This window comes from Parasteatoda tepidariorum, chromosome 2, assembly GCF_043381705.1.
Source record: "Parasteatoda tepidariorum isolate YZ-2023 chromosome 2, CAS_Ptep_4.0, whole genome shotgun sequence".
Lineage (NCBI taxonomy): Eukaryota > Metazoa > Arthropoda > Arachnida > Araneae > Theridiidae > Parasteatoda > Parasteatoda tepidariorum.
The window spans coordinates 23869770-23941858 of NC_092205.1; the positions used below are offsets into that span (position 1 = coordinate 23869770).

The window sequence follows — 72089 nt, forward strand, 5'->3', positions numbered from 1 at the left end:
ATTTTCCAGGTTGAAATTCGTAATCCTGAAACTCCTTAATGTGTTTTTGGAGGTTGCTTCAAGGGAAAATGAATATTAATAGGGATAAGTAGAATATTTATATTTGAAAATTCTCACATTCAGTGTGAATGGCTTTTTTAGTTGTATTTAAATTGCCCGTAATTCATTTAGTTATGGAAAAAACATACTGTAATGCGATTATTGTGACAATTTATTTAATTTTTTAATTAACAATCAGAAAATTTATTAAATGCTTTTATTCGACTATTAGGTAGATAAAATCCAAGAACAAAATTCATAATTACAGATTTTTATTCTAATTACGAGTTTATCATTATTATTATTTTCATTTTTAATATCATTATAAAACATGGATGATTATTTTTAAGTAATAATAATGCTGTAAAAATTATCTGAAACAATATTTAAAGGCTAACACAAGCAATAAAATAAAGCAGCACTACGAGAGGGAGTTTTATTTGACCTTTTACAGAAAAAGGCAGAATTTTTGTAAAGAAATATGGTGAATCCGTTGAGGGATAAGAAAAGTGTTGAGGATAACAAGTTACCGGACGCTAATTAACAAACCAGTGGCCTTTAATGACTTGCTTTTTTTATTGGAGATTTCAACTTTAGCTATAGTTGAACCCGATTATAATACAAGCTTTTAATTCTTCTAAAATTTGTAACCTGCACTAAAACAGTGCCAGGAATCAAGGTTTTGCTTATTTAAAAAATGCTAAACAGGAAAGCAGGTCATTAAATGCCGCTGCATTGGAAAATCGTTTACGGGACCAGAAAGTAAAGGAGTTGGAATACCGTGTTTTAAGAATATCTTGCTGTAATAAATAGTTCTGTTGACATCGTCTGAAAAATCATCGGAACTGATAGAATGTTTTTAGTTTAGTTTTTAGTCAGAAATGATAACAACCTCCTTATTTTCAGTTTATAGAAACGTATTTGAGAAGGCCAAGGCCCATCCTGGGCTGTCATACCAATGAGAAGAAGAAGAAGAAACGTATTTTGTTAAATTATCTAGATCTTCAATAAAACTCTCGGTACCGCGCAGTCATCAGCTATAATTAATAAATTTAAGTTATAACAACAATTAAAAGCAAAAATATTTCAGTTAAAAGACTTTTAAATAAATTTAAAAAAAATGTGAATGGGACTATGGAATGATTATGATGAACTATAGTTTATGAAATTATATTGATTATTTTCGAAATGAGAGGAGCTCTAGAAATTAGATATTACAATATGAAGCGAAATTTTCATTCGTGAGATTTATACGGCAGAATACATCTCTTCGGCGAGTTTTAATATCTGGACAAAGCTCAAAATGCGTGTTTACGAAAATGAATATAACTCAAAATGTGTGTTTACGAAAATGAACATAGCTCGAAATTCTTGTTTACGAGAATGAATATAACTCAAAATTCGCGTTTACGAAAATGGACATAGCTCGAAATATGCTTTTACAATATTAAACAATGAGTCCAGAATATTGAATCCGTATGAAATCACGTAATGGCAGCTGCAGAAATTTTGTAGATGATTTTTAAAATTCTAAGTTTTAATATTTATAAATTGTCATACACGTATTTTGAGCTATGTCCATTTTCGTGAACGCGCATTTTCAGCTATGTCCATATTTAAATTGATAAGTAGTGAAGTTGAATCACAGAAAGAATTTTTTAGAAAAAAGATCAAGTTGCTGTTTAAAGCTTCCTTTCTAGTTCTTTTAAAAGGAATAGCTTATTTTCGTTACCATTTCAGAAATTTAATTATTGAAATAACCATTATATAAATAATAATCATTGAAACAAATATGATTTTTCATTCTGAATAAAGCACACCAACTCTCAATGTCTTACGAATTTTATGCATATTCAATGTTTAATAAAACACATTCATTATGAAATCGCAAATGCTATGCTTAATAGGCAGAATTAATTTAACTAGTAAGTAAAGTAAAAGTAATGCATTGTGAGTGTGTAATGAAGTATATGTGTTCTAAGGGTTTAATGGATCTCGAGTATTCTGAACATGCAATAAAACACATGCTTTTTCAATGAATAAAACGCTTCATTTTTATCATGTAAATATTTTACTTAACGGCATAATTAGTTTTACTTGAATGTAAAATAAAAATTATATATATTCTGAAAATTTAATGAAATCTCTATGTTTGGAATGCGTAAGAAAATATATTGGCCCTGAATGTGTAATGAAACATTTACATCCTGAATGATTATTAAAACAGATAAACTTTGACTTTGAGATATATTCTAAATGGCAAATATATATGCATATGTTTCATTAATCATGCAATCTGAAAGATTAAATGAAATCTGTGTGTTTGGAATGCCTGAGAAAGTATGAAAAAATAAGAAAATATGTGTTAGAAAATAATGTCATGATTTAAAAATAATGTTAGTACATTATGTAATTTCATATAACTTTTTAAGATTTTTTCATACCTCATCTACATTATAAAATATTATAAAAAAAACTTACTTGATGAATTTTTCGTGCAGGGGTCAATTCTATCTTTGTTTATGTCAAGATAATGTTCAGAGCTTAAAAATCAAATGCATGAAGACCTTATTTGAATTGAAAAGCAAGTCATATAAGGCCTTCTTTAAACAGTGTAATGCAATAAAGCACGTTCACGTAGAAATGTGCTATAAAAAAATAAGCATCTTTTGATAAAACACAGATGGGCTCCTAAAGCTCCAGATATTTAAAAATATGCTTGAATACAATATGAAAAGATAGTACAATAACATGTTATGCATTAGTTTGAAAGTATATATATATATATTTCCAAATTTCAGACTGATCATCGAAGGCATTCTCGTCACTAAAATTTATATTTTTATTCAGTAAATAATATGCTATTTTTTTAAACTAGTTTAAGTTTTTAACAATTATTCAGGAATTTTAGGTTAAATTTTGTTTCTCTTTAACTAGCATTCTCCATGTTAATTAGGAAAATGGCGTAAACTGTCGTTATAGATAAAAGTCACTCTCTTTTAAAAAGCTGATAGCATTTGTGATCAAATTTTTAGTTTTTTTAAAAAGTTATTTCAGCGTTGGCAACGTATATTTTTAATATCTAGGCACGAAATAATCTGCGAAAATTGAAAACCTTTCATTGATTTTAATGATTTATATCTAGGTGTTAAAATGTTAACAAATTGAATGAGTATTTTTTTTAAAAAAATAATAATTTTTTAAATGTTTAGGCTTTGTTGTTCGTTTTGAAGTCCAGATAATTGTGTATGGCAAGACAGTATACATAATAAAAAATTATAATTTTCCGTGGCAAAAATATGAACGAGATTGAATAAATCTGTCTTGAATTCAGTTGGAGTGTTTGCGCATTCTTACTAAACTGCAATTTTACATTCTTAGCAGCAAGTAAACTCACTTTAAAAAATAATTCTTAAAAAAATCCATTTTTTTACTAAATTGTTATTTTGCAATCCTAGTAGCAAGTAAATTTCTGTAAAAACAGATTCTTAAAAAATGCAAATTTTTTATTAATTGCAATCTTAAAAACCTAGGAGCAAGTAAATTCACTGTAAATTCAGATTCTTAAAAAAAGAAAAAATACTACTTTTGTAACACATTTTCGTAACTTTGATTTACATTTTTTCCACTTAATAAATGTAATTGGTGGAACTATTTCAACATATGAGGCCCATTTAGACGTTTTGGAAGTGAAATGCTTGATTATTTAAGAAATTGAAGTATCAACACTTTTCTTTAGCGTTGGGCAAATGTACATTCTTTGGATAGATTCTTATTTCAGAATGATATTTACTTCTAAAATTTATGAAGCACAATAGAAATATAGATGTTTTCATTTAATACCTTTAAACGGCTTAAAATGTAATTTATATGAGTACAATGAATAATTGATATGAAAGCAGTTTTAAATATTTATTATGTATGTAGCAAATTAAAAACGAGAAAATGTTTCTTTTATAAATGATTATTAAAAAAGGAATTCATGGAAAAAAAATGTTATGGTAGTTTGTTAGCCAGAAAAAAAAGAATCTAATTTATTTATCTAGTATCATTACTTACAAATTTTGTATTCACTTAAATTTCATATCAATATCAAGTTTCAAGTCAGAGTGTTTCGTAAATATTGATCTTTTTACATATTTATGAGTTAACACTCAAGCAATTAAGGCAGGTTTTAAAAGACCTTCAAGTTCCGGCAGCAATAGGTTTTGCTTTTTAATTTCAATTTTTTCTTTTGTGCTTCGTTAAATTGAGATTGTTCTCTTTCTTTATTTAAATATTGATTTGAAACCCCCTTTCTTTCCTTATATGTTTTCTTCAGATTAAAATACCAATTTGATTCATTGCTTGGATTTGAGTTCAAACTGAAGAAAATTTCTCTAACTACTTAAAAAATTTTTTTGCGCCGTAACTCTTTATGAGTGAAATTTGAATTAAGATATATTTTTTTCTAAAATTTATATTCATAAATTTAAAAAAAATCGTAATACCAAAAATAATCGTAATTCAAAATATCTGATTCCTAAATTCCCTCGTGTGTTAAAATATATAAAAAGTTTTGAAGAAAATACTTGTCAAATACTTGTGCATACTTCATTAAAATTTTTTTTATGTATAATTTTAAACAAATATTACTTCAAATATCAAACATCCCTTCCTAATGAAGTATTTATGAGTATTTAGATCTATTTTTCTGTCTATTAGTTATTTATGATATGGCAATCATTTATGAAGTTAAATTACTCGTTTAAGTAATTTATATCAATAAAATAAAAGCAATGTTGAGAAGAACAAATAAAATGACGTAATATTAATAAGTATATTATGTTTTCGGTATGAGTTTTATGTGATATTACTTGCATTTTCCACGGTGTTTTATTTTATTTATGTGCAACATATTGATGCATTAAAAAGCATATTGAGACAAAAATGTTAAGATGGTTAATATGACCAAATTTTCAAAACAAAAACTAATAAAAATGAAACACCTATTACCAAATTCAAAACATTCCAGTCCATTCAAAATAAAATATTTCTCTTTTAAGTAAATGTGAAACAGCCTGGAGCAAATTCTTATTCATCGTTACTGAAACTACGTAAAATTAATGGTTTCCAAAATTAAAATCCTCGTCTGCTATTTATTGAAATTCCTTTTATTCGAATTACATTTACTGAAAATAAAGCACGTCTTCTTTCTCATCGGGAACAGAAAAGGATAAAACTCCCCACAGCTGAGCACCATCCCGCCAGAGGGCGCAGCAGGAAAGGGATCGAATCGAATTGCGGTCACGTGGTTCATTCTCTGTAGGATATTCTCTCCCTCATATACCACGGGAATCCATTCAACTCCAGTAATGACAGTCAACGCGAGATGCAGAACCCAGCAAGGAAACGGTGTTCGATTCTTTGATTCTAAGCCCGGCAGATCTTCCGAAGGAATAGTGTCAACAATCTTTCCCCTCCGCACCACCCTGTGCCGGAACATTCCAAATTACTTGATTGCTTTTTAATTACTTTATCGATAATTGCCTCTTCCCCACCTCTCTAAAGTTCTCAACTGGCACGTGCTATAATGCGCTTTATTAGCGTCGTTTTAAAATCGAACGTTTTTCAGTAAACAATATAGGGTGATTAATGAATAGAGGTATTTGATGATAAAATTGCATCCATCATTGTTAAAAATTCAGTTAAAGAAATGTTTTTCTTGCAATTAATAGCGCATGAAATTTTGATCGTGTAGTGGTAATGCTAAAAGAATAAGTTAATTTATCGGTTGAAGCTTCAAATTTCATACATGGTAATCAACAATGTGGTCTATAGAACTATTATTCATTCTGCTATATTTTGCGTCGATTAAGCAAAATGTAAGTTTCAGGGATTTTTTTTGTCAGCAGTTTAAACATTGAACAGAAATAAAGATTTTTGACGCTTAGATAAAAACATTTTCTAAAGGAAACTTTATTCATTATTTTGAAGTATTTACGCGAATCGCTTTTATAAATATCAAAAAACACATTAAAAGAACGACCATTTCAGATGAAAAATTTCTTCACGAGAAAAAGTCTGTTCCCTTTATAAGTTAATATTTAAAGCAACGTGCTATTTTAAGCTTCTATTAATAGTGAAAACGACTCTGAAACGAGAAAATGACTGCAACTTCAATTCAAAAATGTGCGAACTTCATAACAAGTCATCAAAGATCGCGTGATAATGAATTGACAATTCCATGAAAACAAAAATGAAGTAAAAATTTCAAACGATTTTTAAATATGGACTTCAATGTAAGATGCAGGGCCTTCAGACGATTATTTATGATGACGCTGATCTGTTGTTCAGTCACGTGTTACACGTGGCATGTACTATCCACCCACCCTTTAATAACAGCAGACGATATTTCCATCTCGAGTGTTCTTCCCCCGTCTCCGAGAAATCCTAGCGAAGACGAAAGCAATGAATATGCTGTGAAGATATGGTTTCCCCGGAGAATCAAGTCCGGCCCACCGAGCAGCGCTGAGGAATCCAGAACTTCTTCCAGTGCCGGATTATTGCCATCCGGCAACGGTTCCGTGATTTCCGGTGGAGGTGGAGAAGCGATGATGAGATTATGGGGGGCAGGAGGGGCAGCAAGACGGTTGCCTCAGGCCCTCATAATCGGAGTAAAGAAGTGCGGGACTCGGGCACTACTGGAGTTTTTGAGGCTGCATCCGGATATCCGGGCCACAGGTCCGGAAACACATTTCTTCGACAGGTTTTACGACAAGGGTCTAGAATGGTACAGGTGAGTGTTCAGACGACATTTATTGCTATTTTTATGATCCTTTTTTCTTTTCGCCATTATTTAGGATTACGTGGGATTACTTTGGGAAGGAGAGAAACGTGAATGGACATGTTTATGTGCGTTTTTGCTGTGTAGGAAAGAGAAATGGGATTCTTGAGGAGATTAACGGGAAAACTTTTGTTTGTTTTTGATGTCTTAGGAGATTTAATATCTTTGAAATCTTTTGTTTATTTAATCATCAGTTCCATTTGCTTTCTAGAAAAAATTTCTTACGTATGAGTACTTATCTTATGGAGTTTAAATTCTTTAAATATTTTCAAATGATAAATGTTAACGCCTTTAATAAAAGATAAATGTTAATTTAAATAAGCTATTAATATTCTCAGCTCTTTATATTCGTTATAAAAATAACTTGCATTCTACACGGAGAAAAAAATTCTGTTATTACTACCGTACCGTATGATAATGACATGTTTGGCTATAAAAACCATTACTCTGGTTACAAAACCAAAACATACGGTATATGGTATTTAAAATATTCATTTGGTAATTTTTTCGTTTACAGAGTAACAATTTACTGGAAATTCTATTTTTCAGAAATATAGTTCTTATTATCACTCATTTAGTGAAGAACTCAAAACTGAAAAGCAAATTTAGCCAAAAAAGTATATAGCTTTATGCCCTGTTGTAAGATATCATGATTAAATTACCAAATTTAACCACATTTATCAAACTTTATCAAACTTTATCGCATATTAAGAAACTGTATTTTACTGTTGATTTTACCAAAATCATTACCAAAGTGCTTTTTCAAATATTACTTTTCTTTTTGGTATTCCTATAGATTCAGAAACATGATAATTTTCACTACATTCTAGTAGTTTTGTCCATATTTTTATCTCAGTGTATAAAATTTTTATATTGCAAGCATGAAAAATTTATATATGTACCAACATTGTGTAATGTTTCTTTATTTTTTAATACCTTAAGAACTTTAGAGTGTATGAAAACAACTTTTTGCTTATTTTATCAACTACTACATTTGCTTTTTCTGAAAAGCAAATGATTTCTTATAGATTTTTATGGAATTTAAGGCAGCTTTAATTTAGATAGTAGCGAAGTTAAACAGTAAAATTGTTATTCTTTTTATAGAAATATGTATATACGATTCCTTATCACTATAACTTAAATTCTTAAGAACGTTTAAGTTGCAAATATGAAAAAGTTATATACGTACATAAAAATAACATATTATTACATCATATTACGTAGCTAAAGATTTCATTTCGTATTATGAAATCACCACTTAAGTTTTAACTTATGACCATAAAAAGTACTCTTCATTTCTACAATCAAACTTTACTATTTTAATATAAGTTTATATTATAAAATTTTTATACACTGTAAAAAATTTCCGTATCAATTTACGGTAAAAAGTAGTGGTCCTCAAGCACCAGTACCTCTTACCATAAATTCAATTTTATCGAAACGTTTTACGGAACAAAAAAAATCTGACATACCGTAATTTTTATATGCAGTAATATTTACTGTAAACTCAGAATCAATGTATAATTGTAAAAATTATGGTATAAAACTTTGCGATTAAAATATATTTTCAGCATGCTGCATTTAGTGTGCCAATATTTCTTATTGCTATATTAAAACGGGATTTATATCTTACGAAATTTTAAGTTAGATTACGGAATTTTTTATAGTGAGATGTTTCTTTCTGTCAAAAAAATTAATGTTTGAAAGAAAATCGGCTGATGTCAATATTAAATCAAATCTTAGTTTCTAAATTCACAGTTTTGAATTTCAATATTTTGTTGAATTTTACTTGGTAATTTCAGTTAGAATTTTTAGTTGAGATAACAGTTATAAAATGATACGCATTCAATAAACTGAAATGTGTGTATTTCCAATGTTATTTGTATAGCGATTTTTATGCACATTTTTTTAATCATTGTATTATTGCGTGAAATTCGACTGGCGTAAAAGGCAAAAAGAGAACTTACCCTTCTTAATCAAACTAAATCATATTTATTTCAACTACATTATTAGTGAAAAGGTTCTGCTTTGTTATATATTCATAAGGAATTAGACTTTTAGAAAGAGAAAAAGTGAACACCTTAAAGCCTTTAATTAAACTTTAATATGTAATATCTATTTAAAGCTTTTAAATTTGTTTGCTATAGAGTAATCTCTATAAAAGACTATTGGAAAACTAGAAGAAAATATAACTATTCAATCCTGTGTTTATCCTCTTCACTACTGAAGTATAAGGGGATATAGCAAACAAATATTTTACAGTTCCGATTTCTTTCTTTACTGCCATAAGTAATAATAAGACATAGAAAATATGGATTATATTACTTGAGGCTAAAACTTTTTGCTCCATATACGTGGAACTCGGGACTCAAGTAAGTAAAAGAATCTAACTATTTCAAATGCATCTAAAAGTACATCTAAAAAACCTTCAAAAGTAAAAGTGCTTGCACTTAAAGTAGGAACTATAACATGCACATTGTTATATTATGGTGTACTTAAATACAATGATGAATATATTTAATAATTATTTAGAAATAAAAATTTAAAAAAAAAATGCAGCATTTTTTTTCTTCCTGAGCGCATTGCAATACTGCTTTACACATCAGTTTCAAAACTTTTTACCATTATTTGCATACCACGCATATTAAATAATTACAGAAAAGAATATAGTATTAAGTGTAAAAAAAATTTATACTTGGGAGTAAAATTTACAAATTGCGGAAAAAAAGCACAAAATGTTTAGGTTAATAGGGAGGTTTTCGCAAATTTACGCTAGCTTCCGTACGCTCCCTTACGTAAGATTTCAAGTAATTACGCATGCTCTCTTCTAGTGCGCATGCGTCAGTTCAAGTGAAATGCGCATGCTCCCGTGAAAAAATATCAAACTTACGTAAGTGAAAATAAGAGACTTTTGAAAAAATCCTTAAGTTAAAAACGCTAACGTAGTGGAGTATGTTTTTAACTTAGAACTCACAGAACAAAAATTTACAATGGCTGTAACATACGATTCCCGATGCTTTGTTCTACGTAAAACTGTTGTTCTATGAGCAGAAACATTTGTTAGATAATAGATTTTGATGAATGCAGCGATAAAGAATGCAGATTATTATTATTCTTTTCATAAATATTTCAAAAAATTATTATTGAACTTCTATTGATTATTAACTTCTTTTAATTAAATTGTATAATTAAAGTAAATAGAATTTATAATTTTAAAATGCCGAAAATTTATCTAGTTTCCTATAAAACTAGTGCAATTAGACAAATATAATGTTAAATCCACAAAATTATTTATTTACTGAATGAACCAATTGTTGTAAGACCACAAGATTCATTTCTAAATTTTATCAATAGGGGAAGAGCGGGCAAAATGGACCACTTCAGGAAATTTGGTTTAAAAAAGAGTAAACGAGAGCAATTTTATATCTTCTATATTGTAAACATATAGTGGGAACATTGCTCTTACATATCTCATATAGAAAATAAATAAATAATACAGTTCAATAATAATAACTTAACATAAACAAAAAGAGAACATTGTCCCATCTTGCGCGGGCTACCCGGGCAAGATGGGACACCTAATTATATTTCAAAAATCACAGAAATTAACGTTAGAATAAAAGAGTAATCGACAAAAAAACGTTCCTAAGCATCACAGTTACTGCATAAGAAGCGGCCAAAACCGGAATAAGCACTGCACGCTTCATGAGCCCATTCTAAGCAATCTGAATATAGTCTGTCAATTAATTAATTATAAATTATTTTTATAACTTCTCTTAAATAATTTGTTAAGTTATATGTGATAGTTCATATTTTTGTTGTTGTTAATATTACCTTATTTTTATGCTTTTTGCCAAATCCGGAGAGTTTAATTTTTATAATACACTTTTATTCTACTTTGGCTGTCCCATCTTGCCCGGATAGTACATTTTTTAAAAAGATTATCTTCAAATTTGTTTAAACAAATAAATTTTAATTTTCACCACTCATTATGCTTGTACAATAATAACACTACAGTGCCACAAATTTGAAAAATTTATTGCAATGTATTGAACAAATAATAACAGCATACAAACCTGGAAAAATATTTTAACACGTTATAAGCAAAGCAAAACAATGCTTGTATTTCGGTAATACCTTGTGAACTGACGAAAAAACTTGTGTGTATTGAGAACAACAATATTTTCTAATCGAAAACGCACTTTAGATTTCGCTACCGTGATACGCATAAAAGAAAAAGCGATGTCCCGTCATGCCCGCTCTTCCCTTACATTTCTTCAAATTCGCATTCCATATCCATGCTTTTAGTTCCAAAGTAGGCCTACAAAGAAAGCAACATTTAACAGCTATAAACGTCATGCTTTTAGCTTAGTCTTTGAAGCGTAACTCACACAAACACAACGTAAAGATACGCAGCACCTATAATAAACGCGAGCATGCGCAGTTGCTTCAATCTTATGCACGACAGCCTATGGAAACTAAGGTAAAAGTGCGAAATCTCTCTATAAATATGTATATACTTTAACATATGTATATACTTTTATATGTATATACTTTAACATGAAACAATTGATAAAAATACACAAAAAATGGACATAAATGTATATAATCTCTAATCTAAATAGATATAATAATCTAAATAAATATAATGTCTGTAAATGGATAGATCTGATATAGATTTCGTAATACTATGAGATTTCTCTTTAAGCTATTATAAAATTCGCCATACTATACCAAGGTTCACATACCTGAACCTGCATCTTCTTGACTATTATTTTTAAATATTAAGTAAATATAAATTAAAAAAATTCATGCAAATCACTGAACTATTAAGTCAAAAGAAAAAAATTATTTTAAGAATAACTAAATTGTATTTGAAATTGCTATCGTTTTCAAGATTTTGTGTCATTTTTCGAAAATAATTTCTATTTATGTGGAATTCTAACCAAATAACTTGGAATCCCCGGAAAGATTAAACGTCCGCGAATGTTTGAGTGACCGTAAAACTGTAAATATTCTTATAGGGTGTTTTTAGAAACAAAGAAGCGAAGGTCCACATATGTGCACAGAGCTAATGCATAATATTCCAGTAAAAATTTTGTCGTTGTTCCATGGTGATAATGAATACATCCTGAAAATAGCGTTATTCAGGGTACTTAGAAAACCCTGAATAAAGCGCTATTTTAGCAAAATATACATAGTATAAGTAAACAATAATTAAGAGCATTTTTTGTGGTTGTGGTAGCTTTAAAAAATATGATTTAAAGTATAGAATAACGCTGACACCCTTGATAATTCATGAATATAAATAAAAAGAAGTGGTTTAAATCATACGATTTTTTGTTTTATTTTTTTAAAGAAAAAATTTTTTTTTATATATTTTTTCATTTATCACACATTGCTTTACATTAATACAATATCATTTATAAACTTTACTGAAACAAAGTGCCATTATAGTTTGTCGATTATGACGTGCGCGGACGGGACCATTAAATTAATGCAGCACATGCAAATTAATACAACACATTTTAACAAAATACCTTGGATCAGATTTTAAAACTATTTAAAAAATTCCCATTATTCCCTATCCTATTATTTTGAGATAGTTTTTTTAAGTTTTAAATTTTTTCAATAATGTGCATTATAAGCTTTAACTTTTGTTGTTAATGTTAAATTAAAGAGAAAAGAAAGCCTGAGACAGTTTAATATCTCGCAATTTAACAAGTAAATTTAGAAACAGCAAATTTAGCCGGGATTCTGCTGGATTTATGTCTGAGGCGTATTTTTCATCCTAAGATAGATCATTAATATTTCTTACATCAACTACATGAATAATAATTTGGATGATTGCCCAATTATGACAAATATCAATTATCTTTCGATGAACTTTTGACATTTGCCTAAAAGCATCATAAATCTCGAGCAAGGTCATTAAAGTTGATAATTCTTTTTTCCTCTACTAGAATTTTTTTTTTATACTTAATGTTTGTAGGTACAGAAAAAACAGCACAAATGTAAGAATTAATTTTTTTATTGAATTACTAATTTATTATATTGAATTGAATGCTGAGGATGCAATAAAAAAGAGTAATCGCTTTATTTATTATTCCTTTTAATTATTAATAAGCTTTATTTAGAATTACTTTTGATCTAAAGATCGAATTTTCACTTACTAAGACTGAAACTTACTGGCTAGAAGTCCTAACCTTAAATATACTAATTAATAAGTGCATACAATAAATTAAGTAACACTTTACAAAATTTTATGCATAGAATGAAAAAATTGAGCTCAATCAGATAAATAATTATTAAATTATTGCAGTAATCAAATTTTTTTTAAAAAAAAGGTGTTTGTAAATTTTGATTTCTCAAGAACTATTCCACCGATTGTACTCGAAGTTTGCATTCGTAATTTTAAAATATGCTAAATTTTTCTTTGAAAGGATGTAAAAATGTATGTACCTTATAATTTAAAAGTTTCCGACTATCAAGTAATAATTAATCAAAGATAATAATTAATTACTGAAAATCACTTTTTGAGTGTAATAATCTTTGAATAAAGGAATTTTATAACTACGGACGAAAAATTTTTCTTTTCCCTTAAAAAGTTCTTGAGATAGGGTGAAATACGCAAGAAGTAAAATTGACATTAAGTGGTTCAAAATTAGGACCGCTCTTCTGACAAAACTGCGTGCTCCATATTTCACAGATTGTAGCAACCCCATATATTTTGGGCATCAGAAATTCAAATCCGTCCAAAAAAACATATGTTTCTTTAGAGAAAGTACGTTTTATGTCTAATTTCTTAGCTTAAAATATCGTCTGCAGTAATTAATTAGCATATTTGAGGTTAGTCCCTCGAGCCATTAATCTTGCGTTCCAGAGCGTGAAAATCCAATCATTTGATCACAAGTTATTCAGGGGAGTCTATTTTTTTGATCACTGTGCAATATTTAAGTGTTGTTTATAAATTCAAGAGAAACTTTCAAATTTCTCCGATTTTATAAATTTTAAGTGCATTGACGGACATCCAATTTTCAAAATTTTTCATATCAATCTTCCTCTTTTTGCATGAGGTATCTTTTTCGCATTATAGTATTTTGAAAATAAAAATTTAGCTTTTTTTCGGTAAATTCTAACCTATAGTATTGCATACATTTTTCTTTAATTATATTTTGCGTCAATCTAATTAATTAAATTAAGTAGAATTTCATTTCTCTTGAATCTTGAATAAACTAGCCTATTTGGCGAGTTTATTGTATTTTTTTATAGTCAAAATTTTTTTAAAAAAAAATTATGAAAATGAAATCTTCATAAAGCGCATAGTAAGTATTCATCAAAGATTTTTGCATGAAATAAACTATTCACCTACTTAAAAATTCCTTTAAAAGATCAAGTGGATCATACTCTAGAGTGACATTACCCTTTAATTGTCATGGAAACCAACTTATAACGATGATACTTAAAAAGCATTTCCATTTCCTCTCATATCGAGCGAACTTCAAATGGCTTTAAATCTTGTGGAGAAGAGTAAGCAATAAAATCGAATGTTTTTCGTTCCAGTCACCCCATGCAGGTAGCGATAACCATGGTTCGTGAGACTTGGACATCCATCAGAATCTCATTTGCTTGGATCATCGATCTATTTAATTGTTAATGCCTCCCCCTGGGAGAAGTCCCCCATTAGAAAAGAGGGGGCTATGTATTAATTATGCGATATGTTGTACCGCGTGTCATTCAAATGGCAGCATGTGTCTTGGGCGCTTTAAGGAGAAATAAATCATTGAATCCCTTTTCGTCGTTATCGGAAAATGTAAATGTGAAGGCCCCTAATGCGTTTTCTTGAGCATTCCTTGACTGCTTTTGGATTTAGATTTAAGAGATTTTTCAACGCCAAAGATAGATCTGCAGGTGGAAATAACAGATTTCTCCTGTTTTGAACTGGCTTTTATTTTATTATTCCGTTGATGCGAGCATTTGATTTGTTATGAACAAAAGGAAAGATTTCGTTTGTTGTCATGCGAATTGTTGCTTGAATGCATTTGCGTGAAATTCAGATAACACGTAAATGCCTTGATGGTAAAACGACTATTCTTGAACCTGATACGCCAATGTGAAAGGGTTTATTAAATTTGGTAAATAAGTCAAGATTTCAAGAATTTGTGAATTGGAGGAGTAAGGCAGTTCTGTAGTAGATAATATATAATGGCTATTGTTGATAATATGTAATGACTATAGTTATTTAAATGTAGGCTAAAGTTGATAATATAATGTATAGTGTAATATAATATATAATAAATAAATAATATAATAATTTAAAATAATATATAATATAATAGTTGATAATATATCGGACTTTTATTTTCCATAAAGTTTTCATTTTTATGACAAATGGAATCATTAATGAAATGTCATTAACCCTCAATCAAACACATCACGTACAGATCACAAAAAAGATGTACATGAATAACTTCAAATTAAATGATCGGATGATGTATTCTTATGGTACATAATTTTTCTAACCAGTTTTGAAGAAGTCACCAAACTTCAGAATTTTATATAAAATGAAAGAATTAATTTTCATCTCACTCAAACCACTTTTTAAATAAATTGAAGTTGAAATTCTGTTATTTAAAAAAATAATTACCCAAAGGCAATTAAAAGAAGTAAAAATACTTCTCCAAACCTGTTTTCTCACAATCTTCTCTATTTTTGTCAGTTCCATTTGCTTGAAATTGATCACAAATGCTCTTTACATATATTTCCGGGAACAAGATAAAGTAGCTTATCAAACTATTATTTTATATTTTACAGTAAAATTTTATTGCTATACAGTGGTATTTTTGTGACAGCACGAACACCTAAATTTGGGTAATAAGTTTCAACTACTGGTATGTTTGGCCGTAAATATTTTTTTACTGATTCTAATGTCCTTAGCTCTAACTAGATGTCCACCTCTTCCAAAACTTCGGAGTTAAGTAAAAGTAATTAATATATTAAGCTTACAGCTAAAAAACTCAAATCATTAATAGCCTCCAATAAAAATATTCGAATGTGAAGAATTCGGTAATAACAAACTTCATTTCAAGATTTAAAGTATTGTTATGATTTTTTTGTTGTTGTCACAGACAATTAAGAAAAGGGGTGCTACTGTTCTTGTTTTCCAGTCGCACTATCTATGGCCAAGAATTCGACTTCTGACGCACCCATACGCCAAGCCCGTTTGTAGGACAGATCCATTCGTACAAACGTTCATCCAGAGATCGTAATTTTGATATGCACCAGAGAACGATCAATTTCTAATTCAGTACCCACAGAGGTATAATTTGTTGGATGAAGGACTTCGTGACCCGACAGATTCAACGTGCACCACGCACCATTTACTACACGGGGAGTCTTTGTCCCACTGGAACTCCCGTTTTCACGAACATGAGTCCAGCGCCCTGCAAATCAAGCTACCCCGGCCCCATTGTTATGACAATATAAATAATTAGATTAGATTTTAAAAAGTTTTATTGATAAAAAAGCTCATGAATTCTAATATTTCCTTTTGTTAACTGCATACTCATTAAATTTAACTTACTCTCTTTTTTCTTTTATTTTTTACTTAATAAACGTTAAATCCTTACTTTTTTTTTCACCATTTAACAATAGCAATCCAGAGCATATATTAATAATTAAATTTTTATTTGTATCGTATATTATTTTAGATTAATTTTTGAAAACATTTTAAATATTAATTTTTAATTCAAGTTTAATAAGCTTTATTTAAAACAAAAATAAAAATTCTAAGCTTCTCTAACAAGCTATTCAAAATCAACGTAACTTTACCAAAAGATATGGAATAAGGTCGTAACAGAGTGTTGTGTCATTGCATTGTTTAGAAATATTAACTTAGTTAAGGGGTCACAGTAGTTTTGTTCAAAATAAATCGCAATCTTAATTAGCTGTCTTTTGTCTGATGCAAACATACATAGATGGCGCTGATAAGGAGTACAATTAGATTCCTGTGATTCTCTCCGCGTAACAATCGCCAAAAAGTTTCTCTGCATATAAAAGAAACTAAAGGAAAAACTACTTTTACAGATTTACTTTTTTCCTCTCATCTGGTAGGAATATCAAATTTAATTAACATTTTAAGTTATATCTGTTACTTTTTTAATTTATTTTTTGTGAATTTCACTCTTATCGCGCACTAAGATTGTTGGAATTGTTGTTATTAGGCATTGTAGTTGGAGGGTGGGTTAAAAAATTTCAAGAAAGGTTGAATTTTGATTTAATTGAATGAGATTATTTTGCTGAGTAAAACTCAGTTATGTAGAATAAGAATTAGTTACGTTGTATATATTTCAAAAATATTGCAGTTCATATTAAGTTTCCCTTTTAAGTATTATAAAATTTTGTTTCATTTTTTCGCAGTTTTATGAATTTTAGATCAGATTATTATTTCTTACAAATTTGTTTATAGAGAATGATTAATGAATAATTTGAAGAATTAATGAGAATGATTAATTTAAAATTTTAATGACCATTAAAAAACGAGAATGTGTATAAACTGTTTAGTTGAGGTAACCTCAGCTTGAGACTCATTTTGGTCAATTTATTTCATTTCATTGAACTTTATACATTCCGCCAACGCACCACCTTAAATGGGTTATTTCAACTAAGAGATTTAAATAAAATAAGCGGATTTAGAAACTGGATAAAGTTTCTCGATAAATGAATGTGTTTCATTCAAAAACTTCCATCTCTAAAATATTAATTCTTAATTTAAGCGTCATAATGCTATGAACCAGTGCAAAAAATATATTTCAGCAATAAAAACAAAATTGTATTTAATTTAATAGCTGATTTGTAGACAAAATCTACATTTACTTGAGATGCTATTTTTTATTCAGCTTTGCTGCATGTTGCTGTGTGCAAAATGGTCTAGAAAACATAAAATTTACGCTTTGTTCTGTAAACAAAAATACTTTTTGAACAGAACAAACAGATGTAAAATTCTGTAAGAGTAACTTTATACTTACTAACTCATATTGTTTTTACACTTTATTTACAGTTCACTATCCTCACACAGATTGTATAGTTAAAAATTTACAAATTTAAAACTACAGTAATATTATATAATGTTTACAGCATATCATCTGCAGCCACTACAACAAAATAAAATTTTTAAAAGTAGAAAATTTCCTTATTTCTTCTAATACAAGTATAAAATTTCTTTATTTCTAATAAGTACTTTGATTGACTACCCAAAAAATGACCTCTTTTTCTGAGAGTTGGGCTGAAGTAACTCGTACCTTTGGTAGCACAGAGCATCTCATTGCGTCTATTATTAGCAGTTATTTTTAAATAAATTATTTCTTACCATTTGATTTGCTCTGCTTAAAATATTCATGAATAGCACTTTTATCTGTGATTAGGGAAAATTTCATTTACGCCGGATGACGACAAAATAAGCTTAGTCAATCGAAAGTTACAGACATGTAAAAAATCTGTTTAGCTTTTAAAGGAGTTCTAAATCTTTTGTTTTGTTATTTCTGTGAATAGGACACAAAAGAGTAACAATAAACAATAAAAAAGAATTAATATGTAAACTGCTAACGCATATCGATTACTCTTAAAATTTTAACATCGCATATGTCAAGTTTTTCGTGTTAAAAAATCTTATTCTATAGTATTTTTTCATAACTACTTTATGATTGTATAGTATCCGAACTTAGTTTTAAATAATAAGATATTTAAAATTAGGATGAGAAGTTTCTGATGAATTAATATTAAAATGTTTTAGTGTTCTTTTCCTTTACATAAGTTCTTTTTCTTTACATTATATGTTTTTAAAATATCGTATAGGTTTTCTCCGAACAATACCAGTCAAGCAGACTATATACTGTGGAAAGAACTAGAAGAAGATTTCAATATTTAATGTGAAAGGAAAGAAAACATTTATTTGTATCAGAGACATATAGGAAAGTGGAATTTAGTAGTGTACGACACGTAATGTTGCGAGCATCTTTATGATTGATTAGGCTTTGAACCATTAATTACCTTTTGGCGAGTTGTGGCTCTATTAAAAGAGAATATATAGCGAGAAATATGATGTATGAAATGCTGCAAAGTTTCTTGCAGTATCTGTTCTGGGCTATTTTGATGAGGAATCCTGCCCTGCGATATATTTTAACTCAAGATTCCGATATATCGATATTTTGCTTGTTCTGTTTCTTGTGATATTTTTTTTAATTGGATATTTTGACCAATTGATTTTTAACTTGCCAAAAATGTTTATTCTCGCTATGTTTATTTTATTAGAAATTATAACCTTCTCAGCATTTTTTCGTGTCCTAGGCTCATTTTAGCGATATTTTAAGTAGATATTCTGATGTATTGATATTTTGCTTGCCTCAGATTTTTGAGGATTGAACTTAGGAACTTTCGATTATCTTTTAGCGAGCTGGTGTTTATTTGCTATTTGGTTTTAAGGAAAGAGAATAATAATCAATTTTTTTGTACTACTATTTCAATAATTCCTATCCCATTATACAATTATCCACGCAAACATTTCCCCTGCTAGCAATCTGCAATGATATTGCTCTGCTTTAATGAATAGCTATAAATAGAACGTAGGATCAGTGTCTCTTAGGTTTATAGTCTATAATAGTAATAATTTTAATTAATAATAGTAATAATCTATTTAATGATAATAGTAGTAATAAGCAGTCTATAGTAGTAATGATAGATAACAATCCATTTTTGTACTACTAATTCAATAATTCCTATCCCATTATACACTTACCCTCGCAAACATTTTCCCTGCATAGCAATCTGCAATGATATTGCTCTGCTTTAATGAATAGCTATAAATACAATGTAAGAGCAGTGTCTCCTAGGTATTTCCATTAATCTCAAACACTTAGTTCAGCTCATACAGTAGCTCCTGTTTGAGCGCCTCTGAGCAGTCCTTTCTACAACGACAATCGCAATAAGCGAGCACTCCCCTCCAATAAATAAATTTAGAATCGGAATGGAGGGGTGGCAAAATCCACGGTGACAAAGTACTTTTGCGGTTAGAGAACTTCTCTAAAAAAAAAAGATCTCCCCTGGACCATCATTTACCACAGTAACCCGACGAGCTCCTTCATTACTTGTGGCAGCGGGTGTCCATCCAACGCCATAATACGCCAAAGAAGAACAAGGGACCACTCGAAGACGTCGAGCACCCCCACGACACCTTTTGGGTTCGAGTCAAGCACCCCGCTTTTCTTTTCTTTTATGGATGCTTCCTCAAGCATCTAATACTCCCTCTGAGAGCAACAATTCCACCCTCCCCTTGAACAATGGGGATGAGGGACCGGGGATGGGGAGAGGGACGGTTTTATGGTCCAGTGGACCGAGAGACTTTTCGATTTGCAATGAAGAATTGCGATCGGAATCTTTAGTCCTTCGTCTTTGTAAGGTACTGGTAATTTTCTTCTTTGCTCCTCTTTTAAAGAATTGTAAATGGAACAATAGAACGTTTTAGGCAACCACTTTCTACCACAAGGGTTATGTGGCGACTAAAGAAGCCACTTTTGGACCGAGATCAAATGTTAAATGTGTTTTGAGATGATAAGGACCTGAGCTGAGCTTTCCAAAAGTATTTGCATGCATGGATTCTATGTCACAACATTTTAAATAATATTTTAATGCACTGGATGTTATACAGAAATATTTATTAACTATATGTTACTGTTAAAATTAAGAAAAAGTACTAACTATTCAAATTATAGAAAAATCTGTATGTTCACAAGATAACATGTATTTTATTAGTAAACCTGCATTCTATAAACTGTAGTATAGACATTAAAAGTACTGGTGTAAATTGAACAATAGTATCTGCTCACTTTTTGTATTACACAGTAAATAATCAAATTTCATGAAATTTTCTTCAGTTTCTACAAAATCGCCTTCTAGTATGTATAGTTCAATGCTTCGAGCAAATATTTCATCAAAGTGTCTAATAACTCTCAAATAGTGTCAGATAAAACAAAATTAGGCAAATAACTATCGTCACTTCTTCAAAGAAATGATTTTTGCTAAAATTAAAAAAAAATATATATTTTCGTCATTCTATTTTTTTTTTTCAAATAAAAAAACTTGTAGTGCACCAAATGTATCTAACTTTTCAAATAATTGCTTCATCGTAGGCACCATACAGGGGGATTAATGTCACCTTAACAACACAAAAAAGACAGATAGAACAGGGAGATGCCCGAAACGGGATTCGAACTCGGGATCTCTCTGATACGAGGCCAACTCCTTGACCACCACGGAGATCGGTCAGCTTAATATGTCATTTTATTTTCGAACGTCTAGTCTTCTTCATCCTAGTTTCAATATTCCAATCAATAATCTTCCACAATGCCCTACAATGAGGTTTTGAGTTGAGGAAACATTTTCGTCATTTATTTGAGAGTTCACATTTCCTCACAAAAATTACGGGATTTCGAAATTAACGAAATATTGTTCAAAGCTGAATCATTAAAAGTGAGAGTTTTATTTCTGAAAACTGTAGTTAAAAACATTGTCAAATTCTGCGCAAAAGTTTAAACTGCTTAGCTCCATAGAACTATAAAGTAAAATACTTACATTAACTACATAGTAAATCTTCACATTATTAATGGAAGGGTGAAAAAAATTGTAATTATAATTTAATAAAATTGATGCATTGATGAAAATTGATATTGATATTTTGATAAAAGATTGGTATATTTGATAAGATTGATATATATAAAATTGATTATATATTGAAAAAAATTATGTAATTGATATATATAAAATTGATTATATAGTGAAAAAAATGGATAAAATTGACATATGAGCCATAATTAGAACTCTCAACTTATCTGATAAATCTACATATTAAAAAAAAACAGTAACTATGCAGTAAAAAAATTAAAAAAAAATTTATATGCCTTAAGATTTAATATCGAACAAATAATTCTTAGCAAGGCATCAAAATTTGTTATATTAATGTATGAATTATTCCATTTTATACTTTATTATTCTTACAATTTACACAATGCTATAGTTCAACATTGAAGAAACATAGTTTAACTTAATAAGTCGATGTTATTGTTCAAGCTAAAATACGTTCGTTTAAAATGAGAAAGTTTGTTAAGGAGAGAAAATCTTTTTTTGCAAAGGAGAGAAATTCTTTAAAACAGAACCCTTTCATCTAGGTTGTATAGCAAAAAAAAAACTAAATAAATAAATAAAACATAACTATGAGAATCAATAAATGAATACATAAAAATAAATACTTGAATAAATAAATAAATACAATATTGCAAAAAATGACAAACATTTTTAGGGAAATCCCCTTAGAAACGAAAAAGGAAAATGAGTAAAATAACTACATGTGATAGAAATGCAAAGACTTACTTCAGAGTTCTTTTGAAAATATTATTTTTTTCAAATGATAGTTTTTAACTACAATTTTATTTCACTTTATTCAATAGAAAATAATGTTTAAATGTCAGCTTAAATCTACATTGATTTTCAGCTTTATGATTATATTTATTGTTATATATGCATTTATTAAAATGAGTAAATCAATAAATGAGGTTTTATAAATTTCTTTCTCATTTTATTCAAAGATCACATTTCACTTTTTCTTTTCACACATATTTTTTATTATTTCATTCTGTTAAATGTCTGATTTATTCGCAGCTCGTACAATTTTCTTATTACTAATCAAAAATCGTCCATTTCATATTTTATTTATTATAAATTTTTTTAAGATTAATCGTTATTCCCCAAAAACTTCATGAAAAGGCAAAAAAGAAACTTTCTAACATTAGTAAAATAAATAATGCAATAAAATTATTTATTCATGAATAATATGAATTAGTGACAGCTAATAATGTATTCTGATTGGTTGTCATCTATTCACAAGCATGACCGCATTTGCATATGACCCTTAATAAATTGGGTTGCGAGGGTGGTTTGAAACGAAACTAAAGTACAAACCCTATGGGGATTCAAAAAAAAAAAAATTTAAAAGAGAAAAAAAAATCCTTTAGGGCCACTATAGTGTTAAATACAATACACGAAATACAGCACCTGCCCCACTTTTTCCCTCTTCTAACAAAGCGCAGTTGCGCAGCGCACTACAAAAGTTAGACACCCAAAAAGAAGACCTCTTTTTATCTCATAACTCTGAAATTTTATTCTTGGCCCCCTAATGATAGCTTGTAAAATGTTTTACCAATTCAAAATGCCGACAATGGGCCGTTTTATACGTAAAAAAAGAACAGAAAAAAAACTTCCCCCCAAACTTCCTATTATTTGTGTTCTGCATTCTAAGGCTTGTTATTGATGCACTAGCACAATAGATAACAACGGAAATGTGATCTCATCTTGCTCATTGCATCAGCGGTGCTTTTGTCATCATTAATTTTATTTTTTTTCCAAGTTTTTTTTCATTCTCATATTATGTATTATTTTTTCAGCTTAAGAAACCTAATATATAATTGCAGTTGAAGTTGTGATGAAAGAAAAATTTAATTTCATTACTTCAAAGAATTAATTTTAATCTAACAAATTGTCTCCTCACTTTTATTATTAATAAATAAAAAGTAGAGGATAACGGATTAAAATGAAATATAATCTACTGAATATACAGTGTATGATATACAGCAATTAACAGTGAATGAATGTATATTGCATGGGAAAAAAACGGAACACAATGATCAATTTTGGATTCAGTGATCAGATTTTCACGCATGGTCATAGGGGTGACATAAAATATAGTAATTAGTGCAGACAATATTTTAAATTAAGAAATTGGACTAAATTTTTTTTCTCTGCATAAAGATAACCCTTTTTCAACTGATTTTATTCTTAATTCTTAAATTATGGGGAGGGGGTTAGCCGAAATCTGGTAAATATGGTCTTAACAGTTTGATGAAGAGAGCAGGCGAAAGCTTTAACTTCTTGATGTTAACTTCACCTTTTTTTACTTCATATAACTCGAAAAGTTTTTCAGCGAATAGAAATTTTTTTACACATAATTACAGAAAATAGAGATAAAATTTAATCTTCCCTGACTGGGGTTTGTATTTTGTATTTTGACTGCGGCCAAAACAATGGTTTTATAAGGTTACTTGGGGATTAATAGATTTACAGGGTTACTTGTACCAATGGTTTTTTAGGGTTACTTGTACCAATAGTTTTACAAGATTACTTGTAACAATGGTTTTACAGGATTACTTGTAGCATTGGTTAAACAGGGTTACTTGCAGTTTAATGGTTTAACATGAATGCTTGTATCAATGGTTTTGCAGAAATAATTGTGGATTAATGTTTACAGGGTTAGATAAGGATTCGTTCCTGCAAAAAGTGCTTGAAACCTTCTTTTTGAAAAATTGCTCCAACGCTACCCTATTTGAACTAATAAAAAAATGCAAACATTGTAAAATATTTATTGGTTTTGAATATTTATATTTAGGTCGAAAACATATCGACTAAATGGTGATTTCTTAGAAATTTGAATAACTTCAAATTATTTCATTTTTGTAAGCATTAATTCCTAGATATTTTTTTACGACAAAATAGTGTGGTGTGATACTGATCTGAATTTTGTTTTGAAAAAGTCCAAAAACTGTATGAATGAATATTTTAAATCAAGTGTAAAAGTAGTTAAACTAAACACTAATAATTGAGAAAGCTTACATAAAGCTGAGATACATTTAATCTATTCATGGATTATTCTCACCAATTTTGGTGAACGTTTAAGAACCTGTTAGAATACTTGCAATTGATCACGAAAAACTGAAAGTTTATTGTAGCTGCTGAACAGTTTACGAAAATAGAATTTAACTGTTATAAAAGGCATGTAAGTTTTTAGTAGTGCAAAAAAAAATAATTATGTTCTCATTAGGAGATTTGGATAAATCTATCAATCATATTAAATAATTTTATAATATTTAATTTCTTTTTGCTTTCGTTTTGCTTAACCTAGCTCAAATTGTTCAATCGACTGTAGAAATAGCACAAAGAGAACATCAAAATGAATTCGAATTAGGCTTAGTGAAACTGAAGCTGACAGAATTTAAATCTTATAGAATTTTTTACTATGATTGATGCATGCATGTAAATTATGTTATGAGAACATAATTGTATTTATTACGAAACCTGAAAACATATTCCTTTTGCAACAGTACTGCTCTGCTTCTGTGCACGCAGCCTTCTTGACGTCAACAAACTTACAACTTCTTGAAGTCGACATTTAACAACCTACTTTTGCCACCAGAAGGGGATTAGATAAAAATTGGTTTAAGCATTACCATTTCCTGGTGTTTAAATTTAAGTACTTCCATTAAAGTGTATATGAATTTTTATTTGGTTCTGAGTTCTAATCAAGTATTCGTTTATACAATTTCGAATATGGAATTACATCGCAGTTACTGTGTACTGATAATGTTAAGTGAGAATTGAATTCAAAAGATATGGATAAACAATCACTCCAAACAAATCAAATCAAAGCAAAAACCTGATGCAAAGATTTCGCAAGTTTTTTTTTTATTGGATTACGAATCCATTCAGTTTCATGAAAAACATTCGGTAAAATAGTATTTCAAATAAAATCAAAATTGTGTTTTTATTCGTACATTTTTTTCCCTTTTTACAAAGTATTGAAAAAATTTCTACATTTTTTTTCCATTTGCCGTTACAACAACACCGCAATGTCAAAAGCAGAAAATGTTTTGCAAGTCTACGAATAACTTAAGGAAAATAAAAGCTTTTTCTGTTTTCTTCAATGAATCAAAAAAAAATGTTAAGTGTGTCATGAATCCAGTTCAGATTTATTTTTTTTATCCCACTGTAAATATTAAGTGGGTCTTGTACGAGAAAAAAATACAAAAATAATAATAATAAATAAATAAATAAATCAAATGAAGGCTATAACGTCTTACAAAATTTTACGTGTTTTTGATTTATGAGTCGATTAAGCTTCATACAAAATATTCAACAAGATAATGTTTCAAATAAAATTGATACTGCAGTTTATATTCAAATATCGTTTTTCCTTTTTTCTCTCTTTTTTCACAAAGTATTAAAAAAATCCTCACTTTTTTCCATTTTCCAGTTACAACAACACCGCAATGTTTTTGTTTATTCCGAAATATATGACTTATTCTCTTTTTTTTCTTGCCCAAATCCCTAAAGCAACTTAACCGAAAGAGAGCTGTACATCGGCAAAAGGATAAATCCTCTTTCCATTCTTTCCTCGCTAGGAATGTTTTCTTTTTTTCTTTTTCTTCTTTCGGGGGCATTCTTCGAAGAAATAGTGTGGCCTCTGGGAGAAGGGATGATGGAACGAAAGAATAAAAGAAAAAAAGGGAAATGAAATGAAATAAAAACAGTTCTTCCAGTCCTTTTCTATTTGCTACAGGATTGAGAGAACGTGTGGAAGAGGCCAGGGTTCGATGGAATAAAAAAGTTCTTTTGATCAATGGTTCGAATAGTAGAGGCTCTTAACTTCGTTTTTCTGGAGCATTTTTTCCTCTTATTTTTATTCTCGACTATTGTGAGGTATTAAAACGTATATTGAATTGTTTTGGAGAGTTTTGAGTTGAAAGTAGCACTCGAATAGATTTTGGCGCGAGAATTGGCGACAGTAGAAGTAAGAATGTCATCAAATGTTGATGGATTTTATGTGCCTAGTTAAATTCCACATTTGTCTGTTGATCCGTGTAAACAATTGAGTTTTCTCTAGAAAATTTAGTTTCTTTTTAAATCTTCACACTTTAGGAAATAAAATTACGCCAATGGAAATAAAATATTTATGCATGGCAATGAATTGTTGGTGAACTATTTATATTGGACATAGCTTAAAACTAAAACACTTAGAATAACTTTTGATCAGGCCGGGATAGCCTGATTGGTAGGTCACTGGGCCTATGTCCAAGAGGTCTTGGGTTCGATCCCAGCAGGCCGAAGACTCCCCGTGTAGTAAATGGTGACTGATGGACGTTAAATCTATCGAGTCACAAAGTCCTCCATGTCCCCATAACAAATCAAGACCTCTGGAGGTACTGATACAGGAGTTTCCTTGTTTTCCGGCCCCAACATTGTAAACCCAACATTGGGTCGGCTGTTCAACGACGGTTATAAAATAAAATATAAAATAAAATAGCTTTTGATCAAATGGTTTTAAAGGGTGACCTCAATTATGTAAATGATAACTTTAAGGTACAAAATCGGTCACAAAAGCTAACTTTCTCTGAATAAACATGCTTTTTCTTATGACGAATATGAATTTATTATATGAATAAACATGTTTTTTTTGACGAGCATGAATTTCTTATATGAATAAACATGTTTTTTCATGACGAATATGAATTTTTTAGCTTCTAAATATGGAGACAAAACGCAATCTGAGAAATATCATCCCTATAGTTTAGTCAAGAAAGTGGTCCGAAATTTAGTCGAATTTTATTTATACAGTCGTCCCACATTTTTAAAAGAATCAAAAAATTTTACTCTCAATTATAAAGTTCGTTTTTCTTAGAATTCTTAAGATATTTTAATACAAAGTATAAAATTTTCATTGATCATTTTTTATTATTTTTATTATTTTACTTGATAAAAGTCGGAAAAATTTTGAATTGCTCGATATGTTAATTTTTACAGCATCTTAAAAAATAAAGTTTTGAATGGAAAAATAGAAAATTTGAATGTAATTGGACTAATAGTTTCCGAGAAATCGAATTTTAAACAATTCGTATGTATAAAATTGTACTTATCAGAAACTGTCCGTCTGATTTCATTCCAATTTATTTTTCAAAAATTGCATTCTTTAAAATACATAGATTACAGCTTTTGTATAACTTTTTGCCAATCATTATACTCGGTGAAGAGGAATTCATAATTGTGTGCAAAAACCTTTTAAATTCGATAAAAAAAAGTTTACGAGATGTGGTTAAATACGTAAAAACAAAAAGTGACATTAGAGGTTCAAACTTTGGACTGCTTTCTTGATAAAACTATCGAGATCGTATTATCCAGATTGCGGCTGCTCCTACTTATATTTTGAGGGTAAAGAAACCAAATTCATCAAAAAAGATATTTTTATTCAAGGAATGTGCTGTGGGCAAAAGAAAAAATTCAATCCTTGAATAACTTTTGATCTAATGATCGGATCTTCACGTTCTAGGACTCAATCTTATTGGTTCGAAAGAGTGACCTCAAATATGCTAATTGATTAGTACGGGCGATATTTTAAATCACGAAATCAGACAAAAAACATACTCTCTCTCTAAATGAAAATACATTTTTTTCGATGGATTCCCTTAGGAAAATTTGCCATAGGTTTGCCATAAAAAATGCCATAGGATATTCCTATGGGGTTTTGCCATAGGCAAAACCCCATAGGAAAATTCTATGGCATTTTTTTGAATGGCAAAATTTTGCCATAGGCAAAACCCCATAGGAATATCCTATGGCATTTTTTTGTATGGCAAANAGGGATGATGGAACGAAAGAATAAAAGAAAAAAAGGGAAATGAAATGAAATAAAAACAGTTCTTCCAGTCCTTTTCTATTTGCTACAGGATTGAGAGAACGTGTGGAAGAGGCCAGGGTTCGATGGAATAAAAAAGTTCTTTTGATCAATGGTTCGAATAGTAGAGGCTCTTAACTTCGTTTTTCTGGAGCATTTTTTCCTCTTATTTTTATTCTCGACTATTGTGAGGTATTAAAACGTATATTGAATTGTTTTGGAGAGTTTTGAGTTGAAAGTAGACACTCGAATAGATTTTGGCGCGAGAATTGGCGATAGTAGAAGCAAGAATGTCATCAAATGTTGATGGATTTTATGTGCCTAGTTAAATTCTACATTTATCTGTTGATCCGTGCAAACAATTAAGTTTTCTCCAGAAAATTTAGTTTCTTTTTAAATCTTCACAATTTAGAAAATAAAATTACGCCACTGGAAATAAAATACTTATACATGGCAATAAATTGTTGGTGAACTATTTATATTGGACATATCTTAAAACGTGCGCCTATGAAAATGTATAGTGATAATAAAATAGAACACTTAGAATAACTTTTGATCAAATGGGTTTTATAGGGTGAAGTCAAATATGCAGACGATACTTTAAGTTATAAAATCAGTCACAAAAGCTAACTTTCTCTGAATAAACATGTTTTTTTTATGACGAATATGAATTTATTATATGAATAAACAATTTTTTTACGTTTTACAATAGAATGTAATTTTATGAGATAAAATGAAAAATTCCAGCTAAATTGATCAAATAGTTCATGAGAAATTTAAATTTAAATCTGCGACCCTTTCACGGATTTTATAATTGTATGCGAAAATTGCTCACTTAAGTTTAAAAGTATTCAAGATATGGCGAAATACGAAAAAAGTAAAATTCAAGGGTCTGAAGTTTGGACCTCTCTCCTAGCCAAGGGACCATATTTCCCAGATCGCAGGCAGCCACTATATTTTGGGATCAGATATTTCATTCTGTCAAAAAAAGGTATGTTTACTGTGGGAAAGTGAGTTTTTGTGTCGGGTTTCATAACGTAAAATATCGTCTGCCCAAATTAATTAGCATATTTGAGATCATCACTTTAAACCATTAAGATTAAGACCTAGAACGAAAAAATCCGATTATTAGATCTTGTTCTAAGTGGTCCGTTTTTAATTTTCTGTATTGTTCGTTTTGAAATGGCAATTCCACCTATTGAAGATCTATTTCCTTTATTGAATAGGTAATGATCATTATCATTGAATAATGATAGGCATTTTATATTTTTTCTTAATTCATAATAAGTTTTAAATTAGATTACGTTGCACTCCCTGTTTTATAAATCCATAACTCTCATCCAACAATTTTTCTAAAAAGTGCACCCGTAACTTATTTTTTTTTCGTTCGTTAAGGGGCACGACGAATTCGTTATTTATATGCTTTTTAAACTTCAGATCTAAAGCCATAGTAATCTGTTGTTAAACGTCTGCAAAAATATTACATTATTCGGAAATATGTACAGTTCGCCAAGAAATAACGGACCACCCATAACGGACCGTAATAGTTGATCTAATAATTGAGTGAATAACCTCAAATATGTTAATAAATTTTTGATTTAAGGTAGTCATATATATAGAAAATTATAGTATAGTCGTAAATGAATTTAAAGAAGTCTTACTGTTAAAATTTGATTTCTCAGAAACTATTCAACCTATGTCATTCAAATTTTGTATTTTGCAATGTAAAAATACATATTTTAAAATGATTCAAAAAATTGCATACCTTACAATTCAAAAGCTTTGCTGACTATTACTTAATAAAATAATAAAGATAAATAAAAAAAAAATTTACTAAAATGTATTTTTCCGTGGAATCATCTTTGAATTAAAGAATATTGTATCTGTGTTCAGAAAATATTTTAAATTAGCTTAAAAAGTTCTCGATATATGACAAAAAACGTAAAAGTAAAATTAACATTTAAGGGTCCAGACTTTGGATCGCTCTGCTGACCAAACTATGTAGACTATATTTCCTAGATTACGGCTACTCCCTATATCATCGGGGTTCGAAATCCGAATCGGTTAAAAAAAGGGCATGTTTATTTAGAAAAAGTACGTTTTTGCGTCTGATTTTGTAACTTAAAATATTGTTTGCACTATTAATCAGCACATTTGAGGTCACCTCCACAAACCATTAAGATTGAGTCCTAGAACGTGAAGGTCCGATCATTAAATCAAAAGTTATACAGGAAGGTCCGTTTTTTTGGAGTTCAGTAAAAAGAGTAACTTTTGATTTACAGATCAGATTTTCACGCACTAGGACTCAATCTTAAAGGTTCACGATAGTGGTTTAAGATATTCTTATTGATAACAGTAGACATTAGTATAATTTACGAAATAAGACAATACAGTTCAGTTTCTCCGAATAAAATGTGTTTTTTTTCAATGGATTTGAATCCTTACACTCAAAATATGTGGAGAAGACGCAATGTGGAAAATATGGTTACATTGGTTAGAAAAAACGGTTCAAAGTTTGGACTTCTCAGCGCTAATTTTTATTTATGAGTATTTCGCCATATCTCGATATATCTTTAGGTGAATTGAAAAGTTTTTGGATACAATTATAAAATTCATATATCCGAAGATTAGTCCGTGCAAAAAATAATTTAAATAACTATTTATTATTTTTTTGTTGTTGATAATAATCGAATATATAAATAGACTTTCAAAATCAAACTTTGCAATTTGAACGGAATCAGTCGAATACTTAATACTTATTGTCGAATGCATAGTTAACGAGTTAGTTATCATCGAATACTTAGTTGCGTCAATTAGTTAGTTAGTAGAATACTTATTTAGTACTCTTTAGAAATCAAATTTTAACTACACGACTTTTTTAAGTATTTGATTTTTCAAAACTATTGCGTTCATCTCGCATATTTTGAGGTAAGGAATCTAAATCTCTTGGAAAAAGTGTATGTTAATTCAGTGAATGTGTCTAATTTAGTAACTTAAAACATCGTTGGCATGAATTAATTATCATATATGGATCAGGTCCTTGAACCAGTAAGATTGAGTCCTATAGTACGGGAAAATCTGATCATTAAATCAAAATTATTCATGGTGTTCATTTCTCGTTTTTGCGTACTGTACAGGATTAAGAAAGATAGGTTGATCGTTATCGAAGCTTTAATATAATGTATTTTTCTAATACTGTATACTACCGTACAAATTAAAAAACAACGTAAGTGATAAGTTCCGAAAAGTGATAAGTTTCCGCTTTGATAATAAGCGTAAGGGATAAGTTTCCACTTTGTAACTACTTTCCTTCCACTGCTAATGCTATGAACGCTAAAGCAGAATTTTTAAAACTAATAAAACAAAATTTATTAATATTAAAGAAATATTTTTTGTTTTATAATAATATGAAAATGCCAGATATATAAAGTCTCAATTTTGAAATTTGGTCACGTTGATTTTTTTATTGCGCAAACTATCTTCAAAGTGTATTGCATCCATGATTCAAATACTTTCATTAACATTGGAAAATAAAGATATTTATTTAAAATATTTATTTTTTTAAACGCAATATTTAATAGCAGAAAATGGTTGTGCCGAAACTCCAAGCTACAAGACGAAAAAAAACCAAGACATATTAAATTACGCATACTTCTTCTTTTATATAAAACAAATTTAACATACAAAACGGTACTAAAATAGGCACCATAAAAAAAGATAATAAAAAATATGGAAAGCAACATTACACCAGGGTTGTTCTTTAAGAGAAAAAATAAGATTTGGGGTCCCCTCAGCTTTATATTTCTTCCATAAAGCTACCAGAAAATCCATTCAAGAGGAAACGCAACAGAAATCTCTGACAATAAAAGATTCGGGATTGTCGGAAAAAAAAGGAAAGAAAAAAATACGTACGGTCCAGCGGCTTCTAATATGCTAAGGTGGAAAAAATATATGACAACTCCTGACGAATTTCTGGAGCTATGTTTCTATGGAGCTATGTTTTTTGTTATTCAAGGCATTCTATTTTTGTCAGTATCGCGGTCCCTTCTGCGTTGTTGGATATGTTATCAAGGTTTGAGTTCCTCGTGCAGACGATCCTCCCCTCTCCCAGTCCTTCTTGCTTAATATGTCAGTGTCACCTGGTCTATTCGGGGGTTCTTTTATTATGTGAAGTCATAGAGAATAAAAATGCTTATAAAGAGGGATGAATATGGGGAAGATGCTATAAAAATTACCCTTTTCAATTTTAGAATAAAAATATTCTTCGTGGGGAGAATATGGAAGATAATAAATAATAAATGTATTTAGGAAATATTTGCAGCAATAAATAGCGATAGTTTTATTTGCTTTATATATTTCTGATCTCTTAAGCATATGGGAAAAGAAAATTTTATGGAAGGTTTTTGGTTCAATTTGTGAGGATTGACATTGGAGGATCAGAACAAAGAAAGAAATCGATAAAAAATATGAGAAACCATACATTTTAGTATATATAATAAAAAAATAATCTAATGGTTTGTACACATCCTAAAAATGGTCTTGGAAAAAATGTCAAAAGATTAATAGACGGAAAGCCTGGAGGATCAAGATCTAGAGGAAACTCTATTTTGCAACATTTTTTTTATTGGTCTCATTTTCTTGTAGTTGAAAGTTTGTGAATAATTTCAGGTAATTGTTCAATTTTCTCTTTCCATACAGCGGAAAACCTTGAACTAGATGTAAAGAAAAAAATTCCAAAGCATCTTAAATCACTCAAAATTACCAATGATAAAAAAACTACAACTGAAAAGAAGGATCCAAAATCTTAAACTCTACAAGACAGCAATTCCAGGACGATGAGGATGCCTTATGGATAAACTTATTGCATATTAAAAGTTTCAAAAATTAAATATAAAATTCAACACCACAATTTTTTAAATTTTATTAACTACATTACATTAATTAATAATACATGGTCCCAAAACCGAGTAAATTTCTGTTCACACGTTGGCAATGAAAACCCAAAACGAATTGAGCTTTAACTTGGGCAGAAATGAAAAATTAGGTACCAAAACAAACTGTGCTATATTTTCATTTCAATTCCGTTTATTAATTTATGCAGGTTACCTAATAGTTGAGAGAGATATTTCAGTTTTAATGAGGCTTAATAGTTTACGAAGAGAGGCATTTTGATGAATAAGTAGAACATAATCAACCAAATTGACAAACCTTTGTGCTACTTATGTTGAATACCGTATTCAGCCTAAATTTGTGTTTCAAACCTGGAACATTACTATTTTACTTCTTTTGTTACTACATTGTAAGACATTTTAGTGTATCTTTAGACAAAAAATGGTGGGAATTCTTTTGCACCAAATTGATGATCATACTTAATTCTTGGTTCATGGTAGTTCTTGGTTTAATGAAACACCAAAAATGTTCTTTTACACTATTTGGTGTAAAACAGCTGGCACTATTTTTGATATTCAGTAACACTGAAATTTCTAGCTACAGTGAGATATGATACACCTAAGAGTGAATAAAAAGTTATTTTCAGGATACAATATAAAGAAGAATCATTAATTTCGGATGCATACAAATACTAATTCTTAAAATAAAATTATTTTGTCCATCAAACATGCACAAATTACATAAAGTATATTATTTTGAATTCAAACTAGGCTTAGTAGAACAGATGCTGATAGAAGTGAAATCTAAGAAAAATATTTAATGCAATTGACCGATACTTAAAAGCTAAAATATAATTATTCTTATTACATAACTAAAAACATCTTGCATCTGTAGATGTTTGGTAGCATTGAAGATAACAATAAATTCAAGACATCTCGTACTCGGCTGTAAGCAATCTACTGGTGATATCCAAAATATGCCAAAATTAGTGTTTTCGGTAAAGAAGATAATTCACAAATAATTTTATGCCTGGAATATGGTTCAGGATTGCTATTCAGATTTGAATACTATCCCTTAAAGTGCATATCAATATTAAAATTGGTGTAAACTCAAAATGTTTCATAACACAATTGTTTGGAGACTCTACCCAAGCAGTTTTTACGGTGCATGTCTTTTCACACACTTTTTCGCATTTATGATTAAATAAAAAAAATTAAATCTGTCTAATCTGATTTCCAAATACAGGAATTTATAATTATGAATTATATGCTGTATATTTTTGTAAATTGTTTATAAAACAGTACTATCACTCATACAGCGACAAACTTGAATGAATATGAATCAGTATCCTATGAGCAAGTGAAGCAGTTGGAAATAAACAGAGAAAGCAGGCGCGAGGGATAACGAGCACGTAGCGAACTGGAGAAGGGATTCCTCATTAAATGAAAATTGGGTTTCTAACAAACATAAGATGTTTAAGCTGTAAAAGATGTTTCTGAAAGGGCAAAATTTCAGGACTGATCATATGACCCTATGAACGACTATTTATGTGTCACAAAATAGAAAAAAAGATAAATAAAACCTATCAAAATTCGATCTACATTACTTCATTACAAGTAATATTTCTCTTTGTAGGATGAGCAATTACCAATCACTAATGTTCACCCTGTATGAAAATAAACAAATGTGTTTTTTCACATTAACAGTATCTAAATATTATTTCGTAAAAATCAAAGATATTATGTTAGATTTATTTAATAGCTTTTTTTTTTACTATTACAGACAACAAATGCCGACGAGCTTGGATGGCCAAATAACAATGGAAAAAACTCCAAGTTACTTCATCACTAGAGAAGTTCCTCATCGTCTTCATCGCATGTCGCCATTGGTGAAGCTCATTGTTGTGGTCAGAGACCCAGTCACGAGAGCAATCTCGGACTACACCCAAACAGCCAGCAAGAGAGGCTTGGGCACCAGTCCATCCTTCGACAAAATGACGTTTCGAAACTCCACCACCGGATTGGTGGACACGTCCTGGAGTGCCATCAGGATCGGTGTGTACTCCAGGTTTCTGGAATGGTGGATAAAATTCTTCCACTTGAGACAAATCCACTTTGTAAGTGGAGAGAATCTCATCAAGGACCCTGCAGGTGAAATGGCCCTTGTCCAGGACTTCCTTGGTCTGAAGAGGATTATAACCGACAAGCACTTCTATTTTAACGAGACCAAAGGATTCCCTTGTCTTAAAAAGTCCGAAGGCAACGGGAATCCACACTGCCTGGGCAAGACCAAGGGCAGAACTCACCCCGATATTACTCCATCCACTATAACGAGGTTAAGGGACTTTTATAGGCCCTTCAACCTCAAATTTTATCAGATGGTGGGCAGGGACTTCGGATGGCTATGACAGGAAGGGTAATTGAAGGAAAAGGCCCTTCCACAAATCATATCAGGCAATGAAAATTGTGTTAGTGCTCTCTTCTACAAGCTTTTCGAAATCCTGAAGGAATGTTCGAAATTCGTTCTATATCGTCCGGTAACTCAATATATGTTTCTGAGCTTGTTCCATTTGAGTGTGTTTCATGATATTGTCTTCAAGGGGAAGACGTTCGCCAAACGTTCCGTTCCGTAATGGAATGGGAATTGAATTAAGAAAAGAACTTTGTATTTGATTTCCTCTTTATAAATAATTGTGATATATTTTTTTAGATTATCTATTTTATAAAAATTCATTCCAATTGAAGTTTAAAGAGAGACAAATTCCAAAACATATTGAAAGCAATTGTTATAAAAGGTGAAATTTTGTAATGCTTCTGAAATCAATATTATATTATTCATTGAAAGTGCTTTTAGGAAATTTAAAGATATTACTTTAAAACTTCTATCTTATTTTTGAAATATTTTTACAATTAATTAATACTTAATTTCGGTGTCTCATCTGAGGTCGAGGTTTTTCCTAATTGAATAAAATTATTATAATTATAAACATATTGTTGCAAAAATAAATAATGCATTTGCAACTAAAAGTAGATTGAAATTGGCTTTCTTTTATCTGAAAATAGCAAAAAATAATTAATTTGTTCGAGAAAACTATTTTTCGAGAAATATTTTTTTTTTCTATAATAAATTAAATGAAAAATCTAAACAGCTTTAATGATAGAAATTACAACCTTTGTCCACAAATTGTGCTACAGCATTACATTTATATTTAACTCTTTCTTTTTAATAAAACAACTACAACTTTTTCTTGTAGATCTGTGTTTTTATGTAGTTTATTCAAAACTTTGCTTTTTTTTCATTTTTATTGTATTTTTCTAACAATGTGTTTACGAAACCTATAAAATTGAATATTTCTTAATTTACGACGAATTTTTTTAAAATCATATACGTTTTTTAACCGTTATTTACGTAAACTGTCTAATTTAACAATAAAAACTATTATACTTTTTTATTTCAATTTTTATAATCTGTGCAAATATTTTTCAATATTTGTGCAAATTTGTTTTCAATCTATGTTTATTAATTTACTATTGCATTGTTAACAAACTGTAAGATATTTTGTTTAAAAGTAAAGAACATTCTATATCAAACAATTTGTAATATACTTTTATGATTTCTGCTGACGCACAAAAATATATTTTAAATATTTTAAGCAATTTTTTAGTAAAAATATACGTCGTCGTTGTATTAGATTTATTTTCATGCTCAGCAAGCATTTGTGCTGATTCAAAATTTGTATGACACATGATTATTCTGATGCCATGTTTTTACAAAAAATCAATTTGTATAAATATTTGTAAATAAAGTGTATATTCATTATTATACTATCAACTTGTTTGTTTATTTATTCGAAACCTATTGCCTCACTATTTATTGCATGCTTAAACGATCTGCTTAGTAAAAATACTAGCATATTTTTCGATAGTTTTTACGTGTTTTAGCAGCGATTTTCCATTTTCATTTGAATCTACAGAATTTTCAGAAATCACCAGAAAATTGTTAAAATGAATGACATTTTTAAAAAAAATATGTGCTTATTGATCCCGCACTGTCCTTTTCCCTTTTATTCATTAAATTTTTCGTTGCACTTACATTTACAGACTAATTGAGTACTTTTAAATTTTATGTGAGTTTCCACATTGCCAAAACAAAGTGCGTTAATCAAAATATCTTATAGTAAAATTCGTTTCGAAAACGACATTTCTTCTTCCTTCAGTATGGACCAAAACTGTCCCAACAAGTCACTTCTGTTTGGCTGGATCAGATGCTAGATTTCTCCATCTATTGACGCCAATGGTAAAGGCTCCGTCATAATAAATGATGCTTTTTTCCGAAAGCAAGCACTGTCTACGCTTATTTTGAAAATGTCTCAAAACAGGGCTCGAAAAACCGCCCCTCCGCCCGTCCTCGGCGGTCAAAAATTCCCCGCGGACAACAAATTTCTCGAATCCAACGTCCGCGCGGACAGCCATTTTCCCGTTAATGTTCGTGATATATTTTCAATTTCTGTTATCTTACAGGAGTCTAACTCCTCACTTCTAAAATTACCCTCTAATCTCGAAATACAGCAGCATACTGCGCATGGTGGAATTGATGTTTTCTCTGTCTGGGAGTACTGCAGCGGTTGAAAGGGGCTTTTCAGCAATGAACTTACAAAAAAACACATTACGTACTGGTCTTAAACAAGAAGCGTCAACCGCAATTATAAACATCTACCTAAATGAAAAACTTCTTCCAGATTTCTGTGCAGAAACCTCTGTAAATCATTGGCTTGATTGTGGAACTGGCAAACGTCGTATTTGATTATTTTAAAAAACGCAGTAGCATCGGATAAATTCACATGATAATTGACAAATAACTTGACCTTTGTTATTTAAGTTATTTTATTAAAGAAATAAATTATTTCATTAAAGAAATACTGCTAGGTTTTACTATTAGTAACCTAGTATTTCTTTTATTACCGTATAATGTTATCCTAGTATTTGCAATCCTAGTAACCACTAATTCATTGTGCAATTTATATAATTGTTAGCAATAAATAAAAGAAAATTATATTCTTATTTATTTAGAAGCGACGGGTTAGTTTCAAAGGAGGACGGGTACATAGTTGGACAAGCCGTCCTCGGGGACGGGCAAAGTTTCTGAGTTTTTTCGAGCCCTGTCTCAAAACGTCAATATGGAGAAAAGCTACAGTTTTGTGAAAATGAAAAGTTTCGGTGGTCTAATTTTTTAATATTTAAAAACTTACTCCATTGCTGCATTATCTGGGCTCAAAAAAAATTTGCAAAAACTGAGAATAAAGCAGTGATTTTTATAATTTTCATCTATGTTGAAAATGTTGCCAAAAAGACGACTTTTAAAAAAGTTTAATAACTCTTAAAATATTTAAGTTATTTATTAGTTCTATATCCCAAATAATTCTTCCCTCCAAGATTATATAGAGAGTTTAAAATCATCGCAATGCTTCAAGTTTAGGGCACTTAACTTGAACTAAAAAAACAAGCATGCATGATGCGTGGTGGCTCAGGGAGAACGGCCTGGTTTCGAATCCCAGCGATGGCTGGTTGAAACGAATTCTACTCCCGCCTCCCGCCAACGACATCGCTTACGTAAAATATAGTCAGGGGTAGACGAATCACGGGTCAGAGTCTCCTTGCCGTCAGATTAACCGTGGGAGGTTTAGTGGTTTTTCTCTCCGTGTGAGGAAAATGAGGGTTAGCTCTATCAAAAAGTTCTCTCTGAAGACAAATTTCTCCCAATACTTGATGCAGGAGTTCCCCTGCCTTCTGAATTTAGTTTAAAATTACAAGGCTACGGAGTTGAACATTAGTAGTCGTAAACCCGTAAAATTGGGTGGGCTGTTCAACGGCGGTTATAAAATAAAATAAAATTAGTTTGTGTTTAGAGATTGAACATTTTTGCTTAGGATCTCACACGCTTATGTACGTAAGTTCTGTGCAGCGCAGTTATTACAGAACAACCTCCTTTTTTTAATGAGCTTGCGCAGAAAGCACGCTCATGAAGGAGTAAGATGCTACGTGAAAATGTCAAATACTTCGATTAAATTTAGAAACGTGAACTTCGTGCAACTAAAATAACAATTCTAAACGTCCCTATTTTTAACGAAAGGAAAACGAAATAGGATTTGCTCTCATGTTTACTTCAAACTTCGGCAAAATTCTTTATGTTTAAAGTGAGGAATTGAATTTTTTTTTACTCGAGCTGACTACAAATTTTACGCAATTCAAATTTCAAAAATCTCAAGTGTAAGAAATTTCAGGCAAGTGTATAATGGGAAATGGTTCTTTACCTTAAAAAAACATCCATGATTGCATTTTCCAGCTTTCTAAACCTTCAAAAAAAAATAAATCCTATCCTAATGGGGTGAGAGCTTGAAATTGGAGGACCACCTCTGCAGGTGTATACGATGAGTTTGCACAAAATTTGTTTTTTATTATATTTTATAAATCTTGTTGTACAGTCGATACAATATCGAATTTAGGATAACCAATGTTCAGCTCCGTAGCTTTGCAATTTTGAACTAAATTCAGAAGACAGGAGAACTCCTGGGTCAAGTATAGGGAGAAATTTGTCTTCATGGAGAACTTCTTGATCGAGCAAACCCGCATTTTCCTTACGCCACTAAACCTCCCACGGTTAGCCTAACGTCAAGGAGACTCTAACCCATGATTCGTCTACCACTGACTATATTTTGCGTCAGCACTGTCGTTGGCGGGAGCCGGGTGTAGAATTCGCATCAACCGGCCATGGCTGGCATTCGAAACCGGGTCGATTCACAACTCATCATGCGCGCTTGTTTTTTTATATTTTATAACCATCGTTGAACAGACGACGCAATTTTACGGATTTACGACTACTAATGCTCAACTCCGTAGCCTTGTAATTTTGAACCCAATCCAGAAGACAAGGGAACTCCTGGATCAAGCATTGGGAGAAAGTTTCCTTCACGAAGGACTCTTTGATGGAACTAACCCGCATTTAAGTTACGCGAAGAGAAAAATCACAAAAAACTTCCACGGTTAGTCTGACGGCAAGGGGACTCTAACCAATGATCCGTCAACCACTGACTACATTTTACGTCAGCACTGCGGTCAGTGTGGGTGCCGTGTGTGAAATTCATATCGACCAGCCATCGTTCAGATTTGAACCCGGTTCACTTCATTAGAAGTCGAACGCTCTATCCCCTGAGCCACCACAGGTTTTGCTCGCTTGCTTGTAATTTTGCTTCCGGAAATGTGTTAAAAGTGCAAAGTAAAAGCAAAACAAAAACAAATATGAAATTTCTAAGTAATTTAATTGATAAGTAATTCTGTAATGCGAGGTAAAAGTGATAATTCTGTAAAAATATATAGCAAAAAATTATCAGTTATTGAAAAATTTATGTTCAAGCACTTGCCGACCGCCCTGTGTAGGGGTCAGGGAGCTGGCCTTGCATAAGAAAGGTTCTGTGTTCGAATCCCGGGCAAGGTATGGATGTTCTTTCATTCTCTGTACTATCTGTCTTCACTGTGAGAGCATCGTTGGCCCACCCAATATGGTGCCCCTGAAAAAGTGGCCAACAAATCTGCCCTTCAGATGTCTGCATGACGGAAGGTCATTCTCCAGGTGGGCATTGCGAAAAAAATGTTCAAGTACTTTTAAAACCAGAATTATAAATAAAATCAATGCAAATTCAATTTCCAATCTATATTGAAACAGTTTATGCATACTTTTTTCAGATTATCGTTTTAAATTTTAATTTGCACTACACTATGAGGCTTTGAATTATTATTATATCCAATAATTATCACGAACATTACTTAATCGCATCGCTTGATTTTTCAGAGGAAAAAAAAAGCAATTAATATAAATTTAGCTACTAAAGCAGTTCATAATAGCTATCTCGATAAAAAAAAACGGTTACTTACTTAAATAAGAAAAAAAAAGTAACCGACAGTAAGTAATTGAAAAGTATATCCGGCCATGCGTGACCAAAGTGCTAATCAGAACAGGAAGACTCGAAATTCAAATGGCGGTAGTTGAGAAAAAAAAAGAAATATTTAAAAAAGAGAGTTACTAAAAAAGAACACGACCAGCGAAGGTATATATCGCCATTTTTATTATTTTTTCTTTCCTTTATAGCTTTTTACAAGTTGCCGAAGCTGGAGTTAATTAAAAGTTTGAAAGTGCATTTCTTAAGGGTAGAGCGAAGATTTTTATATCCATTGGAGGATGGGGTCCAAAAAGAATAAAAATGAATCGTAAATTTGATGGCGTTTTATTGGAGAAAGTAGGCACAATAGGGGATCAAGGTAAAAAGGGAAAAAGAAAAAAGGGAAAAATATCGATTTGGATATCTCAAAGAATGTCAACCGATGCGAGTCGGCGAAAACCAATAACTGAATTACTATCACGTTTGTCTGGTAAGGGAACGTCTGGAAATCGAACAGTTTTCTCAGTTTATTCTGTCGGTATTTAGGGGAAAGTATTATTTCATTTTTCATACTGATTTGTTCCTTCAGGGTGAAACTACGTGTAATGGTCTGAAATATATATGTTTTTAAAATAATTTTGATAGCGTAATTGAAATTAAAATTATATCTGCATTTTTTTTATGGGAGAGGGGAGAAAATAAATTTCTATTCGAAAATCTAAAAAACTATTTTTCATTAAAAATTTGGGCGAGATGTTCTTGTAAATTGCAGTTTATGTGAATACTTGCTCTCAAAACTCGAGATCAATCAATTTTTATCTTCCAAATCTCGATAACAAAAAAATAATTTATTTCTGAAATAATGACATCTATGAATTTACAATGGAGTATATTTTTCAATAAAATGTTCGTATTTTGAACAAAAAGCTACAAATTTACTGAAAAAACTTAATAATTACATAAAAAAAATAATAGTAACAAGATATATTTGTAATTATTTCTTGATTCTTTGACGAAAGTTTTTTATTTAATGTATTTTAAAAGCAAAACTTTAAAATAAAAGCTCATTAACTGCTTTTTTTAAAAAAGACTGCTGAGTAAAATAATTAGCTAACTGCTAACTAATTTCAAATCGTATTTAAAGAACAGGTTTACATTTGCACTCTAACGTGTGATACGTGTAGATAATTGAAAGAAAACTTAAAAAAGAAAAGAAAAAAGAATGAGAACATAAAAGTAATGTATTGCAAGGTTATATGTTATCATAAAATTTTTGTTTCGGTTTATGATGTATTTTTAAAACAACCCTCGAAAAAAGTTAGTTAATACTAATGCCTGCAAAGAAAAGATTTTATAAAATTTCTACGAATTTATGATTTATTTTTAGAACATGTTGCGGAAAAATCTGTAAATACTAGTGTGTACATAGAAAAGATTTTCAAAAAAAATTTCTTCGTTTTTATGATGCATTTTTAGAATATACTTCGAAAAAAGTCTGTTAATACTAATGCGTGCCTTGAGAGCCACGATGGCTCAGGGGATAAAGCGCTCGCCTTCCAATGAGGCAAACCGGGTTCGAATCCCAGTCGATACGAATTCCGCATTCGGCTTGTACCGACCACAGTGCTGACGTGAAATATCCTCAGTGGCAGACAGATCATGGGTTAGAGCCCCCTTGCTGTCAGGCTAACTGTGGGATGCTCTAGTGGTCTTCCTATCTATGTTACGCAAATGTAGATTAGCTCCATTAAAAGGTCCTCCACGAATAGAAATTTCTCCCAATACTCGACCCAGGAGTACCCTTGTCTTCTGGATTGGGTTCAAAATTACATGGCTACGGAGTTGAACATTGGTAGTCGTAAACCCATGAAATTGGGTCAGTTGTTCAACGACGGTTATGAAATAAAATATTAAATGCGCGATTAGAAAATATTTTCGAAAATTTCTGAGTTTATGATGTATTTTTAGAACATACCTTCAAAAACATCTGTAAATAATAATGAGTATGTGAAAAAGATTTTACAAAAAAATTCCTTTGAGTTTATTATGTATTTTTAGAACGCAAGTAAAAAAAAGTTTGTACAAATATTAATAAGTAATTAAAAAAGACTTTTTTAATAAAAAAATAATAATAATTTATTTATTTATTTTCTTTTCGTCTTCGTAAAGGATATGAAATTGAAATGAATTTTTATTGAAGCTCACTCTATAGCATCAATATTTCTTCACAAAAGCTATCATTTCTTATAGATTCATTGGACATTACCTTGAGGTTCGACACGTTTATTGGACAGGTACATCCTCCTCCCACTTACTCCCCTGCATAGGAGACAGAGATGTGACATGTGCAGAAAAAGGGATGGACAAATGATAAGAGAAGATTTCTTCTAAACACGTGTGGGGGGAGGTAAATCTGACAGTGGAGGTCGATATATGGAATCAGAGCATCTTTTATTTTCCCTCTCAATCTCCAGCTATCACGCAAATGTTGTATTCATTGCATTTATTTGAAGAAAATAAAATATGTGAATCTCAAATGCAGTTTCTAATTAAAGTTCTAAAAAAGGAATTTGGAATGTGTCATAAAAGATCGAAAGAAAGAGCACAAGAAAAGTCGTCTGTTTTACAGGTGCAAAGCAGATTATTCTTCCGTAATAAAAAAAAATTCTGATGAATTTAACTTTTAGAGTTTGTATGTTTGGATTTGAAATTCTTAGAAGTCTTCTCAGTTTCAAATAATCTATATTTTGGTAAATATCTTTTAGATGATTGCACATACAAAAATTCGTAAAAGTTTAAAATCATTATTATTTCCAAATATCTTCGGCAGCATTTTAAAAAATGACTAAGATTCTTCTCCTTCATCAGTACTACAGCCTAGATCAGGCCATAGCTTTCTCAAATCGTTTCCACCAAACAATGGTTCGATAAAGGATTTTTGCCAACTCTAGATGGTTAACTTCTAGATGTAGTTAAACCAACATTTGTATGGTAGATATTTTTGTTCCAGCTGATTTTTAACATGTAAACTTGCTATTGGTATCATAATTTCCATGTCGATAGACATATTTCAGATATCTAATTCTGCAAAATTTATTATTCTTACTCTATCTGGGTGTCATTATTTACTATACAATTATAACTGTACGCAATTTCCTAGATATTTGTTTTCTTAATTGCTCGAAAAAATGAAACCGAGGATTTTTCTCTACGAAGATAGTTAAGTCGTTTATAATTCTCTTAATTAGTTATGTCGGCATATTTGGAAATGACCATGCCATTATTAAAACTAAAACTACTGAAAAGTTTAACACTAATCTCATGACAGCTTTGGATTTAATGAGAGTTTGTGAAATTGGAAGAATGCTCATTAAATTGAAAGTACACATAGAAAGAGCATTAGAATGCGCAAATAAATAATAAATTGCATGAAATGTACTTGATAACTTCGAAACAAAATTCATTAATAGTAAAACGTGAGCGGTGGTGGCTATGGGGATAGAGCATTCGCCTCACAATGAAGTGAATCAGGTTCGAATCCCAGGGATTGCTGGTTGGTATGAATTCCGCACCCGGCCCGCACTGAACACAGTGCTGACGTAAAGTATCCTCAGTGGTAGACGGATAATGGGTTAGAGTCCCCTTGCAGTCAGACTAATCGTAGGAGGTTTTAGTGGTTTCCCTCTCAAAGTAATGCAAATGCTGGTTCCATCAAAAGGTCATGAAGGCGAAATTTCTCCCAATACTAGATCCTGGAGTTCCTTTGTCGTCTGGATTGGGTTCAAAATTACAAGGCTATGGCGTTGAACTATTTTAACTGTAAACTCAAAATTGGGGCGGCTGTTCAACGATGGTTACAAAATAAAATTGAAATGAAATAAAATAAAATAGCAAAACGCAGATTTTAGTTAATGGGCTATGCTTTGGATATTGGCATTTTACTCAAATATATTTCAAGTCGAACCTGCACCCTTAGTATTCAATGTCAAGACGACATTTTCATTAAACACATTTTAACTGACTGCAGATAAGTTTAACATTTGAGAAAAAAAACTTTTGGGGCGCTTTTATCCTGATTTTCTAATCTTGTTTACTGAATTTTTACATCACTATCAATCAAATTTTGTACGATGTTAGGGCAGTTTTCATTACTTCAAAAAAAGTGTAGGAGAAAAGTGTGGTAAGTCCGTACAGCTAAGATTCGAAAACCTTTTACAGCTAAACTGTTTGACCTAGAAGCTATTAGATTGAATCAAGATATTCAATGTTTAGTCGTGTACCATTTATGAAAAGTCATAGATGAATAATTTTTTTTTATAAATTATTTTTTTGTCTAGAAAAAGTCAACTCTCCTAATCTTACCCCACTAGTGGGTAAAGTTGGCCGCACATATTAAGTTTATGGGAAATTTAGAAATGCTAGAATTTTGAGGAAAAAGTGACAAGCATATCTATTTCATATGGCAATTTTAAAAAAATTATGCTTACAATTCAGATATACTCAAGGCTGTACTAAAGGAGGGGGATTAGTAGACTATTGTAGACTTTTTCCTCTCCTGCACTACAGCTTTCGTGGGTACCACATAGACACACATCAATGAGAAGAGGAGGAAAATCGGGCAGTATCCGGAAAGAAAGAAGAGAACAGAAGCACCCAAGAATGCAAAGGTAATCAAAACGAAACAAAACAGTGCAACTGTTGGACTAAATCCTTATTGTTTGTTAAGGTACTATTCTTTAGTAAAATTATAATAAACTGGACTTAAAATAATTTGCGTAACTGTAATGATCAACAAATATGGCTAGTGTTAAAACTTAACATTAGAGAGCTGGCATAGCGAAAAACATTTATGTACACAGAAGGCGTGAATTAATCAACAACAGCACGTCAATAGGGTTAGTCCTTCTTCTTGACTAGTAAAGTGTAATTTACTGCTTCTCCTCTGGAAAACAGAACTATTTCGGCGCAATCGAGGTACTCGGTCTCAACCCACTACCTTACCTTAATTACCCCCACGCACCCCTAACTCAGTTACCTAGTCTCTGGCACATTATAGTTATTTCTGGCTCTTGTGCTAATGATCTTAAATTAACCAATTAAGCCTAATCAGTTTATTAATTGCGTATTAAAAGCTATATTTTATTATGTAATATTAGTGGTCATATAACATGCATTTTTAGCTCAATTTTTGCTTAGTTTTATAATTCAGTCTCAAACATTGTATAACATTTTTTCCCTTTTGTGTTCTTTTTATCTTATCGATCGTACCTGATTGTATCGACTTGAAGATTAACTACATCTTATTTCTTCTTCTGGAATGGCAACAACAGTATATTCGCTCCCCGAGGACAATCTCAGAGACCCAAGTTGTTCCTTCGGCTGAGTAAACCGAGGGATGTCTTGCAAGAAGGCAGAGAAGCGTTAAAGAAAAGGGAAAGTAAACTTTTCAGAAAGGGAAAAAGTAGGGAAGATTTCTATTTGAATCGGACAAAGGGATATTCGTCTTGCATAAGAAGAAAAAGAATCTGTCAAGTACACAAAGATTAGTTTTTTCCCCTTAAAAAGTATCGTGTGCTGAGAGAAATGTTGTAAGCTGTGAGGAAGTGTCACTGTCGAATGGTTGCAGGTTATTTTAAGCATAAGGTATTGAATCTCGTTTTTCAGGAAAGCGGGGGAAATGTAGTTGATGCAGTGATATAAATGAAAATGATTCGAATTTGGTTATTTTTTAAAACTAATTTTATTCTTTTTAAATTTTTCTTGACCAGTAATTATTTAGTTACTAACAGTTTTTTTGCTACATTTTGTTCGGGATATCGCCGAAGCTGAAAAACCTAATAAGCCATTGCCATTTTTATTTATTTTATTTCATAGCCGTTATCGAACAGCCGATCCGAGTTTGAATTTACGACTAACAATGTTCAATTTCATAGCCTTGTAATTCTGAACCCAATCCAGAAGACAAGGAAACTCCTGGATCCAGTATTGGGAGAAATTTGCCTTCGCGGAGAGCTTTTTTTTACGGAACAAAGGCGGAATTGCATTGGTTTTATGGTGAGGGTTGCGTTACACGAACTCAAACTCATGATCCGTCTACCACTGGGAATACTTCAGGTCATCATTGTGGTCGGTACGAGTCTCATGCAGAATTCGTATTGACTAGTCAGTGCTGGGATTCGAACTTGTGTCACCACATTGGATGACAAGGACCCTTGAATCACCACAGCTCTATAAGCCAGTGTTGATTTGTATCACATCACTTAAAGACAGAAAACAAAATTATTGGTATTAATTATTCGAAGTTCATGAAAGGGCCCCAAATTAACCTGAAACACTACTCCCTACAGGTCACAATTCTATTCTTCGTTTTGCACATATTTTTCTAATAATTTTCTTAAATATACTCTACACAATTTTATTCTTTTGTCTATTGTTTATTTCATTTCCACGCGGTAATCCTCCTTTAAGGAACATAGCGGAATAACAGATTCAACTCATGTGTTATTTAATTTGATTAATTAAACTAAAAATACTATTAAGAATGTCCAGGAAAAACCTCACAAAATGTACTACAAAAGGCAAAAAAGGGGAAAAAAATGAAATGTACCAAAAAAACATTTTTTTTTTGTTGTCCAAGATGGGTTTTGTTAAAATAATTTTCTTTTTTTCCCTTCTTCTTCCTTTCCCTCCTTAACAAACTTACTTTAATGATTTCCACAAAACTCAGGGTAAGTTAATTTTTCTAAAACAACAGATAATTGAAATAAAGAGGCGAATGCTTAGATATTTTAGTTTTTCACAGTTCTTTTCTTTTACTTTACAATGTTAAAAAGTAAGTTAATACTTTAGTTGCAAATGGTGGAGAATTGTTTTATAGAGGAGGTGTGGAGAGAAAAGTTGATGAATAAAATAATTTTTATTTTGCAAAAGCATCTTCAAAAATCTAAAAGTTCATCTTCTAAAAATTTTAATAAGCGCAACACATTTCCATGGTAGGATAACGCGCTCCCAAGGATAGTACAAATTTGTCCCTTTCTCTTAAAGAGAAAACAGGTTACCAAACCATTAAACCAAAATCCATTATTAGGTGATTTATCAAACGTCTAACGAAGTGCAATGAAAAAAGTGAATTTATACGATTCAAAATTATTTGGTAACAAAAAACTTAAAGGATATATCAAAGGAGAACTTTTAATAGCCTTAAATTTCTATGTTAATACATAAGTTAAAGAATATCTATTTAATAGAATTTGCTTTTCACTACGTCTCATTACATTCGAAATTTTAAAGACAATTAAGTTAACATGATGTTAAATGTTGATATAATGTTAAATTTTAAAACTTTTTTTAACTCATTTACAACGTTCAATGCTTTAGGAAGTATTTTATAACAATAAATGCTTTAGAATTGCTTCATAACATTTTTCTAAAATAAAAAGGTGTGCACTAAACGCTTCATTATATTAGACATTTTATTATGGTAAATGCTCTAAAGTGTTTTATAACATTAACGTTTGTAACGTCCAACTTTTTAATAGTGTTTGATAAATATTATCGTTTTAAATTAACAAGCGTTTAAGAGGTGCTTTATTACATTAATTATAACATATTTAGAATTGATTTATAACATTTAGTTTTTAGAAGTTTATATTTTAGAGGCATCTTTTGCTACATTAAACATTTTATAATGATAAGCGCTTATTATTGTTTTGTAACAAGAAACGCTTTATAATAGTAAGCTTCTTGGAATAGTTTTACATTGCTAATTGTTTTAGACTGATTTCCTAAGATTAAATTTTTTATAAGATGCATGTTTTAGAAGTGTTTTTTATTGTTTCAAACTTTTATAATAATATACATTTTTGAAGTATTTTATAACATGAAACATTTTAAAGTATTATGCACCTTAAATTAGTTTTTTAACAGTTCAAATGTTAAATATTCTTAAATTTTTAATAAAGCAAGCATAAAAAATAGTTTAAGTACATTAATTATGTTCCAATTGTTTTTATCCAAATACACTCTTGATATAACATTACACTATTCAGAATTTTATATCTTGATTCATGTTGAAACGTTAAGCGTTTTCGAAGCATTTTATGAGCAATAAAAATTTTATAAACAATAGCACAAGTTTTTTATATACAATTAAATTTTTTGATGTTTAATGTTTTGGAAGTGTTTGATAACGTTAAACGTTTTATAAAGTCATACGTTTTAAGCCATTTTTAACGTTTCGAACATTAAACGTTTTGAAAACTTTTTTGATATTAATATAAAAGTATATATTAAGAACATTAAGTTATTATGAATTTTAATTTCTCAAATTTTTTTATACACTTTTGATGTAACACTACAGTTTATTAAGGATATCGTCTACTCAAAATTTTATCTATTGATTTATGTTGAAGTGTTAAGAGTTTTAGAAGTATTTATAAACAATAAGAAGTTTTAACGTTAAAAATTTTGGAAGTGTGAGACAACATTAAAATTTTTATTCCGTTATACGTTCTAAACCAGTTTCAAAACGTTCTATAACGCTATACGTTTTAAACTAGTTTTATGAAGTTTTAAAAAAGTTACACGTTTTAAACCAGATATAAAACATTTTATAACGTTATACGTTTTAACCAGTTTTAAAAAAGGTTTATAACGTTATACGTTTTAAACTAGTTTTAAAACTTTTTATAACGTTATACGTTTTAAACCAGTTTCAAAAAGTCTTATAACGTTATACGTTTTAAACCAGTTTTAAAACGTTTTGAACATTAAACGCTAAGAAAATGTTTGCTAAAGTTAAGATAAAAAAATATATTATGAGCATTAAATTATCATGTTTTTAAATTTCTAATTTTTTTGGAAATTTAGACTAACTCTTGATGTAAAATTGCACCATATTATCGAATTCGTATATTCAAAAAATTAATCTTTTGCTACACGCATGCACACTTCTTAATGCAACAACAAAAACAAATCCAAATAAACTGAACAATCGAAATCTCTCACAAAATTGTAAATTTCCAGCATCTGGGCATTTCCGAAGGAAACAGGAATCGAAATTGCCAGAACCACAAAGATGCTGCCATTCCGACTTACAGAAATTCCATTTCATTCTCAAAAAACCGAATCGGAGAAAGTGCATTTTATGCATTCAGAAGTTAAACTCCTCAACTCGAAATCCGGTTATAGGAAATAAGGTCCAGCATAGATGGTCCGCAATCGACGCGTAAGAGTCAGGTATAAAGAAATTTGGGATTGCGAATCTGAAATGAAAAAAAGATATTGACTTCAGGGTAAAAAAAAGGAAGGGACAGGATGTGCAAGAAGTAAAAAGTTGGAGCGTTTTCTCGGGTATTTCCCCTGAGGGAATGTTCAGTGTTCAGCGGGATGAAGATGGCATGTTTTCTGAACAAAGTTTGGACCTCGGAATCTGAGAAAATTGAGCCGAATATTGAGTGACCAACACAAGGAGGATATAGTTGTCCTTTTTTGCCATTTATACTTTTTTTTCCTGTTGGCCTCCCATCCTATCAAGTTAACTGCGTGGGTGGGGGAGATATGATCGATAGCTTTTATGACTACCTGAATGATATTTCGGATCTATTTATTAAAAAAATAGCTTCCTCTAAGGGTTGGGGTTGTAGGCAAGCTTTTATATTTTCTATATATTTGAGATGATAAAATGCTTAGTATGGAGCTATATTTGATAAAATGCGAAACGTAAATAAGCAAGTAACACAAAAAGAATATCCACATAGTTTTTTTTAAGATAAATTCAAAATGCAATGATTGATTTCAGATGCGCATTGAGAGATTTTTAAAGTTAAAATAATATTTGGTCAGTTTTTTCTTCTAAAGGTGAACTTTTTTGTCAAACAAAATCTACTCATTCATAATTATTTTCATTTATTTTTCATTGCTGTTACTTCACATGCTATTTTTGAATGCAAAGATTTCTTCGCCAGTTAAGTAATAAAGCCAAAACCAGTTGACCATGCAGAGAATGTGCTCCTTATGATAATATTTGTACAAGATTATTTTTACTTCTTTTTCATTGCCGTTATTTCACATACTGTTTTATAAATGCAAAGATTTCTTCACCAGTAAAGTAACAGAGTCAAAACCAACTACAGCCATGTCTAGTTGGCCATGCAGAGAATGCACCCTTCTTGATAATATTTGTATCTTTCACATGAGCCAATTACTACATTTTCTTCAATAAAATAGTTCCACTGTGTCTAAAAGGATACGTGCCCAGGTTCGAATCCTGGCAATGGCTAGTTGAGTCATATTCTGCTTCCGGGATACACTGACCTCACTGCTGACGTAAATTATCCTTTAGACAAACCGCGAGTGATAATCCCCGCGTCGTCGGACTTAACCGTGTATGGTTTTCGTAAATTATTGCTACATCTAACGCAAATCTGTATTAGTTTCTGTCAAAAATGCCTCCCACGTAGGTGAGGAGCTGTTGCGATTCTTAAGCCCGAAGTTCTCTTGTCTTCTGCGCTGAGATCTAAATTACCAGACCATGGAGTTAATAATGGTTATCGTAAATCTGATATGTATCGCCTTTTCAACGTCGATGATAAGAAGAAATTGGGATAATTTAGATATTGTTACATTTAAGTCGGATAAGACGTACCAAAATCAAATACCATTTATTGCAGCTGTATTTACAATTTCCACTATGCATTGACTACAAGCTGATTAATAGAAGGTATATTATATTTAAGTTATCTATTGCCCTCTGCCATACGCTTGAAGTTTGTTGAAGCTAAGTTTTACTCAACGCAATAAACGCATGTGCGTGAGCTTAGCTCTATAACTGTTCAAAAAGGTGAGTTTTTCTTTATTATGGACATATGACATGTATTAATCAACTGAGTTGATCTACAAGCTACAAAGATCCCTGATAAACGTTTATTGCAACAAATCTACTATAAATAAATCTATTGTACAATATATCCAGGTTATTTATCGAATTTCCTTTGTGTAATTAAAGTTTGTTACGTTGAAAGGAAAACCTCGAAATGCTAGTGCTTTGAGTTCATTGTTCGAGATAAATTTAAATGTTTTATATTCATTGAGGCAAATTACACCATACCCTATATTCTCTTAGTACATTTACAAGAGTGAATTGACAAAAATGTTAGCAATTCAATTTGTTTCTATGCAACAAAACGTAATAATTCTTTCTGCAAATGATCTGTAAAACATAAAAAATAACATCCCAAGCAAAAAGGGAGAAATCCATAATTTGCAAAAATAATAGATTAACACTTCCTGAAAAGATCTACCCTCCATAAACACCCTCTTACTACACGTGCCTGTTTCGAAATAACAATACTTGTCTGGAAGAATATTAATGTAAGAACAAATGATCTCACGTAAGTACGTTTTCCGAGTTTCAGTTCTTTATATTTCCCAAAGTCCCCATAAAAACCGCGAATAAAAGACCGATCCGGGAAAAATGGTTCCGATACAGCTATCTCCAGAAATAACTGTTCTCCAGTTCTTAAATTGTAGGAAAATATCGAAAGCAAAAGCTTCGTTGCGTGACCACATCGATCAAAGGTTCACGCTTTTTGAACACGCGAATCTTGGGCGAAGGCCAAAGTCCTTTTTCTTCAAAGAAACTTCCAGATGGTGTCTCATCCACAAGTTTCCTGCCATCAATGAATCACTTTTAAGGACACAAAAAGAAATAAAACTTGAAATCTTGCCGAACAGGAGCTTTAAAAAGTGTCCTTTTCGATGTGGTACTTTTTTGACCTATGTTTTCCGAACTTCGATATCAATCGAAGAATTATAAACGTATTTAGAGTTATGCTTCTTTTGGTTTTTAATAGCTCTAAAAACGGCGACTAATAGTGCAGCACTATTGTTTTTAACAAATTTAACGCTATCATACTTTTTGTTTTTTCTAAGTAATTCAACTTTAATGAGCCAATTTAATCTAAAGCTTCTGATATTTTTTAAAATGACATTTTTAGTCTATTTTTTGTCGTAATATACAAGTTTAAAAAAATTATCTACAGCAAGGAGACTTCTAAATGTTGCGGCAAGTTTCTAGGGGAGTTTGGGCACATTATCAGAATTAATATTGCATAGAAACCCATGCCCGGAAATGTAGTTGTACGCGGACAGAGCCTCTTCCCAATAATGACCTGTTCATAGAACATGAACCAATTCATTTTAAGGAAACGCACCTAGCGGCGTATGATCCCATTTCCGGGCAATTTTAATCTTGATGATGTCCCCTAACTCCCTTGGAAGTTTATTGCAACATTTAAGTGACCACCTGTTGTATATAATGTTTTTTAACTTGTATTTTTGAAGAAAAAGTAGTATACGAATATTATGAAAAAGGAAAGAAAAAGCTAAGCTTGGAGAGAGAAATATATATAGCAGATTTAAAATCAGCAATGTAAATTATTCAAGATATTAAGAAATCTCATGTAAGAGAAAAAAAAATTGTTCTCCAGTGTTATCTTAAATCAAATCGTTAAAACATCTATATTTTTAATTTTTTTAAAATTTATTTTTAAGATAAAAATTCTCCCTTTTACATACTATTCAAATCACTTTGGTATCTTAAACGCTTAAATTTTTTTATACATTAACTAATCTTTTTATTATGCGAAAAATCAAATTACCTACTATCTAGCACATTCCTTTAATCTTTGATTTAGTTTAAATAACAAATTATCTCACACATGGTTGTAACTTTTTTGTCTTAAATATCATATTCTGTCGTATATTATGCACACACGCGTTTAACCATTTTTTGATATCAAAAAGTGTTTTTTTGTTTCAAAAACAATTAAAGAGTATTCATTTTGTAACAAAATAAACAGAAAAAAGGAAATAAATTGCTTTGAAAACTTCAAGATCATCAGAAAATTTGCGAAGCAAACATTTTTTTTTCAATTTAATGATCTTTATAAAAATAGTTTTTTTAAAAATTCCCTCTGGCTTTATCTAACTAAACTTTGAAATTTATACATCTTAAAATCAAAGCGTTAAACTTGCAATAATACTCTAATTACATACTTATAAACGTATGAAACAAAAATATATTTTTCTATCAAACGATAATTTTCTATAACGAACGCTTACTTCAACTTCGATTTTTCTCAATTCTTTTTATATTTACGATAGTCTGCTATTTTTAATGAAAAGGTATAACACAGATGCAAGAAACTAAAGAACAACTCAACTCTTCTTCGACCGCTACAGCTACTAATTATCTTCGTTTCCATATCATCTTTCATATCTTAAAAGCTATTTCTTTTTCTTACGAGAGCGAGAAAAAGAACTAAGAAAAAAAGAATTCAAGAAATCTGAAGAAAGCATTTCCCAAAGAACATGGCGGTTGTGGGTGTTTATCGATTTCAGGGAACTAACAATAGCGGTAGAAGGGCGTTAACGCCCCTGTATAACAAAGAATTTTTATGCGAATAAAACATTAGCTTAATATTTTACTGACAGAGCGGTTATTAATTTGAGCGGCGCAGTCGGCAAGACGCCCTCTTTTACTTCACTGGTTAATTAAGTACCACATCTTTAGAGAACGAATTATCACGATTACTGAAAGTGATGATTAAAACAATTTTTCCCTCGTGTTTCTGATTTAAGATAAAAACAAAACTTGCAACGATTTCGAAATTTGAGCTTATTAGTGGAGAAAGTTATCACAAAAGCTTTTGAAGTCTAAAGTTTGAATTAAAAACTGAAACCGACATTGCAAAATTTATTTATTTGCGGAAACGCTTCAAATTTCATGTTTTCTGTTTCTTTTTCATAGAGTATAAATAGATTTTAAAAATAATTAAAAATAAATTTTGTTTTAAAAGCAAGTCGAAAATTTGCTAGCGCAGAATTAAAAGCTGAAAAGATTTCTCACTCAGATATTTACTTCAGTTAGTTTATTCTATAACTATCACACAGTTAATGTGTATTTTTAGCATTCGTGTATAAACGAAATAAAAAGGGCCCGGAAACGGAAAAACTAATAAAACTTTATTAAAACTTCCAAAGTTGCGTACTAAAGATGCAGACATTATTTTTCAGTGTACAGTGCGCCAATGGAAAAAAAATCGGTCCTCCTGAATAACTTTTGATCTAATGATCGGATTCTCACGTTCTAGGACGCAATCTTAATGGCTCAAGGGGATGAACTTAATTACGTAAATTAATAATAGCAGACGATATTTTAGGTCACGAAATCATACACGAAAACGTAATTTTTTTGAATAAACATACCTCTTTTTTCAGCGGATTCGGATTTCTGATCTCCAAAATATAGGGGATAGCTGCAATTTGGAATATCTCGTATTTCGCCATATCTCGAGAACTTTAAAAGAAAGTTGAAAATTTTATAATTAAAAAATTTGTTCATCCAAAAATAATTACATGCAAATAATACATTTTAGTAAATATTTCTTAATTTTCAATATTTTTTTTACAAATAGAGAGAAAAATGTTGAATTTTGGGGTATACAGTTTATGCATCACTTCAAAGTATGTAATTTTACGTAACAAATTACAAAAATTGAACGAAATCATTTGAATAGGAGAGAAATCAAATTTTAAATATTTGGTTTTTTTTAAAATTCAATTTCTTAAGATCTATTCAACTGATTTCCCTCAAATTTTGTATTTTCCACGTAAAATTATATCCTTTAAAAATGATGCAAAAATTTGCATATCTTACAATTCAAAATTTTTCGATTAATATTAACCCAGCAAAAACAAATCTGTAGGTCCAGCTCCACAAAACTGCTGTTTGCCACCAGCTAAAGCGACGGGTCTGTGCCGGCAAAAGTCACTTTCAACTGTACTAAAGTGAATGGCTGNACAGGCCCAACACTTCCTACAATGTTGGCAAAAGTTCATAGGGTGGCCCAGCAATCAACCCAGCTGACAGTAATTTGCACCTTCACTTTTCAATCAGTACCGTCAGTAATTTCGAAGATGGCCAGAACTTATGTTTTTGCTGGGAAATAAATAACAAATATTTGCTAAAATGTATTTTTTGCCTGTAATTATTTTTGATTAAAATTTTTTATAATTGTGTGCAAATTTTTTTTAATTCACTAAAAAAGTTCTCGAGATATGGTGAAATAGGCAAAAGGTTAAATTAACATTAAGGGGTTCAAACTTTGCTCCACTGTCTTGTTGGGGCCATATTTCCCTTATTGGGGTAACTTCTATGATTTGGGGGTTAGAAAACTGAATCCATTGAAAAAAAAAGTAAGTTTATTCAGAGAAAGTACGCTTTTGTGCCTGATTTCGTAATTTAAAATATCGTCTGCATTAATTAATTAGCATATTTTATGTCCCCCCTCAAATGATTAAGATTGAGTCCTAGAACCTGTATAAAAACATATCCATTAGGACGGTTATTTCCTTCAAAGAAGCATTCTCCAATCTATTTTTATCGTTCCTTTTTCTTAGATATACCAAACTGTTCAAAAAAATATTTGGTCTTAAGTTGCACAGCCAGCCAGAAACTTAATTCAAATTTCATAACTTTGCTTCCCCATGCACTGAATAAATTTTTACAGAACTTAATTTTTAATGGCAAGAGCAGTTTATTGAATTTTAATAGTTCTCTCCACTATAAAATTATAAAATACAAATTAAAATTTTTTACAAAAATTCACCCCTTTTCGGATGGTCGGACACGTTAGTCATTTCTAAGCTGCTTGTGAGCTCACAGCGATCAGAATCGAAACAATTACCGATTGCGTAAGCATTTACGAGGGGTTAAAAGCGGTAGCGATAGCAGGGGGATTTCCTTTGCAAAAATTTTTATTTTAAATTGTCAATCTAGTCATGCACGTTCTTAAATTAAATAAAGATAAAGAATGGAGAAGAAACAGTGTGCTAAATCTAAGTTGTATATTCAAATCTCGATAGCGAACGATGAGAATCATGACGTTCGGTTGATCCATGACCAATGATTAATGATCAATGACAATTCTTCTGCTCAATTTTTAAAATATTTGACAAAACTGAAAGATGAACGAATCATTTGACTAAATGACAATCCATCAGAACGATGAACCAATGAACAATAACTTTGTTCCGGCCACTTTTGTGTGGATTTGAGTTCTTCCTCACTCACTGTTTTTTTTTAACATGGATCTTCCCTCCCGACGCCAGGCCGGTTATTTTATAATTGACCAAAACAAGAAATCATTTTATTTAAATTAAAGTAATGAAAAATATTGATATTTCCAATTATAAATGCGAGTAAGAGGAAATGTATATTTCCAATTCATAATTGATAGTAAGGAAAAATACATGTTTTCAATTTTAAATTGTTCGAAAGGGAAAATATTTATTTTCTATTTATAAATGTTGGTAAGCGTAAAAATCGAATTTTAATTTACAAATGTTAGTGAGAAAAAAAATCGAATTTCCAATTTATAAATGGTAATAAGCATAAATGTATGCATCCCGTTTAAAAACATGCATGCCGATTTTTATTATGTATAAAAAAACTGCAGTGATTCAACCAATTAAACTCCGGCAGCACCTTCTAATTATAAAAATTGCTAAAACAGATGCATTATTCTTTTCAAAATTTATCACAAAATCACATTGATGTGACAGCATGACGCTTGCCTTACACAGCATGGGTGCTAAAGATAAGGCTTAAACAAACAATACCCGTCCTAAATTTTTTTTAATACAATGGGTGCATAAGGCTGCCTAACAAGACACCCAAGGTCCCCTGAGAAATGCATTGTCACCCTGAGCGTCAAAAGCGATAGGCACCAAATTTCACGGTGCCCAAAGGGTTAGATGAAAAAGTAAAAGTAAAAAGCGAATACTGAATTATGATTTATAAAACCTTGTAATCTGATCTAGTTCGCATGGGGAGGAATTAGGTAGGGAGAGCTGGTTATCAGAATGCAGGCTGGTGTTAGAAGCCTGTAATCGGACACGCTTTATCATCCTTTTTTTTGTAGGCAAAAGGGTTAAAAAATTTTGAGAAAAAAAAAGGATATTGGAAGTTAAAAAGGAATTTTTTTAATTTAATTCTGATAATTTTACTTATCTCATGCCATTTGTAGCGAGCAAATGCTGAAATTTTTGCAAAAGGCAATTTTATCGTAAGAGATTAGAAGTTATAGATGCAATTCCTTGTTAAAAGTCCATAAAAAATTAATTCAGCATGACTACATCGTTAAAGTGTGGTTAGAAGTCAAGTGTATGTATTTATATTAAAGAAATGTTTTGAAATTAAAAAAGGAATACATTGGAAATAAAAGTAGAGGTAATTTTGTTTAGTTTTTATGATAATTTCACTCTCATGCATTTCCTAACAAGAGAACGCAGAAATTTTACGAAAGGGGAATAATTTTATCTTAATAGATTAAAATTTATAAACGAAACGCCTTTGCTAAAAATCCATAAAAAATTAATTCAACATAACTACATCATAAAAGTGATGTAAAATTAAGCGTATGAATTTATAATTAATAAAATATTTGAAAAATGCTAAGGAATAAAAGAGGAATATATTGGAAGTAAAAGTAAGTAATTTTAGATTAGTTTTTACAATAATTTCAGAACTCGTAGGCTTTTTTTAACAAACGAAAGCACAGATTTTACGAAAGGTGCTATCATAACAGGCTAAAAGTTATAGACGAAATTTTATTTGTTAAGAGTTCATAAAAAGTTAATTCTTCATAACTGCTAATTTAAAGTAACGTACAAATTAAACATATGTAGTATTTATTATTAATATAATAAATTTAAAATGTTTAGGAACAAAAAAAGAGAGCATTGAACGTAAAAGCAGCGATAATATTTCGTTTAGTTTTTGTAATAGTTTTGCATCACGCATGCTATTTGAAATTTTACAAAAGACAATTCTATCATAACAGACTAAACGTCGTGGATGAAATTTCTTCGTTAAAAGTTTTTAAAAAACTGATTCTGACGTAAAATATCCTCAATGATAAACGGATCACGGGTTAGAATCCCATTGCCGTCAGTTTAACTGTGGGGTATTTTCGTAGTTTCCCTTTCCATGTAACGCAAATGCGGGTTAATTTCATTAAAAAGTCATCCACGAAGGTAAATTTCTCATAATACTCCATTCAGGAGTTCCCTTGTTTTCTGCATTGGGTTCAAAATTACAAGACTACGGAGTTGAACTTTAGTAGCCATAAATCCATAAGAATTGGGTTGGCTATTTAATGATGATTAAAAAGAAATAGGGAGGTTGCTTGATAGTATTCTTAGCAAATGTTAGCAATCGAAGTTTTCACAGGCGTGAAAGATTTTTTATAGAAAAGCAATTTACTGACACACATTCAGAAAAGTCTGTACAAAAGAGCGATATAAATTTAATAGAAAATAGATTGAAGCAAGACCTTTAACCCTATATATTCATTCTTAAAATAATTACACGGGGAAATAATTTTCTTTTGTTTTGTATTTTGTTGTATGAAATTTCTTAGCAGATCTTGGATATTTTCATGTGTCTGATTTCTAATCTGCGATCTTTTTCTCTCGCCTCAAGCTAATAAAATTTTAAAAAGAAATTTTTAGCCATTTTTTATTGAAAAGTGAAAGTTTGCAAACGTATGTTGCAGGAGGTCACGTAAATGTTACGTGAAATTTCTGGGACGATTAATGGACATCATAAGGTTTAAAACAGCATAGGAACCCACGTTCAAAAATTCGATCTTGCAGAACATTAGTGGGAAACTATGACTCCTTGCAAAGTCTTTCTACTTTACCGAAGAAGAAAAAATAGAGACGTTATCAGAATGTAACGAATCATTGCCGTGGAAGATGGGATTGAAAGTTTCAAAACCGGTTTGATTGCTTGGATAAATTGAAAATTGATGTAACTACACTAGTCAATTACCATTCATCCGGCAATCAAACAGGTTTTGTTGTTTTTCTTTAATACCGACTGTTTTTATCCTCTTCTCTGTTTAAATATTATTTTGTGACTCCAAATGTGTTTATGTATTCAGCTTCATTTTTGACAAAGCTTCTAAAGTTATGTGGTATTAAAATGATTTCGGTAATATGGAATACGTTAGTTCTAGTGAGTGATGATTGCATGTACACTTTTTTTTTTCTTTTTCAACACATTTCCATTTTTTGAATGATAATCCAAAGAATATTATTTCTATTCCTTCTAAGTAACTTTCCAATTTTCATGTTTCATATAGTTCTTCCATTTTTTTTCCTCATACGAACGAAAACGATTCTTTCATATATGCATTTTCTTTTCATTTATTTAACTTCCCACAATCAAACGATTGGATCTCCCACAGGAAATTAGAAACTTTGTTAAGTTGGCAACCCCTCATTTCCGCCATAAGTGCCAGTTGTTTGCTAACGAGCCTTATGCAAGTCGATGAATACAATGGGTAGTCAATCCGAAGTTTATTATAATCTTCAATCCCCACACTGTTTGAAAAAGAGAACGTCGACGAGCACACAAAATGTTCTTTTTTTTCTTCTTTCTCTTCCATTCTTCAGCAAACGGGAGGAAGTTAAATAACCACGGATATTCCAGATTGTAGGTGATTTTGGCTCATTGATTGGCGCAAAAGAATATCTTTTTTCCTAAGAAGGTCTCAAAAGACTCTGGGAAAAGCCGCCAGTTTTAATTTAATTAACCGCTGGCCAAACAAGATCGGATGGTAATATTTCTTCAATCTAAGTTTAGGTGGAGAATTTTATCTAGTTTACTTAATCAATAGGTGAAGGGGATTAGATAGTGAGATGATATTGTTCTTTTTCAGGTATTGGAATTTCGGAATATAAAAGTAGAGTGAATGAAAACTTGTTTATCGACTACTTTTTGTTGCTTCAATCTGTCCATTTTAAACATTCTAAAAAATGCAGGTGTTGGTTTGAATTTTGCAGTTTTACATTTCTGTTTTACAGTTCAAAAAAATTGTATAACTCTTCCTTGCACAAGCTTTGAGAAGATCTAGAAAGGTTTAAAACTGATGATTTTAATGTTCATGTTTGTTTCTTTCAAAAGGATGATTATATCAATCGATTTTAAATTTTTTCAATTTCAATTTATTTTTATATTTCGGCTGCACTCTAATTTTTTTAATGAATCAAAATTTTCTTTGCCTATAAATACAGAACTTAATTTGCAACTATAAATTTATCTAAAAATACGTTTTTATAATTTTTATTATTTATATGAAATTATTTTAAAATTAATTTATTGCTAAAGTTATTGCGCTAATATTAAATAACACTACATGTGTCGAACAATTAAAATATTGCTTTGTTTTCAACTCCTGTTCATTGATCTAAAAAGAAAGTATTAAAGTATAAACTGTGCTTCCACCTTAAATACTGGGTGAATTATGTTGAGCATCTTGAAAGAATTTCGCTCGCAACTAAAAAAGGTATTGTTATAAATTACCCATAAACTATTAAAGGATACAGAAGAGCCACGTTAGCTTAAAGGATATGCACTCGCCTTTTTTTCTAGGAGGTTCACCTTCTTTTGGGTGACCTGGGTTCGAACCCCAGCAATGGCGGGTTGAATTCCACGCCGACCACAGTACCGACGTAAAATGTGATCGACGAATCATGGGTTAGAATAATGCATGATGATTGATAGACGGATAATAGGTTAAAATAACACATGGTGATTGATACATGGATCATGGGTGAGAATAACGCATGGCGATTGATAGACGGATAATGGGTTAAAATAGCTCATGGGGATTGATAGACGGATCATGGGTAAGAATAACACATGGTGTAAATCAAAGACGGGTTAGTTCCCTCAAAAAGTTCTCCACAAACTCAAATTTCTCCCAATATATGATCCAGGAGTTCCCTTGTCTTCTGGATTGGATTCACAATTACAAGGCTACAGAGTAAAGCAATGGTTGTCGTAAACTCAAAAACTGGGTCTGCTATTCAGCATCGGTTATAAAATAAAACAACCAGCATATCAGTTAATAGAATCAATCATCAATCACTTTAAAATCTATATTAATAAGAATAAACGGTTTAAAATAGTATTAAAATTAGAGGAAATTAAGGTAATGCCATTTATTTATTTTTTGATGTCTTAGAAATTAAGGTAAAATGATCAACAGATTTGTTGATAAAATAAAAGAAACAAACTTTTCAACTTCAATGATACGGGAGCCGTTAACGAGCATATTCCTTTAAAATGTGGAAAACGATTGATTCCGCATTTCAACAGAATGTTCTTAATTTTCAGATTAGCAAGGTAATATTCAAATGAAGGGCTATCGAGCTTTAGTAAAAAAAATCACTAATGCTCCTTAAAAGAAATTAATAATAATGTTGTTTTGGAGAATGTCCGAATTTTTTGTTGAATGTCCTTCTTACGCAACTATTGATTTCTAGCATGTCCTAAAGACCTCTTATATCATGTTAACATAATCAGTCATCAGTGCTTATTGGATACCTACATTAGCCATCGTAGTTAAGAACTAATATTTAATATTGATATTTAACCAATATTTTGGATATGAGTGATCATTTTAGTTCAGATACTTAAAAAATCATAAATCCATATAACTTTTGATTACTTTCGATTTTGTCATGACTGTAGGCTCAAAAAAATTTAAATAATGCATCTTCTAAAAATCGAACTAGTCTATATTTAAACATATAGGGTCTGTCTAAAAAGTTTTTAATTAATGAAATATCTGTTTCAAACAACTTGCAAAAGCATAAAATATTTAAATTGTTCATGAATTTATTGAAATTCGTGACTATACATATTTATTAATAGCCATTATTCAACTTTATTAATGGATAAATTTAAAGTGCACTTTCGTATAAATTAAATTTTAAGGAATATCATAAAAAAATGATAAATTAAAATACCTATTAATTTCAACCGAATCTTTTTTTCCATTCAAAAAAAAAAAAAATCAATATTAAAAATTCAACTGAAAAATGAGTAATGATTTTTTTGGCTCATATATAACGCCTATCTGCTATAGCTATATGGGAGATAATGGCTCCACGCGGCTGCCATTTTAAAACAAATAGTTCGGGGTCGACCTCTGATTGGGCCTTCTTTTACACTAAACGCTCTCCCCCTCTTCGCTTATCATTCTCATTAAGAAGTGACAGCTGACGTTTTTCGGAAAACACCATTTTTCATCCCTCTATTTTATAAACTTTTATTGATATATATTTTATCTTTTTATTTGTATCTTAGTGTTTTAATTTTCAAGTTTCAAAGGCAAGATACATATTCAGGATTTTGAATTTTCATTAGTTATATAAAGGGATTCGTTTGTCTACGATAGCAATGAATTAATGCCGATTCTACGCAATCATTCAATGGAAAGGTTTTTAAGTAATTGAGCCATTGATGGAGTTGTCACTTTTTAGAATCTGAAAAGCTCATGTTAAATGTAAATAAGACACATTATTATTATTATTATTATTATTGGAAAAAATGTATGTGTATTGAATAATAGGAAATAGCTTTTACTAAATATAAAGTTAGAATAAAATAAAGGTAAACTTAAATTTTGCTGGAAATACATATACATTGAATAAAAGATATTAGTTCCTATTAAATTCTAATTTTAAATGAATAAAACTTCATTCATGCACACGAATTACGAATGAATTAGATCCAATTAAATATTAATTTAAAAAGATAAGGCTATTGAATAGTTATTAAATACTTATTTAAAGCTTAATATTTACACCTATTAAATACTAATTTAAATAAGATAAAGTTTTATTCTTTTGCAAGAAATACATTTGTGTGGAATGACATTAATTCAATTCAATTAAATATTAATTTAAAAAGATAAAGCTATTAAATATAATTTAAATCTTAGTATTTACTCCTATTAAATACTAATTTAAATAAGATAAAGCTTCATTCTTTTACAAACGCATTTGTGTGGAATAAAATGAATTAGATCCAATTAAATATTAATTAAAAGAGATAAAGGTATTAAATAGCTATTTTAAATACTAATTTAGATATTAGTATTTACTCCAATTAAATACAAATTTAAATATGATAAAGCTTCATTATTTACAAGAAATACATTTGTGTCGAATAAAATAAATTAGTTCCAATTAAATATTAATTCAAAAAAATAAAGCTATTAAATACTAATTTAAATCTTAGTATTTACTCTTACTAAATACTAATTTAAATAAGATTAAGCTTTGTTCTTTTACTAGAAATGCTTAGTGCGGAAAAAAATTAATAAGAACCAATTGAATATTAATTTAAAAATATAAAGTTAGATTTAAATATTTTTGTTAGAATTACACTGAAAAAGGAAGCAGCTTTTTCTTTAATAATAATTTAGTTTTTATGTTACTTATGTTTTTAGTTAGATTTAGTTTTTTCTGCTCAAAATATATATACATTCAATAAAATTAAGTTACTCCTAAAAATATTAATTTAAATAATATTAATTTAAATAATATTGATTTAAATAAGATTAATTTAAAACGTATTAATTTAATTAATATAGATAAATATTTATTTATTTGTTCGAAATGCATACGCATTAAATGAAATAATGTAGATCCAACTAAGAAGTTAGGAATTTTTGTTCGAATGGAATCGTGGTGAATTTGCTGTGTAATGTTTAGTATAGCATATGCTAAAATGCATTAAATGCATTAAAAAACATGTGTTCTAATTACATCAATGACAACTGGATAATAAACCAAAACCAAACCATGCCCTTATTTGCTATTATTAATTATCCAAGTCAATAAATTTCATTTAAAAGTTTTTTATTTTTTAAAATTTATTTATTTATTTATTTATTTTTGCCGAAATGAAACGAACTTTCAATACAAAGCCATTTAGGTGGGCTCCCCTGTAATTTGACGTGTCAAATAGGCACGCAGACTTAAGATTAATTATATTATTAAATAATTGAGATCTTAAAGTCCTATGTACGACTGAGAGAGAGACACAGAGAGAGAGACAAAGATAGCGAGAGATAGAGAATATTGAAGTTGAAGAAATCTCCAACCAGATCTCCAGACATGATTCCTATCAAGTATGTTTTGGATATTCTTCGAATAACAATTGCATATAGCCATCTCCTTCTGTTTTATATAAAAGTGGGCTTTATTGTCCTCAAACATTCGTCAACCTCGTAAATTGCGTAATAGTTCCTAGGGAGACTTGCACTAGGGTTTATATTTTCTTATTCATATTTATACTATTTTGCTGTGACGCCCATTGATTCATGATCTTGAATTCATGTCATTAACTTATCGTTTTTATCATACTTTCATGCATCTTCTTACAAAATTTAACTTAATCTGGAACATTATTTATTACGTATACAAAAAAAATGTGTTTGCCCCTAAATGTTTGGAAAATTATTTTATTTTGCCATCCCTTTTAAGCAAGTTTAGTAAGTTTTTTTTGGGGAAATTTATTCGTGTTAAATAAAATGAGCTGGCTTCTGATAAGTGTTTAATTATATTAATTTGAAATAAGAAGGGTGGTTAAACTTTCAGAATGTGTAAACTTATCTGAAGAATTTGTTTGCTTAAAAAAATACAAAAGTAAGAATCAGAAAACATATAAGTAGATTTCTTTCTATTTTGTTATTTTTAAAAAACTGGAAACATATATTATACAAACAGGTTTGATTTTATTTTCAAATATACTACCTTTTTCCATTAAATATAAATATAAAGAATCTCATTTAGCTTTTAAACTTTATTTTACTTTCCATATTTTCTGAGTTATTCTTGCTAAGCAAATTCAAAAATTTGCTTAGCAAGAATAACTCAGAAAATAATTTTTAAAAGATATATTGAGAGCATAATAGGATATTAAAATTATTATTTATTTATTACAGTGTCAAGAATTTTTGAAATGATGTGAGCAGGAAATTTTCTTTTTATGTTTCAGAACATTAATTAATGGGTACTGTATGAAATGATGTTATTCATAAAAAATAATTTAAGGGATTATAAAATTGGTTTACCTTTAATAAAGTACTGTTCTTTCACGTTTAGAATATTCCTATTTTTATTTTCTTATTTATTTTTCCTTCTCCTTAAACGTAAGGCGAACGGATTTATGTTTTACAAGTCTAACATAAACTTTCCCCACTGCAATTACTTTAACACTCCAAGCAAGGAATTTTTTTTAAAAAGATAAACTTCTATAACATAAAAACAAACGATGCATAACGAAACCACTGACAGAAGTGAAGCGAAGAGAAGAAGCGCACGAAAGAACAAAGCAGTCTTCCTTTTCTAGAATACGTCTGATTATATCAGATCCCAAGAAGCTCCATAGCCAATCAACGTCTGTTTTACATCAAGCAACGTCTGCTAAGAGAACAAGGGGAAGGGAAGTGAAAAAAAGAACAAACAAAATGGCGCAAGGGGTCAAAATCGAATTATACTTTTCCTTTCCTCCTCCCCACAGGAATCGATCCCCATCTAAAGAGGACTAATAAAAAATAACCTTAAAAGGGAAAATGTTCCAGACTTTACAAACCTCATGGATCAGTGCTGTAAAAGCCTTATATTTGCTGAGGTTTGGAATGTAATTAAAATGAATAGCTGTTTTGAGACCCCTTGATGATGGTTAATTTCGTTTTTCGAGTTTTAAAACTTCTGATTCGGAATCTCAGTCTCCAACAATATTTGTGCTTATTTTTTGCCGCGAATGAGAGTTTGGGTTCCATTAATGTAATTCTAATTGCCAAGGGAAATGGCTGTTTAATGTTTGGTATATCATCTCCATTGTTCTGATCTATGCACTGGAATGCAGTAATTCGTTTTTGTTCTTTATCTCTCTGATGCTTTCGTCTGCGAAAGTGAGTGCAATACATCATTAGGCATCTGGCATCGGGAAAAAATGAACACTAACACTGAAGAACATTTTAAAGAAATTAATGTTCTAAGAGCTTTGTTGGCGGTTTGTGATTTGGTATGGTGGACGGAGTTTTAAAGTTTCTGAAAGGCTTTCAGCGACAATGCGTAAAACGGTAAATTGAAGTTTAATTAAAAAGCTGCAGAGAATTGAAAAATATTTTAAGCTGCTTCAAGAGAATCATTCATGATGAGCGACGATGATTATATACCAGAACAGTAAATTATTAAATATGTACTTTTTAAATTTGATGGCTTAACAAGAAAAGGAGATACCAGGATTCCAATGAAAAATGTGCTTCTGTTGTTCCCAACAATAGGGTAGCACTAGTAACCTCAATATGAAATTTTTAAAGAGAATGAATTTGAGTTATAAAGATAATTGCTCATGTATCTGGCAACGTTGTTATGATAGTAATAGTTATTATACATTTCCTATCTCTTTGATATCATTTAACTGTTGAATTTATATTTAATTACAAATGTTCAACAAATTATATTCAGTAAATCTTTTCTGCTTCATGAAATCATTTGTATTCAAAATTGTTGTATTAAAACTAGATCCCAACTGTATACTAAACATTAATTAACCTCTCAGATCCACCAGTTCCAAGAAAATATACTTATCCTAGAAACAGACAGAGTTTGCCACTTAAGATTTAAAAATTTCAAAATTCATTTAAAAATTCTTATAAAACTTACCCTTGCAATTAAATACGCTGAGATTTATAACTCTTTAGTATTGATAGTATTTGAATAAACTGATAAAAGATGTTAGCAATATTTTTAAAAAAAACTGTTAATTTGATCCTAAACATACAAAATACTCTCTAGCAAACCCTAATCTATAAACGACCATATATACGCCCAATTATCATTCTATTCTTTTCCAATTACGTCGAAATATATGCAAAAACCAAGAGTGCAGTAAAAACTGAACACGTGAAGTGATTTACTTGTTGATCAAGTAACTGAAATCAAATACTCAAAACCGGAAGGTTAAACACAACTAACTATTGAAGGTTAAACACCTGTGAAACATTATTCGAAATTATAAATTAACTTCTACTTATATTTTTTAAAAATTGCAATGAAACGGTCCAAATCGAAATCACGTCCTTGTGAGCTGCTGGAGTTGGAAACTCCCGTCCCATATATTATACCGTGTGTAGTAAAGGGAGAACCGCGTCATCACGTATGTACGATCACGGTCCTGAAGGGGTTAATAATATGTTAAGGAATTTAGAACTATTATTCTAAAATCTACTTGTAAGTTGAGAATACGTTAACATCCAAAGATCCTGCAGGAATGCAAGTTTTCAAACTCAATGCAAATGTGCAAGATAGCCTTAATGCAAGCGACGAAATGGTGTGAGACAAGGCACAAAATAATGATAATTTATTACACAAATACACATTTATGCAACATTTTTCTCTAAAAGAAAATTTTAATCCGGATAATATTAGTTTCGGCCTGAAACTGTAATGCACAAATCACATCGACGAAGCATATTGATTGACTAACATTTGTCAGTTTTGAGAGAGAGATTTTTGAGTATTAACGCGTCTGTGACTACAATTTCTATGTCTTTATAATTCTTGCTTACTTCTTACCGAAACTAATTCTTCTTATCTTTTGTTTATTTGTTTTATTTATCACTTATTTGTTTACCTACATCTAGAATTTTGGCAAGTAATAGATATCTTCCTCTGATGAGTGACGAATTTATCTTCCAAACTTTTTATTTGAATTTTCACGAAAGATAGCAACGAGGAGCCAACGAACTTCCTTCGGTTTTCTTAACGTTCTTTTTGAACAAAGATTAAAAATTAGAAAGATTAGAAACCGAATAACTGAGATGTCAACTAATTATTTTGAAAAAAAAAAAATTCTTTAAAAATAGTAACTTTTCAACAGAGCGTCATCAGAAACTGGAAAGAGATAGATGAAAAAAAAAATTCTTTTTCGATTTTGTCACTTTTCTTAAATTGCAAACAAGCTGCATGTTGGTCACTTTTATTTGATGTCTCAGAATTTGTATTTCTCAATGATTATTTGGGAGAAAATATACACATTTGCCCAAGATATATAAGATTACTTTAAATATATTTTTAAATAAATATTTCGAATACAAAAAAGATAAACTACGTAACATGTGATAACGTATTTTAAGTTCTAAGTTTAACCAAAAAGTTATTTTAAATAAATAATCCACTGAAACTGAAGCTGTAAGATGTAATTTTTATAATTTTATTACCATCGTTGCCTTCGCATAGATCATTTAGAAGAAGCTAACCCTCATTTGCGTTACATAAAGAGTCACAAAATTCACCCACGTTTAGCTTGGCCGAAAGGGGACTCTAGACCATGATCCATCTACCGCAGAGGATATTTTTACCAGTGTAGTCGGTGCGAGCTGGGTGCGGATTTCGTATCGACCAGCCATCGCTGGTATTCTAACCCGGTTCAAGCACTGGGAGGCGAATACTCAATCTCCTGACCAGCACGGTTCAGTGGTAAAATATTACCTGATTAAAAGCTTCATTTGCTTTAAAAATATATAATTCTTGACGGAGAGTCATTTACGTCTGGTAAGTCCGGAAAATGGGTGCCTATTTTTGAAGCGCTTGAAACATGTCGACTGTTTTTCACTTTCTATTTACTTTTGCAGCAAATGAAGCCTTTAATCAGGTAAAGCAATTATTTTGTTTTAGTGATAAAGACTTCAATAGTGTTGAGGTTAACAGATCAGACGACAAATTTTGTGTATCTCATCACCAAAAATGGTTACATAAGAGTGATGCAGTGAAACACCATGCATAACTCCTGGTTATTGGTGTTTCATTACGGCAAGAATGTTCTTTTACACTTCGCGATATGAAATATCTACCGCCACTTCTGCTAATTTTTTTCGGCCATCCTGTATTCTCAGGAATTGGATTTTAATAAATTTTCCACTCCCAGGTGGTACAGGATTGAGCATTTTATAAATTTAATTTCAATACACCAATGCAGGATTTCCAACATGTTAAAATTCAAAGGAACTCCGGCAATCAAACTCAGTAGAAATTGTATTACTTTCTTAAATCAAGCAAAGTTAAATCTTACAATTATTTTAATATAAATATTCCGCAAGATATCAAGCAAATTAACAAATAATCGTGTACTTTCATTACCCATCACTGTTTGCCGTGCTTTAGCTAACCTCCACTCGATTATATCGAAATTCAAGAGCAAAAAGTGGAGTGGAAATTTTACTTAATTAGCTCATCGAGGGATCTTGGCATCATTAGCTGTATATCCTCCTCTCACCAATCGAAAGGTATGAGAAGGTTTCGAGTGGACATATATGATGAAGTGACGTCACCGCTTAAAGCCAAAAACGGGGGTAGCGGGGGGCTAGGAGCGATTAATTATAATCGAGTCCCCTGAGGGGGGATGAGAACGAAACATGTTTTACCCAGAAGGGGGAGGGCAGCAACCCGAATAATGTCTTTACCCTTTCCAAGTGGTGTTCTGACATCCCTCAGGATCTGAATAAATTTTTTTTATGAGATTGAAGCTTCGTTGAAGGAATATTTTAAAAAGTATTTTAGTGATCCATGAAATATGACACGAGGTCTTATTTTTAAGTGGCGTTAAATTAAAAAGTAAAAGGTGTTTCAATAATTAAGAAGTGATGAATTCACGGAAATTGAAAAATGAAAGAATTAATAAAATATTCTTAAGGAAACTTTTAAACAATTGAAGGAGCTGGCATAATATTATTGCTTGGTATATATCTTTTTTTCTCCGTTTTAATGGATTTCAGACTGAGGATAATACTGCTTGTGAAGTACCTGGATGGTATGGACTGGTTCTAATTATAGCTTTGTAATTGCCCAAATACTAAGATAGAGACATGAAGTGTAGGGGAACTCAAAACAGAGAAATTCAAGGGATCTAAAAAGATTTTGCCACAATATCCGCTAAAGGAACGGATTCGGGACAGCGAGAAAGTCGATCAATGCAAGTAAGAAAATATGAATATCCATTAGAAGGTGCCAGTAGTCCGACCAAGCTGAGAAGCACTTGATTGAACCGAGATGATCACAGCTTAACCCCGTCCTGCTCCCGTCAGGAACCGAGATGATGGCAAATTAAATTTTTCAAGTTGGCTGGTGGTGTGTCTGACAATTTTAGATCTTTGTCACTCCAAAGCATGAACGTGTTCAGTTCGCTATTTCCTTTTGCGTGCAAGGCCACACGAAACGTTGTTATATCAGTTTTATTGAAGACTTGTTGCCAGGATGTGAGAGACGATGTAACTAACTAAAAATGACCTGGATTCCCCAGGGGAAACATAAGGTTGAAATCTGAATCCCATGAAACATTACAATAAAGGGATTTTCCAGGTGACAGCGGCATAGGCTGCAAGTTGAGATTGTTGGCTTCTCAAGAAGGCTTCTAGTTCTGAGTCCTGGTGTTGTTCATCAGCAAGGGCATCAAAGTATATTGGCGAAGGAATGGCTAGTTCTTCGATACGATACAAGGTGTCTGCGGCAATATTCTGTAAACCCTCAACATCACGGATATCTGTTGAAAATTGGAATATGAAGTCTAGGTGTCTCATTTGACGAAGGGAAGCTTTATCCGAACGCTGTTGAAACGCATAGGTTAAGAGTTTGTGATCTGTGACGATCGTGGAAACTCGTCCCTTTAGCATAGGTCGAAAATGTTTACATCTTCGCAAATTCCTAATGATATTCGCGATCGTAAGTGTTGTATCTGGTTTAAGCTCGTGAGAGTTGTTTTAGAAAAATATGAAAGTGGTCTCCATGATTCTTGATCTCACAGTTGCAAAACTGCTCTTATACTTGTTGTTGATGCGTCAACGTAGAGTGATAATGGTTTAAATACTGAAGGATATTGCAAATTTGTTGCCGAAATTAAATCATCTTTACACTTTCGGAAAGTT

At 30.7% G+C, this 72089-nt stretch overlaps 1 protein-coding gene across 1 annotated transcript; it reads left to right on the forward strand.

Annotated features, from left to right (window-relative positions):
* The first annotated feature begins 5336 nt into the window (after positions 1 to 5336).
* On the forward strand, positions 5337 to 37130 carry LOC107436279 (Heparan sulfate 3-O sulfotransferase-B). The gene is made up of 2 exons (XM_016047921.3): positions 5337 to 6817; positions 35082 to 37130. The coding sequence occupies exons 1-2, from the start codon at positions 6309 to 6311 to the stop codon at positions 35704 to 35706; spliced, it is 1134 nt and encodes a 377-aa protein (XP_015903407.1). The 5' UTR covers positions 5337 to 6308; the 3' UTR covers positions 35707 to 37130.
* Positions 37131 to 72089: the final 34959 nt, after the last annotated feature.

What these genes read in the sequence shown, in the direction of transcription:
- LOC107436279 (XM_016047921.3), top strand. Translation starts at nt 6,309, where the DNA reads ATGGACTTCAATGTAAGATGCAGGGCCTTCAGACGATTATTTATGATG. An exon ending in AAGGGTCTAGAATGGTACAG is followed by an intron (nt 6,818 to 35,081) that starts GTGAGTGTTCAG and finishes TTACTATTACAG; the next exon opens with ACAACAAATGCCGACGAGCT.